The sequence below is a fragment of the Dromiciops gliroides genome, chromosome 3 (genome assembly GCF_019393635.1).
Source record: "Dromiciops gliroides isolate mDroGli1 chromosome 3, mDroGli1.pri, whole genome shotgun sequence".
NCBI lineage: Eukaryota > Metazoa > Chordata > Mammalia > Microbiotheria > Microbiotheriidae > Dromiciops > Dromiciops gliroides.
The window spans coordinates 467,997,298-468,062,807 of record NC_057863.1 but is presented as its reverse complement, the minus strand read 5'-3'; the positions used below and the strand labels follow the sequence as shown (position 1 = coordinate 468,062,807).

The window sequence follows — 65,510 nt, the reverse complement described above, 5'->3', positions numbered from 1 at the left end:
TAGGTAGATACTGTTTATTATTTTAAGGAAAGTTCCATCTATTCCTAAGCTCTCTAGTGTTTTTATTAGGAATGGATGCTGTATTTTGTCAAAAGCTTTCTCTGCATCTATTGAGATAATCATGATTTTGGTTAGTATTCTTATTGATGTGGTTGATTGTGTTAATAGTTTTCCTAATGTTGAACCAGCCCTGCATTCCTGGTATAAATCCCACCTGGTCATAGTGTATTATCCTGGTGATCACTTGCTGTAATCTCTTTGCTAATCTCTTATTTAAGATTTTAGCATCAATATTCATTAGGGAAATTGGTCTATAGTTTTCTTTCTCTGTTTTTGCTCTGCCTGGTTTTGGTATCACCACCATATTTGTGTCATAAAATGAATTTGGTAGATCTCCTTCTTCACCTATTTTTCCAAATAATTTTTATAATATTGGAATTAATTGTTTTTAAAATGTTTCATAGAATTCACCTGTAAACCCATCTGGCCCTGGTGATTTTTTCTTAGGGAGTTCATTAATGGCTTGTTCAATTTTTTTCTAATATGGGCTTATTTAAGGATTTTATTTCCTCTTCAGTTAACATGGGCAGTTTGTAATTTTGTAAATATTTATCCATTTAATTTAGATTGTTAAATTTATTGGCATACAGTTGGGCAAAATAGTTCCTAATTATTGCTTTAATTTCCACTTCATTGGTAGTAAGGTCACCCTTTTCATTTTTTTATACTGGTAATTTGGTTTTCTTCTTTCTTTTTTTTAATCAAATTAACCAGTGGTTTATCTATTTTATTGTTTTTTTTCATAAAAACAGCTCTTAGTTTTATTGATTAATTCTATAATTTTCTTGCTTTCAATTTTATTAATTTTTCCTTTAATTTTCAGGATTTCTAATTTAGTATTTAATTGGGCTGTGTGACCCTGGGCAAGTCACTTAACCTCAATTGCCTCACTAAAAAAAAAAGTATCTAATTGGGGATTTTCAACTTGTTCTTTTTCTAGCTTTTTAAGTTGCATGCCCAATTCATTGATCTCCTCTTTCTCTTTTTAATTTTTTTTATTTTTATTTTTTGCGGGGCAATTGGGGTTAAGTGACTTGCCCAGGGTCACACAGCTAGTAAGTGTCTGAATCCAGATTTGAACTTGGGTACTCCTGAATCCAGGGCTGGTGCTCTATCCACTGCACCATCTAGCTGCCCCTCTCTTTCTCTTTTTTATTCATGTAAGGAGTTACAGCTATAAAATTTCCCCTAAGCACTGCTTTGGTTGTATCCCATAGATTTTGGTATGTTGTCTCATTATTGTCATTCTCTTGGATAAAGTTATTGATTGTTTCTATGATTTGTTGTTTGACCCACTCATTTTTTAGAATGAAATTATTTAGTTTTCAATTGATTTTCAGTCTACCTTTCCATGGCTCTTTATTACATGTAATTTTTATTGCATCATGATCTGAGAAGGATGCATTTACTATTTCTGCCTTTCTACATTTGACTACGATGTTTTTGTGCCCTAATACATGGTCAATTTTTGAAAATGTTCCATGTACTGCTGAGAAAAAGGTATATTCCTTTTTATCCCCATTCAATTTTCTCCAGACATCTATCATGTCTAACTTTTCTAGTATTCTATTCACCTCTTTCACTTCTTTCTTATTTATTTTGTGGCTAGTGTGGTTAAAAAAGTGAAAGTTTTTAACTGTCAGTTAGTGAAAACTGAAGGACCACCCTTTTGGGGAGGAGACCATGACAAAAGGCTGTGCATCTGCTAAGCACTCCACCTCCGTCTGCTAGGCACTCCACTTCCCGGGTGTGAGCTTAAAAGGCAAGGAGAGAACGGAAGTGGGGTCTTTTTTCCGCTCTCCTCATCTGCTGGCTGGCTCTGCACACAGACGACTGAGGTTTGACTCAGCTGGTTCTCCGTAACAGCATGTGCTTGACGCGGTTCTCAACCTCAGAGGTGGCCTTGGGTTTTTGGTGAGTTCTATACAGAATATAGACTAAGCTTAGATCTAAGACTATTTGTTTGTATTTCTACTTTCCTATCTCTCTAATCAACATCACCTTGTAATTTCCAAACAATAAAAGCTCTAACTAAAGATCAGAGGCTTCTTCCACTTACTGGTCTGGGAGATAAATAAGGGAAAGGTTAAAGGGGAGTTTAATGCTCTTGTATCCAATTTTAAATCTCACACTAGATTTATCTAATTCTGAGAGGGGAAGATTCAGATCCCCACTAGTATAGTATTACTGTCTATTTCCTCTTGTAACTCATTTACTTCTCCAAGAATTTGGATGCTATACCACTTGGTGCATACATGTTTAATATTGATATTACTTCATTACCTATAGTACCTTTTAGCAAGATGTAGTTTCCTTCCTTATCTCTTTTAATGAGATCTATTTTTGCCTTTGCTTCTGCTCCAGCCTTTTACCTTTACTCTGTGTGTATCTCTCTGCTTCAAATGTGTTTCTTGTAAACAGCATATTGTAGGATTCTGGTTTTTAATCCACTCTGCAATTTGCTTCTGTTTTATGAGAGAGTTCATCCCATTCGCATTCACAGTTAAAATTATTAACTGTTTATTTCCCTCCATCTTCTTTTCCCCTTTGTACTTTTCCCCCTTCTTTCCCCCTATTCCACTTGACCAGTGTTTTGCTTCTGATCACTGCCTCCCTCAATCTGCCCTCCCTTTTATCAACTGCCCTTCTTTTTCTTGCCCCTTTTCCCCCCACTTGTGTCTTCCCTTCTATCAATACCACCCTTTTCCCCCTTCCCCTTTTGTTTCCTTACAGAGTAAGCTAAGTTTCTTTATATAAATAGGAGTGTATTTTATTCCCTCCCTGAACCAAGTCTGATGAGAGTAAGGTTGCACACAATGCCCACCCCTCCCTTCTTTCCCTCTATTGTAATGGGTTCTTTTTGTGCCTCTTCCTATGATATAATTAACCCCATTCCACCTCTCCCTTCCTCTCCTCCCCCTTGTCTTCTTTTATTGTGCCCCTTAAGTTTTTTTATATCATCATGTCAAAGTTGATTTAATAACAATACCTTTACAGAGATAGTGATCTCAAGAGTTAAAAGTATTATCCTCCCTCATATGGACTCAACCAGTTTGACATCATTGAACAACCCTTTTCTCCCCCTTGTTTACCTCTTTATATTTCTCTAGAGTCTTGTATTTGGAGATTGAATTTTCTGTTCATTTCTGGTCTTTTTCTCAGGAAGCCTTGGAAGTCCCCTAGTTCATTGAATGTCCATCTTTTCCTTTGAAAGAGAATGATCAGTTTGCTGGGTAGTTGACCCTGAGTTGTAATCCAAGCTCCTTTGACTTCATGTATATCATATGCCAAGCCCTGTGATCCTTTAATGTTGAAGCTGCCAGGTCCTGTGCAATCCTGACTATGGCTCCATGGTATTTAAATGGTTTCTTTCTGACTTCTTGGAGTATGTTCTCCTTCACCTGATAATTCTGGAATTTGGCTACAATATTCCTTGAAGTGTTCCTTTTGGGGTCTCTTTCAGGAGGTGTTCTGTGGATTCTTTCAATGATGATTTTATCCTCTGATTTTACAATTTCAGGGCAGTTTTCCTTAATAATTTCCTAGAATATGGTGTCTAGACTCTTTTCTTGATCATGGCTTTCAGATAGTCCAATAATTCTCAGATTATCTCTCCTGGACCTATTTTCCAGGTCAGTTGTTTTTCCAATGAGGTATTTCACATTTTCTTCTATTTTTTCAGTCTTTTGATTCTGCTTGTCAGATTCCTGTTGTCTCATGGAGTTATCTGTTTCCATCTGCTCAATTTTAATTTTTAAGGCCTTATTTTCCACAGTAAGCTTTTGCACTTCTTTTTCTGTTTGGCTAATTTTTTCTCTCATTTGGCCAATTGTATTTTTTAAAGAATTTATTTCCTCAGTTATTTTTTGTGCTTTTTTTACAGTGTAACTCTAATTTCTCCTATTTCTTTTTCCATTTTTTTTTCTACCTCTCTTATTTGGTTTTTAAAAGCCTTTTTGAGTTCTTCAAAGAAGGCTGTTTGGTCTTGAGACAAGATCATCTTCCCTCTTGAGTCTTCACTTGTGGGCATTTTGACCAACTCATCTGCGTTTGAGTTTTGGTCTTCCCTTTCACCATAGAAGTTGTTAATGTTAAGGGTCCTTTTTTGTTTCTTGCTCATGTTGTAGGCTATTTTTAAACTTATCAAGTTGAAGTCTGCTCCTGGGGCACAGGGTTCACGGTTGCAAGTTTCTTACTCTCTCAGCTGGCCCACTCTCAGCTGTGTCGAGTTGTAACAGTGTTGAGCTGCCCACTGAGCTTACCTATGCTGAGGTGAGCTGCCAGCTGGGATGAGTAGTGCTGAGCTGCCCTCCCCTTTTACCCAGGTGAGACAGACCCTTTCTGAAGTCTTCTAAATTATCTGATGTAGCAGGATTTTGTCTCTCTTTTTGTAGGTTCTGTAGTTACAGAATCTGTTTAGAGGCTTGATTTAATGTTGTTTTCGAGGGAAATACGGGAAAGCTCAGGAAAGTTCCTAGCTTCTCTCTACAATCTTCAACCCAATGTTGGTTTTTTTAAATTTTTTTTTTTTTTTTAGTGAGGCAATTGGGGTTAAGTGACTTGCCCAGGGTCACACAGCTAGTAAGTGTTAAGTGTCTGAGGCCGGACCTGAACTCAGGTACTCCTGACTCCAGGGCCGGTGCTCTATCCACTGCGCCACCTAGCTGCCCCTAAAAAATATTTCTTAATAGTTGATAAGTCACTGACAAATCTATTAACTGGCTCATTTCTCCCTCCATTCAAATCCCAATTCAGATATCACTACTTCCCAGAAGCTGTCTTAGACAACATCTTCTACCTCTCCTTACATGGCACTTTGCTTGGCCCTCTCTTTTGCACTTATCTCACTCTCTTTCAGATCATTGTCATTTGCGTACACACACACACACACACACACATACACACACACCCCACTTCTTTAGACTGTGAGATCCTTAAGAGCAGGATTTATGCCATATCTTCAATGACTTGTACTTACTACTCTTTTTGTTTGTTTGTTTGTTTTTTTGTTTTTTGTGGGGCAATGGGGGTTAAGTGACTTGCCCAGGGTCACACAGCCAGTAAGTGTCAAGTGTCTGAGGCTTGACTTTGTAACGATTGGAATAACGCCACCTGCTGGATACTTACTGTAGAGGAGTTCTGCCCATGAAGGGAAGGTCTTTGAGGGCAAGACCAGGACTCAGGAAGTGACGCGGGCTAGTGGGAGGAGGAAGGAAGAGACTGGCGCTCAGTCTCGCTCTCTCTTTCCTGAGGACGCTGGCGGAGAAGGGAGCTAGAAATGTGCTCTCCCTTTAATAGATAGGAATCTAGGCCTTTCTCTCTCTCTTTACCAAATTCTTATTCTCCTTAATAAATGCTTAAAAGTCTAACTCTTGCTAAAGCTTATAATTTATTGGCGACCACTCATTAGATATTTTAGACAGACTAGCTAGAATTTTAGCCCTTAACAACTTGAACTCAGGAACTCCTGAATCCAGGGCTGGTGCTTTATCCACTGCACCACCTAGCCGCCCCCTGTACTTAGTACTCTTAATAAATGTGAATTCTTTTTTTCCTTTTTTCCATTCCACTGAAATCTAACCAATATGTATTTTGATTCCTCAGAAATAATTATACTGTTTAAAAAATTTTTTTTTGGAGAGAACAATCCAAGACAATATCCTTGTTACCCCTCGTCATTAAATGACCTTTTTAAATTTTGTCTTATGAATCCTTGTGACCTATTTATGTTTGCTAATTTTTCAAATATACAATATGAGATGATTTTTTAAAGCTATAAACATTTTTTTAATGTCTCTATATGGATTCTCTTCCCAAAGTCCATTGGTATGGGACTCTCTCCTTCCTGGTGGAGATAAAGGCTATGCTCTCTATGAGGGACAGGGAGGACTTGGTGAGAGCTGGACAGCTCCTGCCTTCACTAGTCTCTTTTGGGAATCTTCAAAGGCTAGTTCTTCTTTGGGACTTCTCAGGACCAGTCCTCTTTGGAAATGGTCAGGCTTCAAATCTTGAATGTCAAGTCACTTCAAGCGCTCCTGTCTAATGCTTTGAGAATACTGGGCTAGCTCTTCATACTCTAAGCATGAGGGTTCCATTTTTTAGGCTCTCATTATACTAGACTAAATTTTAAGGTCCCCTTAGTGGAATGAGAAACCTTAAATTTTCATTCTTCAATTCAGATATCATATCTTCTGGTTTTGTTATTTTTCAGAAATATTCTACTTAATTTGAACTTTAGATTTTTCTAAAAGGAGGCTTTTTGGCTAACACTAAGTGACTTCTTAGTAATATATTTTACAATTGTTTCACTTTAATAAAAAAGTTTTCTTGTGCCTATGTTACAGAGGTTAGTTCCTTTTGTGTCCCATTATGCTTTTAAATTTCTAAAATACATGTTCATTCACAGATGTTTTGTTACTGTAAAACTGTCTGAATGAGTGCTAACTTACAAAAAAAAATTAAAGAAACAACCAAACCAAAGCAAAACAAAACAAAAAACACTAGAAGAAAGAGATCCCATAGAGGCTAAACAGGAAAGAATAAACTCCTTCGGTTCCCCCCTTTAAAAAAAAAAGCAGCGATGTTTATGATACTATTTGTTAAAATCTAAAATGAAATGGGAGTTTTCTTGTTTGTTTTATCTAATGGAAACTTAATTCTAAATAACTTCATAGTGAGTCTCATACCACTAGTAGGAAAGTAGTTTTATGTAACTGAATTTAATTCAATCAAGATGTCTTCACTTTTTAAAAAATGTACTGTTTCTGTTGACTAATTTTATTGTTTTCTGAAATTCTGACCCCTGCTGTATCAAATTAGTATTATTTCTATTTGGAATTCTGAAATGAAATTCCTTATACTCTTCAAAAAACCTCCTTCATCTTAATCATTAATATTTTCAAACCACAAATCAAGACCCATTTAAAGTTATTGAGTACACTTGACTTAACAAAAAAAATTTAAAAAACTAATGAAATATAGAATTAATTGGTGGTCATAAAATCATAAAGGGGAAAGATTAGAATTATGGGCTAACAAAAATATTAGTACATGCTGGCATCTGCCAAATGATAATGGCAGAGAACCCAAAAAACAACAATACATCAGAATCTTTCTCAGAAATAGCCTCTTAGGAAATAGAAGACAATATTTTCAAACTAAAAATGTTTTTGTTTATTTTTTAATAGAAAAGAAAATTAACCTATTTCATTTAATACAAAAACTAAGTTCTTGGAGTTGTCTCTTCTATCTTCTGCTGTACATGTTGTATATGAATGTTTTTTTAAATCTAAGTACTGTATAGTGAAAAACTCAAGATGTGTTCTTTTTTGTGTGTGTTATGGACCCCTTTGTTAGTCTGGTGAAGCCTACAGACCCCTTCAAAGAATAATATTTTTAAAGGCATAAAATAAAATGCAAACGATTATAAAGGAAATGAACTATATTTTAATATATTTATTATATATTAAAATATGTTTTTAAAAATGAGCTCATAGACCTCTATTTATGAGCCCTTGACTTAAAATTTTTGATGTATCAGGGAACAATCATGACTTTGGAGAACAGACTAGGAAGCACACCTACCACCCACCTCCCTATGTTATGACAGAGGGGAGAGGGCTATAATATAAGATGAATAATTCAACACATTTATAGACATCAAAAATGTTTGTATTTATTTTGCTTGACTAAGCTTACTTGTTATAAGAATTGTGTTTTTCTTTTTTCATTGGAGAGGGTGGGATTTGGGGCAGAAGGTACAAGGTAACAGAGGGGAGATAGTGTTGCTAAAAAAGAAAAAAAGGAAGAAAACAGTCATAGAAACATTTAAAAACACACAAGAGGTTCAGAAGACAAAACAGACAAGCAGGGTAGCATCGAAAATAACATGTTGCATTTATTATATATTTTTTGAAAAGCAGCTGTACATAATAGAGTGTGGTTTTACTTGTAGCCTTTGTTTTTTTCTGTTTTACTTTGCAGATGGGAATGATCAATTTGTTTATGTTTATGAAGTTCAGAATCTAAAATTAAAAAAAAAATCTTAGTATACTGTCAAAGAAGGGAAGTGCTAGGACAAACAGTTGTATACATGGTCAGATGCATTCATTGTAACAAATTATTTTATTTAATTGTGACTCCTGTCACAAGGAAAGGGCCACTGGAATGAGGGGAGATTTTCCTCCCAGAATTGACAAATATAAAGCCAGTGCATCAATAAAATATATTTTTAAACACTGAAGTACAGAGGTATTTGGATTTACTGAAAATGAAAATACTGGGTTTACTCAGAAGGCATTGAATACATTCAAATTTGTAAATGGATCTGTGATCTTTTAAGTATGGGATTACAAACCCTTTCACCAGTATAGACTATAATCCCTCCATACATGTTCATTTTGTACAGTGTTTTTGTACGGCTTTCAAGATATGTATTTTTCACTAGAGGTTGTCCTTTCCGTTGGTTCTTTTTAATATCTCAGGGCTACAAATGCACCATTCTGATTCTGTATTATCTTTTCATCTCCAGACCTCAAAGTACCTCCTTGTCTATTTCTGCATGGCCTTGATAAAGTCTTTTGTAATATGATTAACATTTCTAGAGCACTTTACAAACGTTACCTCATTTTGTCCTTACAACAACCCTAGGAGGTAGGTGCTACTTTTATCCCCATTTTATAGGAACATGAGACAAACTTACTTGACCACTCTATCCCAGTGTTCTTCCCTATTTCATCATCCACATCAGGTCCTCTAATTGTGGATGTACCCCAAGGCACTGGACTGGTCCCTTTTTTCTCTACATTCTTTCACCTGGGCACCTCACCAGCTCCCTAGGTTTAATAGCCATCTCTATGCAGATGATTCCCAAACTCTATATCTGATGTAGGAAGCAAAAAAAGGGGTTAACAGAAAAACCTAAGACCTGAGCTCTGACTTAGATGTGAGCTCCAAGAGGGGCTATAACTTACAGACCCCAGCTCCCAAAGGAATTAATGGATAATTTAAAATCTGGGAAACAAGTCAGGACCTAGGTTCTTGTTACCCACATCAATCACCACCCATAACAAGAACATAAAAAGGCAGGTCATAAAGACCTTAACTATAACAAAGACATAAGAGACAGCCTATAGAAATTTTAATTGAGAAATGTTAAACAAGGCCTGAAAATGAAAAATACAGGGACATTCTGACCTTGGCAAATTGAGGTAACATGCGCAGAAAAAGCCAAATTTATGCCCAGATTCACCTTATGACATGTAAACCCCCAAAACACACCTCCATGGAAAAAGGTACCCGCCTCCGGGGTTGGTTTAAACTCCCAGGAAATCCAAATTAGAATTAGCCCTCCCTTGTACCTCCCTAAAGTAGAGATTATTATAATGAGACTGATAATCAATTTATGCATACTATAAATATAACTCTTTCCTTTCCCTATTTGAGAGACACTTCTGTAGTGCTCTCCCTGTGTTCACTCACAGCACTGCAATAAAACTTGGGAAACTGAGTCACTGAGTCTTGTAATTCTTTTGGGACGACTCACGATCAATTTGACCCTAAATCCATCCCACATCATATCCACCCCAAATCTCTCTCATGAGCTCTAATTCAGGGCTTTTTGTTCATCCTCACACATGACACTCCCTCTAACATCTCCCTGCCTTTTCACTGGCTGTCCCCCAAGTGCCTGGAATGCTCTATGTTTCTCATCTTATGGCAGCTAGGCGGAATAGTGGATTTAAAAATCAGAAATACTCACGTTCAAATCCTGAATCAGACCTTTACTAGCTGTAGTCACTTAATTCTCCCTGCCTTAGCTGCTTCACCTGTAAAATGGGGATAATAATAGCACCTCCAGGGGCTGTTGTGAATATCAAATGAGGTAATATTTGTAAGGCACTTTGCAGATCTTAAAAGTAGTATTACCTCAGCCTCCTCGAATTTGGGGCTTCCTTCAAAATTCTGCGCAAATGGCACCTTCCAATGTCATCATTACAATTGCATAGGTTTTCTTGGTTCATTATTGCTGTTATTCTTACCCTTTATGGTTTTGTACTCATGTTATAGAAGTATATTTAATGTGACTCTGGGCAAGTCACTTAACCCTCACTGCCCTGAAGAAAAAAAAAAAGTATACTTAAAACAACTTTTTAGTTTCTCTAGAAATATTAAGAAATACTATTTCTCAAGCATAAAACTCTTTCTAGGCTTTTCCCTTGGGCAAAAGGGAAGAACAAAGGGTCTTCTTCTAAAATGGAGTAAAGGTAATAACTAAACTCCTCTCTAGATGAGATTATTGCCTTCCCACTCATCTGAAATGCCTGGTGTCAGGCCCCACCTGAGGTCCGCAACACCTCTTTTGAAATTCAAAGGTAAGCTATTGAGCACAGAAAAGGTCTAAGAAGGAACTGAGTGGTGTCTCTTCTGGAATGTTAAGCTGTTATAACTGTGTTATAACAATCTTTGTTCAAGATTGCTATAAATGTTACCTGAAATCTTCTTGGGGCAAAGAGTAAAGTGGAAGAAGGGAAGGAGGGACCATGCCAGTTTGTACATCTCTCTCCAAAACAGGAATGAGTTGGATGTAAAATTTTTTTAATTTTTCTGGCAGAATTGAGCCTAAATCACAGAGTACATTACTATATAAGCTTTATTTATTTATTTTTAATAGTGAATATTCTTTTTCCTGGTTCTGCTTATTTCACTTTGTCATATTTAATAGAGTTAAGCAAAACCAACCTACAGGGACAATGTGTTTTTTATGTTTCAGTGTTTTTGCTGTTCAGTCATATCTGAATCTATGTGATCCTATGGACTTGGTCCACGGGGTTTTGCAAAATACTGGAGTGATTTGCCATCTACTTCTTCAGTGTGTTGCCATTTTACAGATGAGAAACTGAGGCAAATAGTTAGGTGACTTGCCCAGGGTCCCACAGCTAACAAGTGCCTGAGGCTGAATTTGAACTTAGTTCTTCCTGATGTCTGGCCCCATGTTCTATCCATTGTACTACCTAGCTGCCTAGGAGATTCTTTTTTTTTTTTTTTGTGGGGCAATGGGGGTTAAGTGACTTGCCCAGGGTCACACAGCTAGTGTCAAGTGTCTGAGGCTGGATTTGAACTCAGGTACTCCTGAATCAAGGGTCGGTGCTCTATCCACTGCGCCACCTAGCTGCCCCCCCAGGTGATTCTTTTAATCAACTTTTTTTGTAAGTACTACTACCTTTTTTAAAAACTCTAAATGCACACAACGTTCATGTTTTTATGTTTCAGTGTACTATTGCTGATTTCTGGTACTACTACAGAGTCCAGCTATCAAGTCCAACTTTCCCCATTCCCTCTAAATACTGCCCTTTCCCTTCTATTTTGCACAAGTCCCTAGAAGCCAAAATAACTTGTTCAAAGTCACAGTTATTGGCAAAGTTGGAATTAGAAATTGACTCCAACTTCATTGTTTTCAATACAACAAATTCTCTCTGTACATGTTCCAACTGCCCTGTTCCTTCTTTTGTTAAACTACAAAATGCTGTCCATTTTAAATGGTTGATTCCTCTTCAGTTTTTTTTTGGGGGGGGAGGGGAGATTGAGGGTTAAGTGACTTGCCCAGGGTCACACAGCTAATAGGTGTCAAGTGTTTGAGGTCGGATTTGAACTCAGGTCCTCCTGAATCCAGGGCTGGTGCTTTATCCACTGCGCCACCTAGCTACCCCATTTTGTTATGCTGAATGCATAAAATGCTTTGGAAAATCCAAGTGCCAGAAAAATTAACATGTTTATATTATACTCTCAGAATTTGACAATATCCTAAATAAGGTTTAAAAATATTTAAATGCTACACTTTCAAAAGAAAACTGAATATGCATTTGTAGGTTACTTGTAAACAGTGATTTTAACAAAAATGAGTGCTTTTAAAAACTTTGTGAATTCCTTAAGAACAGAGATGGTCTTTTGCCTCTTTTTGTAACCCCCAATCTTGGTAGCTGCTTGTTTATTGAGAAATATTTTGATAACTGTATTTCCGTGTAATTGGTTTCCTTTGTAATCCTTTCTTATTTTATGTATTCTGAAAAGGAGTCCACAGGCATGACGAGACTGCCAAAGGGAGCCATGACAAAAAAAAGTTAAAAGTTGGGGGTAGTGGAGAGAGTGTGATCTTGGGCTAGGTTGCCTGTCAATTCTGAAGGCCACCCTCCAATTCTAGAAGTTATAGAGCAAGTGCATTTGTGCTTAGGTGGATGGAATTTTCCAATAGGAAGGAAGGAAGGAAGGAAGGAAGGAAGGAAGGAAGGAAGGAAGGAAGGAAGGAAGGAAGGAAGGAAGGAAGGAAGGAAGGAAGGAAGGAAGGAAGGAAGGAAGGAAGGAAGGAAGGAAGGAAGGAAGGGGAGGGAGGAAGGAAGGAAGAGAGGAAGGGAGGGAGGCAGGGAGGAAGGAAGGGAGGGAAGGAAGAGGGAAGAAGGGAGGGAAGGAAGAGGGAGGAAGGAAGGAGGGAGGGAGGAAAGAGGGGAGAAAGGGAAGGAGGGAGGAAAGAGGGGAGAAAGGGAAGGAGGGAGGGAGGAAGGATAAAGAGAAAGAAAACAGGTAAGGAGAAAAGCTGGAAAGGAGAAGAGAGGACAAAATAAAACAGAGTAAGGAAGGAAAAAAGGGAAAGAAAGAGAATTAGCATTGCACACAGTTGTCATTCACTAAGACAAAGTTGAAGGTCAATCACTTGCGCTCTCTGGGCCTCAGTTTCCAGGGCGAGGGAGTCAGACTATGCTATTTAAGTAAGAATGAATGATTAATTGGGGTGGGGGGAAGTCTGTTGCTCTGCATTCCACCTAAGGTATAACCCAACCTCAGTCATTCCACCATCTTTAAAAAGCAGCAATCAAATAAAAATTTAAGAGATGGCGCCTTACAGGCAAAAGATGAACATGCAGGGTACCATAAGCCCAAGGAGATCGACTGGGGGCGGGGTTGGCGGGGAGCAATCGATGACTTCTCCGCTCCTCAGGCTCCGGCCTCGATTGGTTCGGGCATCTCTTTCCCGGACTTTCCTCTCGCAGGAGCTCGGCTCCCGCGCACTCAGAGCTTTACCTCCCTCCTGGACCCTCCCCTTCCCCCCCCCATTTCCTCCCCCCGCCGCCATTTTAGGCTGGGCCGGAACCAGCGACTGGCGCGCTCGCGGGAACAGCTAGAGGGCGGACGTCCTCACTGCCGCCGCTGCTACCGAGTCGGAGCCGGAACCGGAGCCCGCGCCGAAGCCCGGGGATCACGCGGGTCACGTCGGCGGACGGGGTTCCCGCGGGCGGGGGACACACGGTTGGCCGGGGAGAAGCGTTCGGGAGAGGCGCCGCGCCGCGCCCCATCCCACTCCGCTCTCCACCGGGGCCTGACGCGCCCTCCCACTGGTCCCTCCTCCCGCCCCATGCCCGCTTCGGGCGCCTCCCCCTGTTGAAAAGAGCCCGGGAAATTCTCACGTCGTCGGCGCCGGACGCGGGTGTCTGCGGCTGCGGGGCCGGCGCGTGTGCTGAAGAGCGGCCAGGTGGGGGGGCCGCTTGGTTTGACCTCCCCCCACCCCTCGGAGATCAGGACGCGGGAACGCGGCTTGAGGGCGGGTGAGTGTAAAGGAGGGGGCGGGGAAGGACCGGGCGGGTACACGCACGTGTGCGTGTGTGTGTGTCCGCGGGTGGGTGTGCATGTGCGCCTGTCTTGGTACACGCGCGCAGTGGGGTGCGGGTGCTGCTGCTGGGGGTTGGGGGCCGGCCGTGCGCGTTTCCGGGGCGCCGCTGGGGGCGGGGGTGTAGGGTCGGCTCACAGTGACGGTCCCCTAAGTTCCCCCCACCCCTTCCCCCACTAAAGTGTAGCCATCATGACCGCCGCCCGGGACTGTAGCCCTCTGACCCCACTGCTGGAAACCCTGGAGGATGCCACCGCCTCTGTGGGCGAGCAGGTGGATGCCTACCTGACCCTGGCCAGGTAAGTCTCAGTTTACCTGCTTTCTACCTGCTAACTTTCTACGCAGTTCCCCAGCCAAGTGAGCCCCGATATCTCCTTTCTCCCGTTCATTTCCTCAAAATCTTAGGCATGGAGCGGGGAGGGGAGAGCAGATAGAAAAGGGAAGGGTCGCCTCTCAGTCAGGTTCTTAAGATCCACCTTGTGTGCTCGTCCTAGGGATGGGCCAGAGGAGGTCAGGTGAGAGGTTAAGAAGAGAGTGTGTGTGTGTGTGTGTGTGTGTGTGTGTGTTTTCGAGAGTTTGCTTGCTTCTGTCTCTCATTCATTGAGATTGAAAAGATAGTGTTTTTCAGAAAAGACTTGCCTAAGAGGGTTAGTTTATGTCTGGGTGAACAGATTCATACATTTGTAATTATTTGTGCAACTGTACCATTCTTTTTGAATGTTGCAAAGTATTTTTTGAAAATTTAGTTGCAAAATTAGTTAGAATATTTTTTTGAAATTATGTATAGAAGTTTTATCACATTAGTAAACCCCATTTTTTTAGACAATAGCTTTATTTTAATATTCCTGATTTGTAAGCTGGTAACATCTTTGTACAGTATTTGAAGTTTTATCACTTTATCATTTGAAAAGTATTCTGAAGTTTTAATTTTACAGGCTTACAATCTTAGATCTTGGTGGTGTGTCACTAAATGTCTACTAATATGAGTACTGTGTATTTCAGGCCAAGAATGACTTAAGAATGAAAATATAAGTCTTATTTAAGAAAGGAATCAACATTTTTAGTAAGTGTAAGAGTGATTAAATTTTTTCCTCCCCCATATTCTTGAAGTCGACTGACTGGAGAAGAAGGAAAAGAATTCATTGTAGAAATCAAGAAACAGCTTCCTCGCCTTTATAAAGCATTTAAGGTTTGTAACTCATGAAGTTCATTAAAATGTTTTACCTTTATTTTCACAACTATTTTCACAGTAAAACTATTAATATTGTTGGGCGGTTTAAGTTAGAAAGTAACAATTTTACTGTATAATTACGTTTGGATTTAAAATTGAAGGGACCTTAGAGGACATCCAGTCAAACCTCTTTATAGATGAAGAAACTAAAGAGTTTAAATGACATGTCTAAAGTCACACTGTTAAGTAGCAGAGCTGAGATTCTGACTCCAAATCAAGTATCCTTCCACTGCATGGAAGGTATCTCCAACTCATAGGATTGGTCTTGACATTGACCACAGACTATGGAGGACTACATATTAGGGCACTTGAAAAACACCAAAAGCGTCCTGGTAAATATTCAGTATGCTTCTATCCTCACAAACAGGGAATTTGCTAACTATTTAGTTTGTTAAACGCTTACCATTTTTAAGTATTACATTTTAACATAGCTCTATTCTTTTTTTTTTTTTAACATTTTATATTTGAGTTCTCAGTGACTGGAGGTGATGTTTTATGGCCTGCACTAACACTGACATTTAAGGTCCTCAATCTTCTACCTTTGTTTATGCTAGATCCCTTTGCAGTGAATAGAGCCACACTTGATAATGTTGAAGTGATAAGTAATGGGGGAAAGGGGGGAAGTAGGGGGGAAGTAAGGAGACAATCAGTATAAAATATCAAGTACTTATATCTATAAGTAAATACTTAATGTTTTTTCCCCATTTGAGGAAACTCCTTGAGAGCAGGGACTACCTATCCTTTCTAACTAACTCCCAACATGTAGTAGAGCAATAAATGAACCAGACATTGAGGGCCTACCATATATTTGTTCTTTGTTATGTAAATGTGGAAATATAAGACTTATTCCATGTCTGCCAGGAACTTAAAAGTTTACTTGGGGGAGGGGGGGGGCGGCTAGGTGGCGCAGTGGATAAAGCACCGGTGCTGGATTCAGGAGTACCTGAGTTTCAAATCCGGCCTCAGACACTTGACACTAGCTGTGTTACCCTGGGCAAGTCACTTAACCCCCATTGCCCCGCCCCCCCCCCCCAAAAAAAAGTTTACTTGGAAAGTAGAGTTGTAGCATAAAAATTATAAAGGGCTTGCCCCCAAATGGGGAGTCTCTTGGTCTCAAAGTTCTAATTGAGTTCAATTTGTTTGCTACTAAGCCCTCTTTTTCTAATTTGCTTTTATAGGGTTTGGGGAGTGGTAGCACCCCTGGGAGTGGCATGGGGTTGCTTTCCTTAGTGTCATGACAGTTGGTCCAGTGCCTCGAATAAAAGGACCATAACTGTCCTGCCCACTTAGACATTGGAAGAAATTTTAAATTAACTCTTTATATGAGGGGGTTTTAATTCTATAGAACTCCAGAGAAGGGAGGAGGGGGGAAATTTTTAGAGAAGTCTATAGATATATCGCGTAGTATTTCCCACACCTCATAGAAAGCCATCATTTTGAAGAATTTTTAAAAAGAGGAAGAAAAACTTGCAAAACTAATCAATATATCAGAATTTTTTGATAGGTTGTATGTTCCATACCCATTTCCATTCCCCCTCTTTCCCCAACCTCTGCAGTGAAAGATGGATGCCTTCTTTTTTTTCTCTTGGGGACCAAGATTGGTCATTATAAGTTTGCAACATTCAATTTTGATTAATTTTGTTTCCTATTTAACTTGTCATATATATTTTTCTATTTCTGCTTATTGTATTAGCAATGTTTCTTGGAAGTCTTTATGCTTCCCTGTATTTATAGTAATGTATTACACATTTGTACCACATTGGTTAGCCATTCCTCAGTTGGTGAATAGCTACTTGATTTCTTCCACTTTGTTTCAAAAAAAGTGACTTTTGTTTTTTGTCAATGAGCTTCTTCGGATATGTATTTGGTGGGCACACTAATGGGAGTAGTTATGAATTGGTACAGTCATAGATGGCATGTGTCACCTGGACCTTGGAGAATGAGTCTGATTGAGAATAGGCAAAAGTAGAGAAAGAAGCAAAAGCATTTCAGGAAAGGAGAGAATCGTGTGTACAAAATGGGAAATGAGTGTTGGATATTTCAGTAGAAAGTGCTGAGTCTTGCCTAGGAAGAACAGAAAGTTCGTGTCTGGGAATAATGAGAAATTTAGTGATACCAGGATAGTGAGATTTATGGAGGGATGTTTTGGATGTTAAAGACTGATCACTTTAGAGCAAAGCTGCTTAAACTGTGGCTCACAACCCTATATGGGGTTGAGTAACTGAATGTGAGGGTTGTGAAAAATTTGGCAACTATAAAAGGTTATGAATACCTATTTTATATACCTGGGGTCACATAAAAAATTTCTTAGGCAAAATGGAAAAAAATTAAGAAGTCCTGATTTAGAGGTAGGTAGAGGGGCATCTTCAACATTTTTTAAGTATAAGTGTGTTGGAAAGAATTGATGCTTAAGCAAATGTAGTCTTACATGTATAGAGTAATAGGGGATTGATCACCAAGTGGTTATTATAGTATATATAGTATATGGTATATATAGTAGTCAGTGGTGAATTCCTAGGCTAGTTTGTGGGAATGGAGATGAAGGAATCAAATGAAGATTCAAAAGAATTGTGAGTAGCTGTGATATATAAATAAGGGCTGAGGAATAGAAGGAATTTCCCGTATTTATCTTCTATACCTGTCCTCGTCCTTTTTTTTTTTAAGGCAATTGGGGTTAAGTGACTTGCCCAGGGTCACACAGCTAGTAATTGTTAAGTGTCTGAGGTCAGATTTGAACTCACATCCTTCTGAATCTAGGGCTGGTGTTCTATCTACTGCGCCACCTAGCTGCCCCAGCCTCATCCTTTTCTTGATGCAGGAGAATAGTTCTCTAACTTCTCTAAAGCTGATCTTTTTATACATTTGCTTCAGTTCCTTAAGTACCTCTGGCTTACACTTTAACTTTTTCCTTCTCTGCATCTTCACTATCCTTCTCTGCTCTGCTAGTTTTTTCTCCTTTGCTTTCAAACATGCATTAATATCCTATATCTAAGTGGGAGGACACTATGAGCCAGGTCCTCCTAACTCCAAAAATATTCCTTATACCACCTCCCTGTCCCTATCTTACTTAGATTTCTTCTCTTATTTTCTGTCTCTTCTCCCTACCTCCCACCCCCTGTTCAGTCTGCAAGAAAAACCACTGAGGCAGAGCTCTGAGCCAATGGCCCCCTCTAATGAGGTCGATCTCAGATTTTCCTCACGATCTGAGATGCCTTCTTTCTCCAGGACCTTAGTTTTATAGTACTTGATACCTGGACAATACAGGTGAAGCAGACCAAAAATACAGAGTCTCATTCGTTGATAAACCTTGCCCGTGACACTCTAGGAGGGTCTCCCCAAAATACAGAATCCCATTGGTGGCAAACAGGTTAGTGAGTAGACTTTAACAGACCTATTTTGGCCTGTCAAGTGGTCTTACCAAGGCAATGAGCTCACCCATGGACTGGGACAAAGTCATACCATAGGCTAGCAACTCATTGGCTATGTGCTCATGGTCATCTCCCCATGTTGAACAGTAGAAGGATGACAAAAGGATAGAGAGGCAACAAAATTAGCTGGGGGACTTTCCTTGTAATTGAGTCACCTCTGTCATGCTCAGTTTGGTCTCCATTAACAAAGGAAAACAAGGGTGGAGGACTAGTCTTTTTGTGGATCACCACAATCTAGGTGCATAGAGGGCAGTCCTCTAGGCAATGCAGAACCAGAAGGGCCAGTTAGTCCGAGGGGGAAAAGGGAGAGATTGACCAGTACATGGACAGGAGCCATTGGGGGAAGTCCCCTTAGACAGGTATGTCTTATAGAGTATGATGATGCAATCCTTTTCTTAGTAACTTATTCCCTCCAGTCCATTTAATTAGGTTCAGATGTCCCATCTCATATAGTTCTCCAATCTCTGAAACATCCTCTGATGCAGTCCTGTGATCCTCTGGAGATCTCCCCTCACAGACACACTGGAATAGATGGTGTTTCAGAGCAGTTTCTAGTGAATTTCTTTCTCCAGTTGAGGTCACTAGCAGAGATCCCCTTTTCTGTTAAAATTTCTTTAACAAAATAGATATTAATACTTTTGTTTGCAAATGACAGTAAAAAAAAGTTTGCAATGACAGTAACAAGGTCAATGACAGCTAGCTCAAACCTCATAGCACTAATATGAACAGCAAATTAGGAACCTTTCTAGCAATGTGTATCTCATTGATTATGATGTGTTTTATGAATTGATTTCAGTGTCTTAGCACTTATTGTCATCTTATAATTAATAGCTATCTTAAAATGTTTTGTTAATTTATTTCAGTATAATTTCAAGTTGACATTTTGGTTGTATTTTTTTCAGACTCACATTTCTAGTCAAAACTCAGAGCTGAATAGTGCTACTCTACAAGCTATGGGGTTTTGTTTATATAACCCCCAAATTACTTCGGGATTAACAGGTATAGAAAATTACTTGACTTTGAATTTTCAGAATTTCATAAGAGAAATGCCTTTGTTAGTATTGTGCTGTGTTGTCTTTGGACCTTTGTAAATCTTTTAATTTTTGGTTTTAAGAAGATACAGGGGGGGGGCAGCTAGGTGGCGCAGTGGATAGAGCACCAGCCCTGGAGTCAGGAGAACCTGAGTTCAAATCCGGCCTCAGACACTTAACACTTACTAGCCCTGTGACCCTGGGCAAGTCACTTAACCCCAATTGCCTCACCCCCCCCCCCCCCAAAAAAAAAGAAGGTACAGGTAGTAGTTCTTATTACAAACATTTTCTTCTGTCCATGGGGCAGCACAATACATCTAAGACATAACATATTGTGCTTGAACTCTTAACATGCCCTAGAAATTATGAATTTGCAGTGCCAAATGTGTTTTGAAATTATTACAATTGCACATTGTAAAGCTATCGTTTCAACTGAAATCTAAATCTATCACTGCTGTTCTCTGTATATGTTTGCGTGTTTTTTATTGTTTTTCTGCTTATGTGATGTGAGCTTGCTGTTTGTGGAATAGGCCTGAAGTAGCCTGAAAATCTTTGTTCTTTTAAAAAAAAAATTAGTAGTAGTCCAGTACAGTGAGTTTTATGGCTTTAAAGTATGTTGTATAATCAACAAAACCCAAATTTTAAATGGTTTTTCTTCTCCCCCCGCCCCAGAAAAAGAAATGCAAGAGCTGCTTTCACAGTTGACTGATATTGCTACAAAGAGTACAGACAAAAACACACGTACTCGCGCACTTTGGGTAATGTCTAAACAGACATTTCCCAGTGAAATTGTTGGCAAAGCGGTAGGTGTGGTTTTTTTGTTTTTGTTGGTTTTTTTTGTACTATTTATTATGCATATTGAAATTTGACTCGATTATTTCTCTATATGTATCTTTTCTAGGTATCCAGTATAATTACCATGTTAGAAGTAGTATTTAATAAGGTGGATGTGCATTCTATGGTGGTCGATTACGAAGCACTAAATGTTATCATACGGTATGCATATTTTAATGTCATGCTTATTAACATAATTTTAATAACACTTAGGTAATTGAAGGAGTAGACTACTAACATATTAGGTATTTCATTGCCCAGATCTCAGTTATTGGTTGACATGTGCTCTAGAGTAGCCTTTCACAAACATTGGGACTGAGATTTCTTGAGTAAAATATGATGATGCATTAGCACATGTAGGAAACCTACTGCTTTGCTTTCTGTCACTTGTACACAGTATGCTTATGCAGCTGGAGTGAATGGTAGGATGTAGTACTGGGATATATATGGGATTGGTGACTGCAAGTTGGGCACTATCCATATTATGTATTCTTTTCTATTATCTGCTGTGTCAAACCTAAGTATTTATTAAGCAACTACTATGTGCTAGGCATTGTTTTACACCCTGAGGATTCAAAAAGAGGACAAAAACAGCTCTTGTTCTCAGGAGGCTCACAATCTAATGGGAGAACAACAAGCCAATCTGTGCAAACAAGCTTATATGCAGGATATGTAGGAAATAATTAACAGGGGGAAGGCACTAGAATCAAGAGGGGTTAGGAAAGGCTTCTTGTAGAAGATAGGATTTTAGTTGAGACTTAAAGTCAGGCTCCAATAGGTGGAGGAAGAACATTCCAGGCTTGGAGGACAGCCAGAGGAAATGCCCATAGCTTCAAGATAGAGTTTCTTGATTATGAAACAGCAACAAGTGTCGCTGGATCAGACAGTATGCTGAAGGCCCAAGGGAGAAGGGGCATAATTTATGAAGGGATTTGAATGTCAAAGGATTTTGTATTTGAGCTTGGAGGTGATTGGGAGCCACTGGAGTTTGAGTAGAGGAGTCCCATGGTTGGACCTGCTTTTGAGGAAGATCGCTTTGACAACTGAATAAAGGATGGATTGGAGTGGGGAGAGACTTGTGGCAGGCAAACCCATAAGCAGGTAATTGGAATAGTTGAAGTGTGAGTTGATGAGAGCCTGCACCATGGTGAGGGAATATCAAATGAGAGAAAGGGACATATTTGAGAGACCTTGCACAGGTGAAGTTGACAGACAGGTCTTGGCAATAAATTAGATATGAAGAGTGAGAGGTAGTGAGGTGTTGAGAATGACACTTAAGTTTTGAGCCTGAGAGACTTGGACAGTATTGTCCTACACAGTAATAGGGAATTTTGGAAGGAAAGAGGATTTAGAGGGGAAGGTAGTGGTTTCAGTTTTGGACATGGCTGAGTGTCAGTTGTCTACAAGATACTCAGTTTAAGACGACTCAAAGGTAGCTTGAAGTGTGAGATAAAAGGTAAGCAGAGACACTTGGGAAGGATAGGCAATTTTGAGAATCATCAGCACTGTTGTTGTTTTCAGTCTTGTCTGACTCTTGGTGACCCCTTTGGGGGTTTTTTGGCAGAGATACTAGAATGGTTTTCCATTTCCTTCTTTAGCTCATTTTACAAATGAGGAGACTGAGGCAAACAGGGTTAAGTGACTTGTCCAGGGTCACATAGCTAATAAGTATCTGAGGACAGATTTGAAGTCAGGAAGATCAGTCTTCCTGATTTCAAGCCCAGCGCTCTATCCATTGTACCACCTAGCTGTCCATTAGCATAAAAATGATAATTAAATTAATGGAAGTTGATGAGATCACTAAGTCGAGTAGTATAGAGGGAGAAGACCCAAGACAGAGCCCTGTAGGTACCCATAGTCAGTGGGTGTGATCTCAAGGATCCAGCAAATGAGACATAGGAAGAGTGGCACCTGTAAAATATTACATAGTAAATTACATAGTTTTAAAAATAATAGTGGCTTAAAAATACATCTTTTGTTTATATTTCAAATTTGTGAGACAAAGGCATTACAGCATGTTTGCTGACATGTTTGGCTAATCTCATACAACTATTCAACTGGAATCTAGTTGACAACTAGATCCCAGAATATTTTTTGTACATTGTGAGAATAAATTTGCTAATTCCCTAGTGTTATTTGTCCAGAGTCTCTGTTTCTCTAACTTATGTCATATCCCCCCCTTTTTTGCCTGCCAAATCTCATAACTTATTTTCTCCTCTTTGCCTTTTTGTACCTTGGGACATTGGTGGCTACCTGTTCTTTCTTGCTGCTCCTGTAGTTTCCGTGATATTGCTCTCTGACTTTTCCCCTTAGTCTCTTCCTGGATCATCATAGGGTTCCTCCTTTCTTCTCCCTCCTTCTATCTTTTCTTCTCTTATTCTTCTCTCTGCCCCCCCTTCCCATTCAGTTATCTTTGCATCTATGCACAGATGCCTCCTAAATGTGTATGTAAATATACAAAGAAAGATATATCTTTGTACAGAGAGATCCTAATTGTTCCCTTGAAATCTAGTGCTGCGTCTCCAGCTTCCTACTTAACTAACCCCTTTTTTAAAGTCACAGGATAAGTGTCATTTTCTTTCTTAAAGACCTTAAGTGGTTCATATAAAATATAAACTGTTAAAGTAGTTTTTAAGGTCCTTGATAGCATTACTTTACATTACTGTTTTTCCAGTCTTATTTCACCTTAATCTCCTTCATGCATTCTGTATTCCAGGCAAACTCCATTAGTAGTTGTCCTTAACCATTTTCTGTTTCTGAAATGTATTCTATTCCCATATCATTTCAATCTTCCAAAGCTCAGATCAAATGCTACCTCCTTTTAAAGTCTTACTTGATTCCTGTCCCCTCCCACCAGTTGTTAGTATTTTTCTTCCTACTGAACTTACCGTGTATTTCTTGTATGTGTCTTGTAGCTTTACACTCCTTGACAAAAACAAAAATTTTCTTCTTTCCATCCTCAGAACCTAATAAAGTAGGTATTTAATAAATGTTTGAATGAAGTTGAATTCTGGATATAGATTTTGAAGGTTACAGATCTTTGGAAACACATGCAGCTTTAGTCACTAACCTCTAATGTAATATTAATATTGGCAAGGTAATTTTCTTGAGAACAATTTACTGATCAATTGTAAATAAGTTATCAGTTCATACTTAAATATTTGCAGTTACACAAACTTTTCCTAAACATTTATTTCTATTCTTAACAGACTAATAGAGCAAGCCCCTATTCAGATGGAAGAAGAAGCGGTGAGGTGGGCAAAGTTGATAATACCTTTAGTGGTGCATTCAGCACAAAAGGTACATTTGCGGGGAGCAACTGCACTAGAGATGGGAATGCCATTGTTGCTCAAGAAGCAGCAAGAAGTAGCAGCTGTTACTGAGCAGCTTATGACAAGTGTAAGTGATAATTTTAAGTTTTTAAAAACAGAATCTTCACTATTTCTTTGTTTTCTTTTAATAGGGCAATGAGGGTTAAGTGACTTGCCCAGGGTCACAGCTAGTAACTGTCAAGTGTCTGAGGCCGGATTTAAACTCAGGTCCTCCTGACTCCAGGGCCAGTGCTTTCTCCACTCTGCCACCTAGCTGCCCTTAAGATTCTATTTTTAGGGCAGCTAGATAGCTCAGTGGATTTGATTTGATAGCTCATTATACTGAAAAATAGTTTTTGGTAATTTCATCTGTGGTACTTTGTTGTGTGTCAAGTAAGGTTTTTCATATTTGTTTCAATGTTTTGTGTTAATTTTAAATGTTTTATTTTTTTAATCTTAAGCATGAAATATTTATTTAATGATAAGTCAAAAGCAGGAATAATCATAACATTTGTTTAATAGAAGACAAAAAAATCCTTTATTCCTGTTTTTGTAAGAAAAAAAAAATCAAAATAGTCCACACATAAAACTGGATTGTACACTCCCACAAATACAGTGTTCTTGAGGAAGAAAGTATACACACAACAACCTAACAGGGAACTACGTGAGTGGGGAAACCCATGTATCTGGTAGCAAGTTACAACTGTGACTATAGTACTTAATCGTTGGTACCTTCAGGAACAATGTGCATCACACAAAGCCTCTTTTTCACTAGCTGCTATTTTTGTCTGGTCCTATGACCATACTACTTGGCTAATATTCTTCTCTTGAGCACATGCAGCAGTGACAGTCTTTTTGCTCACAGCTATTCTTTTTTTTCCATATAAATATTTTATTATTTCCCAGTTACATTTAGAGATAATTTTCAACATTTGTTTTTATAAGATTTCTAGTTTCAAATTTTTCTCCATCCCTCCCCTCCCCAAGACAGCAAGTAATCTGATATTGGTTTTATATGTACAATCGCATTAAACATATTTCTTCATTAGTCATGTAATGAGAGAAGAATCAGAGCAAAAAGGAAAAACAACAAAAACAATAGAAATAATATGGTTTGATCTGCACCCAGATTCAACAGTTCTTTTTTTTTTTTTCTGGATTTGGAGAGCATTTACAATTTTAAATGTTTTATAATGGGTTATACATACAAGAATCTTGATTGGAAAGGAGCTTAAAACATGATTTATTCTAACAATTATACTAAGGAGTAATGGCCACAATAGAGTGCTTTGAGGTTTGCAAAGTATTTTATACATGTTATGTCATTTTGGTCCTCACTTTAACCTTGAAAGATAGGTGTTGTTATTATCCCCATTTTACAGATGAGGAAATTAAGGCTGAGAGAGTTCCTAGCAGGATTTTGAATTCAGGTCTTCTTACGCCTGAGTCCAAGGAGTCTTTTAAAAACATATTAGTACATTTGTTAGGTGTTGGAGGTAAGGTTTTTAGGTTAAAATCAATGCCCTCATGATGTTTACAGTAAGGGGAATAGGATACTGCATAAAACAGCATAGGCTAAGTGCTTTTTGAGCAGTGAAAGTGCTCTGTGAAGATTACATTCCTTGTTCTGACTGAATCAGATTACTTTTCCAGTTTACCATGTTTCCTTGTTAACAAGATAACAATTGGTAACATGAATTGACCGGGGGAAAAAACTTCATTACCTAGTGGCTAACCTGTCCTCACCTTGGACAGTAGATTCAAGAATCAATATATCAAAGCCTTTCTAGCTTTATGTAAAACCTGCCAGTTATTCCATTAGAATAACCTAATAACCTAGAGTCACCTCACTATGAAATGGGCCCATCATGTCAAACTCAAATTGAAAAGGAACCACAAACTAACATTTCTATGTTGTATTGTATTTTTATTTATTATGTTAAACGTTTCTCAATCATGTTTTATTCTTATTTGGGCCCTACGGGAAAGTTATGAGGGCTGTGTCAACTTTGACACCTCTGAGATAGGCAATTGAAGTATTTCATTTAATGCTGACTTTTCTGTGTGGGTAAAATGAGTACCTCCACATTGTATCATCATTACTTACATCATTTATTGAGTGTGCTGCTTATGGGAATGATAGAACATTAAACTTGTATTTTGCATTGATATTTTTTTTAAATAATGAAAATTCTTAAGAGTGAGATACCTTTTGGCAAAGCCTGCATCTGCTAAAGGCTTCTGTGAAGGATTTCTCATGTATAAGATTACATGCTAAGAATTTTACACAAGGATAATGGATATAAGTGATAGGTATGAAGTAGGCAATAATCTGAATGCCATAAAGAGACAGTAAGGCTAAGAGCCTCACTATTCCCCTTCACCCCTACTCCTTCATTTCCCATGAAGAATTGCTATGTTATCTGTTTTTCAAGCCAGCATTACCTGTATATGTTTTGATAGGTTTCAGCTCATATTAATGTTAACTATAAAAAGTATATTTTGATAAAGTTTTTTTAGAGACTTGCTACACTTGGCCCAGACCCCGTGATATCTTTAAATTAAGGAATTGAGGGGCAGCTAGGTGGCGCAGTGGATAGAGCACCGGCCCTGGAGTCAGGAGTACCTGAGTTCAAATCCGGCCTAAGTCACTTAACCCCAATTGCCTCACTAAAAAAATAAAAATTAAATTAAGGAATTGAGAATATCAAGTCTATTGTGAAATATTGAGTAATTTAGTTGCTCTATGTTAAATGTGTAGATTTGTGCCAGGCTTTGCTAACATCATTCATTTAGAGAATTATTTAGAAAATAATTGAAAGCACATAAAATACTTTACAAATGTATTTATTAAACTGAAATTTTCTTAATTGGTTGGTAGTGATGGGTGAATAAATTGCTTTATTTTCTAAGGTTCTAGCTGTTTTAAAAATTCTTTCACCACCCACTTTTTTCCCATAAAAACATTTTTTTTTCCAGAAACTGATTCCAGAACTACAAAAACTATTCCTAAGTAAAAATGAGACATATGTGTTGAAATTATGGCCTTTATTTGTTAAACTTCTTGGAAAGGTAAGAGCTATGCTTTATCAGGATAATATATTCTTAGTATGTTCCTGACTTGGGGTCATGACATTTGCTCTTGTTTTATAAAATTCAATTTTTTAATTCTCAACTTAAAATACACAAATAAAAAGTTCTCAAAATGACAAAAAATGTAAAAAGGATTATATATGAAGCCTTGAATCTATTCCATATAGCTTGCTTTTAAGAAAAGTGCATATTAAATATTATTTCCAAAGCTGTCCTGCTTGTGCCTTCTTTTAAGCTTATGTTCTCTTTGAATTTAAAAATAAAGTTTTAATTGCCCTCTTTTGCATTACTATTTTTAGCTCCCCATTGCAGTCTTCTCCCCATTAAAAAATACTTGTAAAACTAGTAAAGCAAAATAATGCTAGAATGGCCTTATCCAAAAACATATTTTTTTCCTGTACCATTGGTCAGGAGGTAGGTATTGGTTATCTAGTTATGGTTAACTATTGCTATGACAAGAGTTGTTAAAAATTTTCAAAGTTGTTTTTCTTTACAGTTCTCTTCTGTTCTTTTTACTTTGCATCAGTTTATACAAGTCTGTCCAGTATTCTATAAACATAAATAGCTTAACATTTTTTAAAGTCTTTACACAGTTTTCTCTATTTATTTGAATATTTATATTGAATATCATTTTATCATGTTGGTAATTTCCTATAGCAGAGTAATACTACATTATATTCATGTACCACAGTTTATTGTGACACTTCCCAATCAGTGGGCACCAACTTTGTTTCCAATTCTTTGCAAATACAAAAAGTGCTACTTAAAGATTTTGGTGTTCGGCGGTACTTTCTTATCGGTTACTTCCTTGGGTTATGTTTTGCTGCACAATTAGTTTTGCACATTTAAAATCTTCGCATATTACTATAGGCACTCTTCCTGTGCTCTTTTCAAATAAATGCAAATACTTTAAAATTTTGTACTTTTGGTATTTTGTTACCTTTAGACTCTTCATCGAAGTGGGAGTTTTATCAATTCATTGTTGCAGCTAGAAGAACTTGGATTTCGCAGTGGAGCACCTGTGATAAAGAAAATTGCTTTTATTGCTTGGAAAAGTTTGATAGATAATTTTGCATTAAATCCAGGTAAGGTAAATAGTTTTAAACATTTGAATTTTTTTAAATTTACTGCCAACTAAAGAAGAAGTTAAATCTTCTAGTCTTAATTCTTTTAAATTTAGGGTTTTTAAATGCTGATGTGTCTGTTACAGTGGCTTAAATATAGTTCAGAATTTTTTCCTTTAAATCCTTGTATAAAACTTGGTTGTGGCCCATAATCAGTAGTAGCAGACAGCAAAGGGATTGCTGGATGGAAAATGAGGCAGACCAAGGTTCTGTTCTGATCCTAAATGTGCCATCATGGTCAAATCACTTATCCTCTGAGTTTCCTGATCTGTAAAATGGAGATAATACCTGTGGTACCTATTTCACAGAAAATTATAAAGCTCAAATTAGTATGTTAAAGTACTCTTTGCAAATGTAATAGGACCTGAACTTGTACTGCTTCATTTTAGTGGTATAACATGTTATTTTGATGGCTCACATACCATCCATTGGTGTCATTAAAATGCTTTGCTACTTATTTAACATAATAGGAGTTTAAAGAAAGGAATGAGTGAAGTAGTGCTGCAATACCCTTGCCATTAAAGACTTTATTGGAAATATATACAGGTTAACGTATCAAACACTGAATGGAAGAATCAGGAATAGTTAGTCAAAGCTAGTCTTGAGACATGGTTATAGTAATCTATCTGAAAACTCATCCTCTGAATAATTGAATTGACTGTGGAATGATTTTAAGGAGTTTTTTCTTTTATAGGTAAATCTTTTATGGAAAATTATTAAATAGATGTATACCTTTACTTTAACTTAAATTTACTAAATATGCTACTTTAAACAGAAATTAATGAATAATTTATCTCATTCAACTGTATATTTTTAATCTGTTCTTAAAAATCTAAAGATATACTGTGCAGCACAAAGCGACTCAAGTTGCTAATGCAGCCTTTGAGCTCTATCCATGTGAGAACAGAAGCTCTGGCACTGACAAAACTGGAAGTTTGGTGGTATCTACTAATGAGGCTTGGACCTCATCTTCCTACAAATTTTGAACAGGTAACAAAACATGGAATATGGACTGTTGTATTTTGACTACTATATGCGTTCTTGTCAACAAAAGTTTTTAAATAAGTTACGTTGCATTTTCTATTGTATAAAAAGTGCCTGACTTCTTAACAATTAGGAATTATGAGATAACCCTGTGCTAGCTAGAGAAGATGTTGTTCTTTACAACAAATACCTTGGACAAGCAATGAACTAAACCTAGAATTGTGACCTTTTTAATTAATGCAGATATTGTCAAATGCTAAGTTTCATGGCTTTTGCTATGAATAAAATCAGTGACAATTGAAAAATTCTTGAGTTTTCTTGTTTAATTTGAGAAGTTTTATCGTAGACCACTCATATGTTTGTGGATTCTTGGAGAGTAGTCTCTTTCCAAATTGAATGTTTTATATTTTGTCCTTTCTTTGCTTTACTTCCCTATTTTTAATGTTTGGCTGATAGAACTTAATATTAATAATATTATTAATAAGCCCAAGTCAGTTAGTGGTATATTTCTGTGGATTGAGAAAGTGAGATTGGAACATCTAAACATGCTTCAATAGAATTGCATCGTTTAACAGCTAAATGTACATTGTTTCCATTTTACTCTACATAGGTTTGTGTACCCTTGATTCAAAGCACAATAAGCATAGACTGCCATACTGTATCCCAAGGAACTCCATCCCGTGGAGCAGCTAATACAGGCTTAAACTCTGTTACTCCTAACCAGAAATCAGGTACAGGATAGACTTGAAATTGTCCATTTAAATCCATTACTTCAAAAGCCAGCTTCTATTTAGCTTGGTTGGTCTTATTATTAAAGCTTTTTTCTAATCGCAGATCCTGCTGTTTGAAAAATTCTGCTTATGTTCTTGATTAGTTGGAGCTTAAAGTACGGTTATGCTGGGTTACATAATGATGTACATATAGATTTGTGTTTTGGTTTTTTTAGTGAGGCAGTTGGGGTTAAGTGACTTGCCCAGGGTCACACAGCTAGTAAGTGTTAAGCATCTGAGCCCAGATTTGAACTCAGGTACTCCTGACTCCAGGGCCGGTGGTGCTCTATCCACTGCACCACCTAGCTGCCCCTAGATTTATTTTAATAATACATATTTGATATTTGAGATGAACAGCTTATATAGAATCCTAGAAAAGTGAACACAGGAGTATCTTAGGAACAGACTAATTATAAATAGTTCACTTTCAGCAGTTATTAATGCAGTAGAAATTTGTTCCTTTAATTGTTTTTTGATAGCAGTTACCTTTAAGCATAAAGAAATATATGAATGAAAGCAGTTAAAATGGACATTGCTATATATAATAGAACCAAAAAAAAAGAATTGTTCAATCTGTATCTTTCAAAGTGATCCTGCTTCTCTGTGCTTCTTCCCTGGCCTTTCTACCATTCTCTTCTGCTGGTTTAAAAAAAAAAGATGCCATAGTTAACTTCCTTATCAGCTATCATTTTATTATTCTCAATGAAATGTCATTTTCATTTATAAATAAATATCTCTTATTAAATGTTAGGTCATTATTGATGGGGGGGTTTTTGTTTTGTTTTTATACCACCTTCATTTCTGAAAATCTCTATCCAGGGAGCTATCCCTTGGACAGAATAGTAATAAGAGAAGGGGGGAAAAAAGGAAATGGTTGCTGAACACCACATCATTTGAATATGAAAGTATGTATAGTATTGCACACCCATAGGCCCCTATATCTCCAGCAAAGAAAGGGAGCTGCATTTTTTCATCTTCTTGAAGATTAGGTTCAACATTAGCTTTCAGTGTTAAAAACCTTGCCATGTTATGCATTATTATACAGTAAAATACTATTTATAACTTAGCAATTAGAAACAAACATTTTTAGTATTCTTCTTTTTCAAGTTAAAAAGTGCTAAACAGAATCAATATCAAAGCAACTACCTAAGATTTACAAAATTCTGGTCATGAAATTTTGGTTGCAGTAGGGGTTAAAAAAATAAATTTGAATATAAGAGTAGTAATTGGAGAGTAAATCATTTACTCTTCTTTGAAAAGTTTACTTCTTAAACATTTTTATATGTAATTTTACTTTTCCTGCAATCTTCAAACTAGGTCTTTAAAATTGTAGGAATTAGAACTGGGTTTTATTTACTATAAAGGGTGTATCCACTGCCTTAATGTGTCCTATTTGACACTGGTAGAAGAAACTACTTCTGTTTCATCTTTCAGAAGCACTTCTTGTTTCATTAAGAAGACTTAGTTTGAGTTTGGGGGGTGGCTAGGTGGCACAGTGGATAAAGCACCGGCCCTGGATTCAGGAGTACCTGAATTCCCTGGGCAAGTCACTTAACCCCCATTGCCCCACCAAAAAAAAAAAAAGACTTAGTTTGTCAATATGGGTTTCTGTAATGGAGTCTGGGAGAGTATGAACTCATACCAACAAAATACATGTAACGTGTAAAATATACACAAATAAATGTTTGTGCTTGCTCTACTTAAAGGCCTTTGATCAGAGAATACATTAGGAAGATGATTATAACTGTGAATGATGTTGGGAGTCATCAAGGACAGATGATTATAGTAGTCCTTAATTGGAAGGAGTCAATGTAAGAGTTATTGTGGAGGTAGCTGGTAGTTGTGAAATGTGGGAGATGAGGCCAAAAGAAGAATTAGATGAACCTGAATAACTGGAAACATAATGAGGAAAGAAATAGGGAATTTGGGAAAATGGGACATATTTGAAAGAAGAATGATGAGTTCACTTTCGAACATAATGAATTTACAGTGCTGGCAGAACATCCTCTCAGACAGTTAATGCATGTTAGAGCAGTTGAGATTTATCAGCATAAGGAACAACCTAGTATAGCAAAATGATTTTGCCTTCAAGTACCTGAAGCTTCTATAAAAGATAAAGGGCAGCATGTTCTGGCTTTTATTCATATAGCTGGGTAGTTAAACATTTATGTTGAAAAACCAAGTTATTTTTTCATTGGTCCTTCCAACAACTCGTGATCAAATATCACAAATGAAGATCAGAAAAATAACTTGTTCACAGATGCACCTAATTAGGTATATCCCAGAATCAAAGTTGGGTTTTCTGATTTCAAATCCAGAAGCCCAGATTCTTTCCACCAGACCAGGGGTTCTTAACCTTTTTTGTGTTGTGGACCCCTTAAATTAAGGTTTTTAAATACATAACATATACAGTTACAAAGAAATTTAATTACATTGAAATAGTTATACAAATATTAAAAAACAACTCAGTTTTACAGATTCCACATTAAGAATCCCTGCATTAGTCAAGAACGCTTATGACAGTTGTGAGCATTATTAAAGATCTTTCCTGCCCCCTCCATCAGTCTTCAGTTTACTGTAAAATTAATTTGGATTTTAAAACAAAATGTGACTTAAGCATTAAAATTGACATTTCCACAGACAGTAGAACAGATTAAAATGGTCATACATAAAATTTCCAGCATCTTTTGTACTTTTTAATCATGAAGTAAATTCAACCTGTAGCTTTCAAAGCTGTTCTGCTTTTTTTGGGGGGGGGGGGAATGGAGCTTTACTCTCAGCAGTTTATAAAAAGATGCCTCAATGATCTACTTTTTCTTTTATTTTTCAACTACTTTATTTGCTTTCTGCCCTACCCCATTAGATTTTTTTAAGACCTCCTAGCATGCAAAACAAATTGTCTGAAAAGCTATCTCATTCTGTGTCCTCAGCATATCACTTCTCTCCCCTAATGTAGAGAGCTTGCTTCATTATTTGTTTGGAACATGTACCCCAAAGAGATTAAAGAGGAAAAAAAATCCAGTGTATGCAAAAATATTTGTATCAGTTCTTTTAAAAAATATATAACAAAGAATTGGAAAATGAAGGTGTGACTATCAGTTGGAATGGCTAAACAAATTGGATTATATGAATGAGATGGAATATTATTGTGCCACTAAGAAATGACATAAAGTTCCCCAAAAGCCTGTGAAAGCTTGAATGAACTGATTATGAGTGAAGTGAACAGAACCAGAACAGTTTTATACTTTGGGTTGGTTTTTTTGTTTTTGTTTTTGTTGTTGTTTTGTTTTGTTGTTGTTTTTTTAATGTAAACTACTTACAGGAATTTTCTGATTTTTCTCTTAAGGATCTTTCCCATTTGGAACTCCTGTTACACCCAGAATGAACTTGTCTCTTAATACCAGTGGAATGGTAGCCATCCCATCCATTCAGCTTCTGGGAATTGAAATGTTACTTCACTTTTTGCTGGGTCCAGATGTTTTGGAATTTGCTAAGAAAAACAAACTTGTGCTGAGTTTAGGTATTTTTTTTCCTTAAAATATTTTTGGGATTTATACAAGTCTTATAGTGTACTTTTCAGTACTTAAAATTTAACTTTTTACATATTGCCAAACATGCAAAATTAATGTAGTCACAAAACATGGATTAATGGTAAAGTTTTGCTTTTTATTTGTTTTTAAAAATTAATTTGTTACTGAAAAATATTACAGAAAAATTCCACTTTGATTTTGTAATTATCTTTCCCCCCTTTTAGAGCCTCTTCAGCACCCTTTAATCAGTAGCCCTTCGTTCTTTTGTAAACATGCGAATATACTCATAGCTGCAGTTCAGGACAGCTTCGTTGCTGTTGGAAAAGATGCTTCTGGTAAGCTTTTTTTTTTTTTAATTTTGTTGATGCAATTGGGGTGAAGTGACTTGCCCAGGGTCACACAGCTAGTAAATATTAAGTGTGTCTGAGGCTGGATTTGAACTCAGATCCTCCTGAATCCAGGGCCAGTGCTCTATCCGCTGTGCCACCTACCTGCCCCTTCTGGTAAGCATTTAATTAGAAATTCTAGTTTATCTTTAAGAGTCTACCTTTTTTAAAAATGGTATTTGGAGACTTGAGAAAGTTCTGTGTTGTATGATTTTCCCCCTTGCTCCCCCCCCTTTTAACAAAAAATTATTCTTGTTTTGTAGATGCTATGATATATGCCATATGGAAAGATATTATTTGCTTTGTGAAGTCAGTTATTGAATCAGGTAATGTAATTATAAAGCTTACAGGAATGGCTAAACTGATATTTTCTATCACCTTCAGCTTGCAGTGAAAAATCAAAACCTTAAAGCTCATCTGTTGTTTAGACTTTTAAATGTGACTCTTTTAACATTTTATCTTTAATGTTGAAATCATTTTCTTAATGAACTCATGGTGAAGAGTTTTTTGTAAGTTCTGAGTATCTACTTGAAAACTGTTACTTGTTTTTAATGAATTTTCAACATGCTTGTGATTTCTGAATTGTTAGGTAACAAAAAAGAAAGACAGGGATCAGAAGTATTGACCCTTTTGCTACAGTCTTTGAAAAGCATAGTTACAGCTGATGCATTTCCTGTATCAAAAGCATTGGTAAGTGTTTTATTAATATTTTTTAAAACAGAAAAAAATTAGCATAAGCTCATAGTTTTTATAGAAATTTCTTATATTATTGAACAAATGGATCACTCATTTGTTGGAAAATAAATCCTGGGAAATACTATTATATATTTGCAAAATTCCCAACCTTGCTTATTATAAGCTTGCCACTGTAATTAATTTGCAATTATAACAGAAATCTTCCACTCCATAGCACCCCATCTCTCATCAGGTAACTTCTCTACTTTAGTGACAAGAACAGGGCCATCCAAAACCTTTTTTCATTTCCCCTTGTACATTCCTTTATTTTCCATTCTCACCTATCCTCTCATCCTTTAGTCTCAAGAGAATGATGTAATTTGCCCTCTCTTTGTGAAGGCAGACTTTTCTACCTATGTTCTGGTTATCTACCTTTGTCTCACCCAGGAATTTACAGTCTTGATTATCCTCATTCTTTTGACTTTTCCTAACCACCCATGGAGGATTTAGACATAATCCCTTTTAAATTTCTAATATGCCCTTTTGGCTTCTCTTTTATATGCCTACAAATTTATAATTATTAAGGTTAGCTGTTTTATCCATGTCATCTTTCTCAACTAGATTTTAAATTTTCTGAACTGTTGTATTTTTCAGATCTGTATCCTTATCCTTTTGTACTTCACATAGGTGCTTAGGAAACATTTTTAACATAATAGTAAGGATTACATGGAAAAAATGCAGATTTGTTGTCAGTGGGATTAGATTTTAAATAAGTCAATCTGCTAGACAAAAGAATGGTATTCAAAAGTTAAATTTCAAGCGAATTCTTTCTTCAAAATCACAGGGAAAAGTGCTGGAACCAAAGTTAATTGTTGTAGTACCTTCCATAACTTGTGTGTCATCATATGTTTTCATCTAGAACTCATTCTGAATTTGCTGCTCTGTTTAGTGTTTTGGAATACCAGTATACTATAATGTATAAAGAGTATCCAATTAGGCGTCAGGAAAGTTAAGCTCCAGCTCTCTGTTTAGAAAAATCACTTGCCCTCTGTAATTTCTTCATTCATAAAATTGAGTAATAATCTGCTTTTAGTATACCTTTCTCCGGTTACTGTGAAGACACAATGACTTTGTGAATTACTAAATCTGTCTATATAAGTAACTCATTAGTTATTTTTGGCCAAACTTGTAACATTTGCAGTCAGATGTCTTTGGAGAACTTTGTAATGTATTTCCCCTTTGCTGAGTTGGGGTATTCTTTTGGAATAATTTTTGTTCCATTTTTTAAAAATTTCTTTAGGTCCTCATGGAAATTACAATTAAAGGACTACCTCAGAAAGTATTAGGTTCTCCAGCATATCAAGTTGCTAACATGGATCTTCTTAATGCAAGTATCTTTTTTTTTTTTTTTTTGTGGGGCACTGGGGGTTAAGTGACTTGCCCCAGGGTCACACAGCTAGTAAGTGTCAAGTGTCTGAGGCTGGATTTGAACTCAGGTACTCCTGAATCTAGGGCTGGTGCTTTATCCCACTGTGCCACCTAGCTGCCCCCTTTAATGCAAGTATCTTAAAATGTAGTGGGGGGTGGGGAGTGAAGGGGGATGGTGGTGTATGTATGTGTAACCACATCAGTGAGAGAAACAGAGAAACTGGATCTATCACTAAGAAATGGCTTCAACATGTTTTCCTTGTGGACTGTGAAAAGGAGGCAGGACAGAAGGGAAGTGTGAAGGAGGAACAATGCTTTCTGCTTCCTATTAACTGCATGATATTTGCCACAGTATTATCCAGGAATTGTCATGTTTCTTGATTGCTAAAATTGATTCACTTGTGTTTGGGGAGGTCCTTATGGAAGAGAAAAAGCCTTTTGCTTCTTTCTGTATAACAGTCTTTTATATTGTAGCCTATAGTGACACTTTCAAAATTGTTATATAGAGTGCTGGACGCAATCTAAAAATGAAAGTTTACAAAACATTGTTATTAAACTGCCATAATTTCATAGCATTTAATTTTTAATAATGATCAAGAAAAACTACTAGGTTATAGCAAGGCTATAAGACAGGCTACTCTCTTATATGTTTATATAAATAGCTACATACACATTTATATACTTAATAATGACATAAAAATACTTAGAATTTTTATAATTCAAAATTGATTGTTTCTCCTTTTCTATACAGGGAACTCCAGCTTTGTTCTTAATTCAGTTAATTTTTAGTAATAACCTCTTGGAATGTTGTGTGGCTGATGAAAGGTGAGCTTTTTGAGTCATAATTCAACTGAGATTGTGGCCTTTGCTAAATATCTAGGAAGGACAATTTATTTAAATTATAATTGAAAAGATGTTAGGAAATTGGGACCATGTTTCTCAGTAGGGACTTGTAAAATCAAAAACATTAAGGTAGGCAGGATGACAAAGGTTGAGTGCAAATCTCTTGCCCTCCTTTGCTCTTAGTTTTAGAATGTGCTGGCAATTAAAATTTGTATAAAACATTAATGAAAGTTAGTCCAATATTATGTTTTGTTTTTCCTTTTTAGGTTCTTTCAAAACCTGGAAACACTTGTAGGTTGTGTTCTTACTGGCCCAACTTCTCCATTAGCTTTCAGTGATTCTGTTTTAAATGTTATTAATCAAAATGCAAAGCACCTCAATAACAAGGAGCATCTGTGGCGAATGTGGAGTATTCTAGTCAACCCCTTAACTGAACTGATTAACCAGGTATACTCTCATTTCTTTATTCTACTAAAGTTTTTTGTTGTTGTTCTTGTTTTTTGTGGGGCAATGGAGGTTAAGTGACTTGCCCAGGGTCACACAGCCAGTAAGTGTCAAGTGTCTGAGGCTGGATTTGAACTCAGTCCCTCTTGAATCCAGGGCCAGTGCTTTATCCACTGCACCACCTAGCTGCTCCAACTAAAGTTTTTTAAAGCAGTTTTTCCCTTCCACACAGATACAAACACTTAGGTCTACAAAATAAATATAAAGTGATTTAGGATTGGGGAGATAAGGAAAGGCCTCTTTGGTGGCATTTGAGTTGAACTTTGAAGGAAACTTGGGATTTCAAGAGGTGAGATGGGAGTGCATTACAGCCTTTGCAGAAGCACAGGTAAGAGATAGAATGGTGGGTGGGTGTGAGAGAGAGAAACTGACTGACTGATATAAGAAAGTAAGTTTGTCAGGACTTCCCAGAGCATGATGTATAATAAAGCTGGAATTAGATTACCAAGATAAAGCATGAAGATTATGTAACAGATGCTAAAGGCAATAGGAGCTCGAAGTTTGCTGGGTAGGGGAGAGACATGGTCAGACCTATGTTTTATGAATTTCATTTTTGCAGCTGTGTGAAAGATGGTTTGGAGAGTGGAGAGACTTAAGGTTTATTAAAATAGTGCAGGTAAGAGGTGATGAGGTTGGGGGGGTGGTCAGCTGACTAGAGAGGAGATGGGAAGTGAAAGATATTATCAAAGTAGAATCTATAAGACTTGTCAGTTGATGAGTGATAACAGAGAGACCATGTAAAAACATTCTTAATGAGAGTCATGGGGAAGAAACTTGATTTGGTATCTGTGATCAGGGTATGCTTCACAGTGGGAGAAGGACTTAACTTCCTGGGCTTTATTCATCAGGTAAAACTGGGACAGGGAAACATTGCATACAGAGGGTATCAGTAAATGAATGGAAGCCAGTAAAGTCTAGGGGTGTTCATGGTATGGAGAGTGGTCCAGTATGTGAAGAAAAGTGATAAAAGATAGCTACCAGCTTTTGGAGGGTTTGAATGACAGGTAAAGGAGTTGAGGCTTTATTTTATTTGATGGACAATAGAAAGCATCCACTGGTCTTTTTCTCCCAGGTAGTAATGTGTTTCATCATTAGTGTTCTAGAGTAGTTTAGTCATTGTACTGGTAAGAGTTCTAATGTCTTTGAAAGATATGTCAGTCAAGCATGAATTGCTTATGAATGTTTCAGGCACTGAGACTATACAAGTCTCTACTCCAGTAAGCTCACACTGTAACTGGTGAACACATTCCAAAGTTCATAAATACATTTTGCCCTCTGGTATATGGTCTGGCTATATCTCATAGGCTATATTGATTTTGATTTTTAAGTGTTGCAGGTTTGGAATCAGGAGTTCCAAATACCAGTTTGCTTGTGATGTTGGAAAACAAGATTTGTCTAAATTGTCAGCCTGCATTTCCTACTTAGTCTTTTTCCCTTAATCCTCCACCCTGCCTTCCAAAGAGTCCTCCCTTCAAATTAACATGTTGAAAAGGTCTGTTATATGAAGTCTTTATTCCAAACTCATAGTATCTCATATCTATAAAGGAACAGCATGGGAAACTGTCTTCTTATATCTCCCAGATTTTCTTTTTGAGGGTTAAGTGACTTGCCCAGCATCACACAGCTAGTAAGTGTCAAGTGTCTGAGGATGGATTTGAACTCAGATTCTCCTGAACCTAGGGCCGGTGTTTTTTCCACCACACCACCTGCTGCCCTCCTAGATTTTTTTTTTTTTATAGTGAGGCAATTGGGGTTAAGTGACTTGCCCAGGGTCATACAGCTAGTAAGTGTTAAGTATCTGAGGCCAGATTTGAACTGAGATACTCCTGACTCCAGGGCCAGTGCTCTATCCACTACGACACCTAGCTGCGCGCCCCCCCCCCCCCAATTTTCTTTTTAAAAAATCTCTCCGTAGCAAATTTGCATGTTGCTTTTATTTTTATTTCATTTTTCTCTTGTATTTTATTCAGACCATGGAAGGTAAGAATTAGAGTATTAGGCTAGATTTGATCTTAAGATGTATTTCACCTAATATATGAATTCTTGGAATATATTTATGCCACAGAAAATGTACATTATACATCTCCCATGATATCAGAAGTAATTTTGTATTGAAAAACCTTGCTTTCCACAAGAATGCTATTATGTACAGGGTATTTTGCTCATTTACTTTTTTTTTTAAAGAAAACAAAACAAGCTTTCCTGTTAGAATTGCTTTCATTTTAAACTTCTCTATTGCTTATAATAATGCCCAAATGGCTGTTTATATTGGCAGCTTGAATAGTATTTTCTTCTTGTATTTTATTCAGACCAATGAAGTCAATCAGGGGGATGCATTGGAGCACAATTTCAGTGCTGTCTATAGCGCATTGATGCTACCAATAATGCATATTTTTCCAGCACAAGAGTTTCCATTGGTAAGTTTATGGATTATGGCCTCGGCTTGGGGGTGGAATTGGGAACAAATAGGCTGTAATCTTGATTTGTCACTGTGAGATATCTATATAGCTTCCCTTTATTCCTGATATTCCTTTTTTTCAAAGATTAGACTTATTTGTGTCCTATAAGGAGTTACTAAAGCTGAGGTTTACACCTTTTTTTTTTTTTTTAGGATACTATTAGTATAGCTCTTCAAGTAGCAGAGATGGTTGAATTTATACAGTTAAATGGAATTGGCAATAATTTAGTTTTCCATTTATTCTGTTTTTCTTTTTTTTTTTTTTAAGCCCACTATGAAGTCATTACTTCGAACTTGGTCAGAATTATATAGAACATTTGCTCGTTGTGCAGCTCTGGTACCAACTGCTGAAGAAAATTTATGCTGTGATGAACTTTGTCTCAAGATGATGTCTGGCTTAGATGACAACACTTTTGCAGTAAGTTTTTATTACTCTTTTAAAGGTATACCCAGACTAATATTAATTGGTTTTAATGAAAACAAATGAGGTAAATTTCAGGAAGTCTTATAAGTGGGAGATTGGTTGGAAATTGAATGTGAATTAAGTCAAACAGTTACAGAACAGTCAGTCATAAATGGAGATTGGTTTTTTGTTTTGTTTTGGTTTTGGAGGGGCAATGAGGGTTAAGTGACTTGTCCGGGGTCACACAGCTAGTACATGTCATGTGTCTGAGGCTAGATTTGAACTCAGATCCTCCTGAATCCAGGACCGGTGCTTTATCCACTGTGCCACCTACCTGCCCAATAAATGGAGATTGATTGGGAATTGGTTAAAAGTTGAAACTCTAGTTGAGAAGATTTACCCAGCATTAAGGAAAGGAAAAGAAGGGATAAGTATCCAGAGCCATAAAGGTATATGAGTACAGTGTAAAAAACACCTAGGACTTGCTTTCCTTAGGAATAGAGAGCCAGACAAGGATGCTTTTTACCCTGGAATCAAGTTGAACAACATCTTGACCTAGAGATAGGTCAATTACTTTTTGTTTGGGAGACTTCAATTAGGCTATGAGGGTACAACAGTAAATCATTGGGGAACAGAAGCAAAGGCAGACACGTGAGACAGATGATATTAATCATCTTTGGCAATTATACCTGCTTTTCATTTAGCCTAAAATGCTATGCCGACTAATGATTGAATGTTCCCAATGTTATTTTTTTTTTCCTTAGAACTTGTCCTTTTTGGATAGGATTGCCCAGGTTTCTGTAGTAATAGTTGAATGCATCAATTTTTCACCATACTCTACTAAACATCAACCCCAAATTAAATGTGAGTATTGATAAATTCTCTTCTGTACTCTTAATTGGATACTAGCATGTTTTAGTTTTTTTGTCTTCAGTCTTCATAATTGTCCATGAATTAATTTTTTTATGAAATTTATGAGAAATTTATGGTAATCTGTTGGGTTCAATTTACAGATTTGGAAAGTGGGGGATTAAATTGGACAATTTAAATCTCCAGCATATTCACTGAACCAATTATACTCAAGGATTAGAGACAGCTCCAGTATTTATCTAAAAAGAGCTCTGCTTCTTAACCTATAAATAAAATTTTGAATGTTTTATAACTTTGGCAGTTTTTTTGAGCCAGCAAATTCCATGGTTCAGAATTGTATAAAAGGATGGTGATACTTGTCACCAAGTAGTAGTTGTATTTTGGGGGGTGGGGTGGGGCAATGAAGGTTAAGTGACTTGCCCAGGGTCACCCAGCTTGTAAGTGTCAAGTGTCTGAGGCCGAATTTGAGCTCAAGTCTTTCTGAATCCAGGGCCAGTGCTTTTATCCACTGCGCCACCTAGCTACCCCCCAAGTAGTAGTAGTATTCTTCAGCAAGTATTAGTCTCACCAATTAATTTACCACTTCATATATACCTTGTGGCATTTATCACTAAATTCCCACAACTGCAAATTAAATTCAGCAAGGGCGGGAACCATATCTTATATCTATTTGCCTATAGATATAGATATAGATCTGTGATTTTTTTTTTTTTTTTGGCAGGGCAATGAGGGTTAAGTGAATTGCCCATGGTCACACAGCTAGTAAGTGTTAAGTGTCTGAGGTCAGAGCTGAACTCAGGTACTCCTGAATCCAGGGATGGTGCTTTATCCACTGTGCCACCTAGCTGCCCCTATTTGCCTATATTTTGCCATTCCTTTTCACAGTCACTCAATACAAATTTCTTAATTATTTTGTTCTTAATGAGTTTTAGCTACAGTGTAATATAGTGCAAAGAGTAATTTCTTGCCGTGGGCCTTCCTTATTTGGAAAATGCCACTTGTCCCATTTCCCAGGTTGTTTTGAAGGTCAAAGAAGATAATTATCTTTTTAACAATAAAACCTACCTACAAGCCTTTTTATTTGGGGGAGGGCAGGGCAGTGAGGGTTAAGTGACTTGCCCAGGGTCACCCAGCTAGAAAGTATCAAGTGTCTGAGGCCAGATTTGAACTCTGGTCCTCCTGAATCCAGGACCAGTGCTTTATCCACTGCACCACCTAGCTGCCCCCCTACAAGCCTTTTTAAAAGTGGGAAATGTTTGTACTTATTTCATAGTCATTATGTACCTTAAGTTACAAATTAATATGTTCTTTATGTATGTTAACTTGTAGAATATAGGGAATCATAGACAAGCATGACATGTCTAAACTTGTAAACAATTATTTATCTTGGAGCCAAGACCCTAAATATTCTGTGAAAGAATGAATCTTGAAAAGACTTTTGTCTTTAACCAACCTTTTTATTTTCAGTGCCACAGACACCTACAGATTGGTCCAAGAAAAAAAAAGAACCTTTAGGGAAGTTGACTTCTTTATTTAAAGTTATCCTGAAGATGATGGATGCTTTCCATAATGTCAGCTTCAAGGACCTTCATTCAGAAACACTCCTCTCTGTTGGTAGTTCAATTATCAGCATTATTTCTAATATTCTTGGACATGTGTCTTTACCTTCAGTATTACAAACAATCTTTGCAACTTTAACAAAGCCTCTGGCATTGTTATATGAAAACTCAAAGTAAGTATATTGAGCTTCATGCAGAAATTTGGAGAGAATTGCATCAGAAAATGTTTCTAGGAAGCAAATTTTTAAAACTGGTGTTAATAAAGATTATTTACTTTAATAAAATGGGGTGACACTTTTGAAAATTGGACTAACCTTTAAAATATGTCTAATGTATATAACAGCTAATGACATTTGCAAATCACTTTATGTAGGATGTCATTTGATGTATGTGTGTGTATATATATATATATATATATATATATATATAAATATGTGCATACATGTATATCCATCTGCCTCAGACAATGTATTTTTACTCTAGTAACTACTTTATAAATTAGGCCTGCTTTATGTTAAAGATGTGATATCTTAGTAGCTAATATTATAATAGTCATATGGAGTGTGGTATATTGGAAATACTGCTAGGTTTGAAGAATAGTAACTGGGTTTGGGTACTGGTTCAGTTGCTTCTTGTGTGATCTTGAGGAGGTCATACATTTTGCTGGGCTTCCATTTCTGAATCTATAAAATGAAGGGTTTGAATTATATGATCTGAGGTCTTTCTAGTTCTAAAACCTTTTATTTTAGCTTATGCTGATAGTATGGTAAAACAATTGCCTCTGAATTTAGGAAGACCTAAGTTCAATTCCCACATGACTGTTAATAACAGTGTGACTTTGGGCAAGGCACTTAACCACATTGGGCATGAGTTTTTTATTTACAAAATGAAGAGATTAGACCAAATAACCTCTGTGGTCCCTTCTAGTTGTAGATTTATGATCCTATGGTACATGATCTATCACACATTACCTAGCAATGCAAAGAGTCATGTATCCAGACTTGAAAATTAATTGGGAGAGACCTGAAAAAGAAAAGACAGTTGGCCTAAAATAAATTTAATTATATCCTAGGTTTTTGCAGATTAAGATCGATGGTTTATGGGGAAGCATTTCTTGTTTTAATGAAGTTGAGAGATGAGGAACTATAACAAAAATTTGTTTTTATAAAGTCTTTTAAACTGTAGGCTCCATTAGTGCATTTCTGTTTTTAAGTTTATTAAAATCTTATGTATGTAGGGTTTTAGGAATTACAAAGCACAAAGTAGTATTTTACCAACCATGTAGTTAGGGTCTAGTTTCCCACATACTTACAGCCTGAATTGCCAAGTGTAATCATTCCTTCCATCTTAATTTTGGTTTTTTTGGTCCTAGGCTTAGTGATGTGCCTAAAGTGTATAATTGCCTCAACAGCAAGGTAAAAATTTATGACAGATTTCATCACTTCTTCCTGCCTTCTCTCCCTCCCCATCATTTATGAATCCTTCCAATTTAATTTAATATCTGAATCTTCCTAATTAGTAGATACACAATTTTAACAGTGGATGGATGGTACAGTTGTCTTAAAAGAAACAGACCAGGTTACCTTAGTCTTGTGATGTTTTTTAATAAGTTCAGGTAGTTTTTTATATGTACTTTTTTCTTTTAAATGTGTTTAGAATTGTATTTTTCCCATTATGTGTAAAAACAATTTTTAACATCCATTTTCAAAACTTTATGTTCCAGATTCTCTTCTTTCCTCCCTCCCCATGTCCTCCCCTTTAAGAAGGCAAGCAATTCAATATAAGTTATACATGTGTTGCCATGCAAAATATTTCTATACTATGTACTTTCAAGGCATATTATGTCCTGAAAATAATAACTAATTTGATTGGGGGGGTTGTTTTATTTTAACTTAAAATAATATTTCTAAATTTTATGCTTTTTCCTAGTTAGAAAAGCTTTTGGGAGAGATTTTCAAATGTCTTCAGTTTCGCTACAATGGTACTTTTAACAGTGAGCTTTTAGAACAGCTCTCCCCATTATTGTGCATAATATTTCTGCACAAAAATAAACAGATCCGCAAACAGAGTGTTCAGTTCTGGAATGACACATTTGCTAAAGAAACACCGCTGGAGTATCCTGAAGAACTAAAGTAAGATGAACATTTTCATTTCTACAATAATGTTAATAGATTGAAGTTCTAAATGAACACTTTGGTTAGATGTAGGTGAAATTGTTATTGAGTTTATATAAATGAATATAAAAGGCTTGTTTTGTTCAATAAAAGTGACTTCCAAGTATTTACCTCATAGGTTTCATTACTGTTATCCAGGGCCCTTGGGAGTTCACTGCAGCCATGGAGGTACTCCAACAACCTGTTGAAGGATACAGGAAATTGAGCATTAGGGTGTTTTATAGTTTTGTCTGCTCTTGTCATTCTGTACCTTCTCCCCCATTTCTGATTTGAGGTTCCTCATCTTATTGTCCTTATGCAGGTAGTCAACCTTAAAATAAGAGATTAGTGTAAGAAATAGAAGCTGCCAGGAACCCTGGATAGAGAACCCTCTGGGAAAGCAGAAAGACCTGGGCAAGTCACTTCACCCAGGTCAGAGGCATTAAAGAGCATCATTCCAGAATGTGACTGATTAAAATGTAGGGAAATAATGAACAAAATAGGACATTTTAAAAACAGTTAGTGGTCTGCGGGGGTTTGTATCCATAGATTAATTGCCCAGTTTCTGTTTAGGTTCTGTTTAGCTCTAGGTAACTGCTGTAGCAAAAACTTAATAGTTACCTATAAGGTGGAACCTATATTAGAGAGAGTTCCTCATTTCAAGTTCCCTATAGACTTAATTAGCCAAGGTAGCACAGGACCTTGTACTTGGACATCAAATGGGCATGATAATTAACAGGTTTTTTTTTAAAAAAGGCAAATATCAAAGTGAAGACAAAAGTGGTAAATATAAACACCTGGTAGTATTGGAATCCAGACCTGAGGTTGGACTTTTTAAGGTTCAGAGGCAACTCAGCCTATCCTTATACAAGAGGAAGAAGGAGCAAAGGTGAAGGACCTTTCCATACTAAGTTTGAAATTTCAATAAAAGAGGACTGCATTATGTGCTTCCTGCCGGGTAACACTTGTTAGCCTCTTTTGTCTTGGCATCAGTCATACAAGTTAAGTGAAAGTTAATAATAATAAGTCATTATAACTTGATTTTATTAGGGATTATTAGGGAAAGTAGTGAAGAGGCTTATTAGATCATTAAGTAACAGATTCCTTAGCAAAAAGATTCAGAAAGGGGAAGCTCAATTTGGAATTAAAAGATTTTCTCTAGACTTTTTCTGTACTCTATCTCTATCTGTTCCCACCAAAGTGAAAGTATTTTGATTGTATTTGGCCACCTTGTGTAGTAAAATGCATTAAAGATCATTTTTGTTTACCTTAGTCTTAGCCCTAAAGAAACCTATAATCACAGATGATTAAGTTCTCTTTATATGTACTCAGGACTTAACAATGCTTATTATTTCCAGCACCAACACCCACCCTCCCCCCTTTTTTTTCTTTCTGAAGGACTGTATTGAAACAAGCCAAACAAAACTGTTTGCTTTTGTTACCTGGTTTTGAGGTTGAACCAATGGAAGAATCTAGTGGCCTCTATTCAGAGGGAGTAAGTACTGTTTTTGTTAATTTTCTAATTACTAATATTTTTGTTTGTTTTTGTTTTTTGGTGAGGCAATTGGGGTTAAGTGACTTGCCCAGGGTCGTAAGTGTCAAGTGTCTAAGGTCAGATTTGAACTCGGGTCCTCCTGATTCCAGGGCCGGTGCACTATCCACTGTGCCACCTAGCTGCCCCACTAATATTTTTTAAAGAACTGATTTGTCTGGGTGTCGCCCTGTCTACCCCCCTCTCACCCCCTACCCCCCCTTACAAAAAAACAAACAAGTTAGCCTGAACTAGATTAGAATGAATTGGAATAAGTTAAAAGAAAATAAATAAAAATACAGTACAACATAGATAATGTTAATTTGTGGCTTTCCAAGTCAGTATGGTTGCAGATATTACTATTTGAGTTTACCACCGTTGCTTCATTTTACTTCTGTGTTGTTGCAAAAGTGGAGGGAGGATAGTTATAGGTGTCAGTACAGCCTTAAATAAGCATCAGCTTTATCATCTTCCTGCAGAGAAAAAAATACTTCTGGCTCTTAACCACCCACTAGAATTGTGGTTATTTTCACATTAAAGGAGCAAGAAATTTAGATCTATTTCTCTTAATTAACCACAGGCTAAAAATGTAATTTCTACTAATATAAACCTCCAGTTCTGTTGTAATTATATATTACATTATGTTTTGTGAAATTTGTAGTGATATGAATAAAAAAGTTCTATTTCTTGAGTCTGGTAATTTAATTTTGGAATTATTTAAGATTTATTCAAAATAATAAACAGAAGTAAAACACGTTTGCTGTGTTTTTACGAAGTAGACAAAGCTTTGTTCCTTTTAAGATAAGAGTTCTTCACCCAGGTTCTATGTAGGTGTTTTTTTTCCTCTAAAAGAGGATTACTATTTCAATATGATTGATTTCCTTTTTAATCCTATGTATTTAATAATTTTATGCATTTAAAAACATTAGCATGTATTGACTAAAACTTATATCAAGGGAATTTAAGCATTATGGGAATGAATATACAAATAATGTCCTCTTTATTAGTTTGTTTCAAACTTTATCTTTGAATTGCTGTTCCTGGTTATTTATGAAATCTTGTTCCAGCTAACACATTACTTGAGTTTCATTAAGATAGTGTTTTACCGGGCAGCTAGATGGCGCAGTGGATAAAGCACCGGCCCTGGATTCAGGAGTACCTGAGTTCAAATCCAGCCTCAGACACTTAACACTTACTAGCTGTGTGACCCTGGGCAAGTCGCTTAACCCCCATTGCCTCACTAAAAAAAAAAAAAAAAAAGATAGTGTTTTACAAGGGGAAAATAATAAAGACCAAAAAGCATTTTTCTAATGGATCTGATGTTGAGATCATATGGCGTTTTGGCCTTTTATTCAGTGAAGTTGGATGGGTCTTTTATACACTTATTTTGGAATTATAGAGAAAGGGTACTTAATCTGGGTGGGGGCAATCTGTGAACTTGAGTGAGAAAAAATTATTTGATGATAATTAGCATTTTTTGTAGTACTATATATTTTATTGGTACTTTTAAACATTCTAAGAATTCTATAGATTTTACTAAATTCTCTAAGGGGTCCATGACACAACAAAATTAAGAAATCACATTGGTTTGTTTGAGTTTGTCACCATGAGTGAAGTTCAGCTACATCACTGGTTTAGGATATAGTATTGAAATAATTTAAAGCCAGGATATAGAATAGTGTAAATAGCATTATTAGGCAAAACTAACACATTTTAAAATTTTCTGAAATACGGATCTTTTTTTTTAACAGACAGAAAATTCACAATTAGGTGCAAAGATAAGTGGTATAGAAATACAGTCTCGTGGAAAACAAGATTTTTCATCATTACATGCAAAGAATCTGAAAGAAAAAGATTTAAAATCACCATCTAAGGTAAGGTACTTTAAAGTGGATTTAATTGAGACCCTTTTAAAAGTTTGGGGTTTTTTTGAGGGGGGGGGTTGGGTTTTTTAGTGAGGCAATTGGGGTTAAGCGACTTGCCCAGGGTCACACAGCTAGTAAGTGTTAAGTGTCTGAGGCCAGATTTGAACTCAGGTACTCCTGACTCCAGGGCCGGTGCTCTATCCACTGCGCCACCTAGCTGCCCCCCCTTTAAAAAGTTTTGTCAGATTTTTTTTGTTGTTGTGGGAAGTAATTCTTAGAGGAGTTGGGTAGTCTTGAAGGCAACAGTTGTAGTAGAAGGTTACAAATGGATCAGAGAAGACTACAGGAGTTATGACAAAGAAGAAATGTTGGAGAACAATAATAAAATGTGCCAGAGTACTCTAGTGTTAATTTAGTGATTGTTCTCCAGCTAATATTAAAGATTTTTCAGTCATGTCTGACTCTTTTAGATCCCATTGAGATTGTCTTGGCAAAGATACTGGAGTGGTTTGTCATTTCCTTTTCATTTTGCATTTGTAGATGAGGAAACTGAGATAAACAGGGTTAAGTGATTTGCTAAAGATCACATAGCTAGTAAATGTCTGAGGCCGAATTTGAAGGTCTTCCTGACTTTAGGCTTAACTGCTCTGAAGTTGTTTCAGTAATTATTTTTGTTATTTGTAATGTACACCATGACGAAATGTAATTGGAACTGATGTTTTCTTATACATTTTGGGGGCAGCTAGGTGGCGCAGTGGATTAAAGCACGGTCCCTGGATTAAGGAGGACCTGAGTTCAAATGTGGCCTCAGACGCTCAACACTAGCTGTGTGAACCTGGGCAAGTCACTTAACCCCCATTGCCCTGTTTAAAAAAAATTGTGTGGTTCTTATACATTTTGACGAGAATTAAATTTTACTCATAACAATGAACACATCTTTTTTAAGAATAAAAACAAAAAAAGAGGAAAGTAAATTATTAGCAGACCCATTTATAAATGCTCAGATTTACAAATATGTTTGCCTTAGAAAAGCCTTTATTCTTTGGATGTTTTTAAGAGGCTGTTCATTTTACATAACAACTTTGAAATTTATGAAGAATAATTAAGGTGAAAGCTGGTATATTTGGGCTGAAAGAGGAAAAAAGAGTAAAACATTTGAAGAATAAATATAAGGTTAGAACTAGAGCCTACCCCTGGGATTCCAGGCCTAATCTATTTATAATTGAAAAACTTGAGTTTTTTCTTCTGTCGTATTTTGGTTACAATGATGACATTTCTGAAATTTTTGGCCCCTGTACTGTCTGTTGCTTCCGTTGAAGCAGAATGAAATGTCTGTTCTACAGAAAATCTCATTGCTATACTAAAAGTTTCCAAGCAGCTCTTATAACTTGTGCTTTTTCTTAAGTTTTCCTAGTTGGTGCCAAAATCCTTTGCTAATCCAATAAACATTCTTTTGGGGCAATTTGGTTTCTTTTTATAGTCTTGAGAAATATCTTTACCCATCTGACATAGGTAAACATAGATTTCAAACATTATCTTACTGTGGTCTAAAATAAACTTCCTTCTCCAGAAAAGCAAAAGAGTAAGGTACTTAAATGTTTTCAACATTTAACTTCTAAATTTGCATTATATTTCTAGTAGAAAAACAAGTGAATGATCTTGAAATGCACACCTTTTTTTAAGACCTGAGAATTAATTATTGTACTTTTTAAATTTTTTTTTTTGGTAGATGAAACTAGAATTTTTGTCTCCCAAATTAAAAAAAGATGTCATTTTGGAAGAATGTTCATCTATTGATTTTGTGTTTATACCTCCCAATGAGAAAGAAACAAAGGAAAGAATTCTAACAGAACATCAGAAAGAAGTACTTAGAACAAAGAGGTTTGTATGCCTAATTAACATGTTTGGCAACATAAAATGAATTTTCTCTATTGATTTCATGTGGTAAATTTGAAGTCTATTTTTTATTATTGTTTAAAACCTTTTTGTACTAAAACTAATCAAAGGCCATACTGTGGTTGGCAGTTACGTAACAATGTAACATTTCTAACTTGTTAGTTTGCATGTAAAGGGGAAGAAAATCTGTACTTTTGTTTGACATTTCTTTGGAAAGTTTAATATGTAGTATTAATTGCAGCATTCTTTAATTATAATATGATTTGCTTTACAGAAGTGATATTCCTACTCTGTATAATAATCTTGATGTATCACAAGATAGTTTTTCTTACCATTCTCAAGAAGAAACTATGTAAGTAATCAAAGTTTTAGTAAGCCTCTCATAAACCTTTTTCTGATTTCTCAAATAATCAAAAAAGCCCAACAAAAATATAACTTGCATATTTATTTACTATAGGGAAAATCCAAGTTTAACTGAAGAACCAAAGGAAGAATCAGACCTTAATACAAAGGTATAACTAATTTATTTTGGAGATTTAAGTTCTCGATTAATTTTTATATCTTGGTATTTCCTTTATTCCAAGATAGTATAATCTTTGTTTAATGCTATTTTAAGGACCCATAGCCATGATTCCAGTGTTCATTAGATCTAAATCTACCTGCCACTTAGTGGATTTTTTCTATAATTCATAGAGAAGTAAAATAAAATAAAACATGATAATAGCATATCATTGCTATAAATTAGCAATAGTAGCCTAACCTTATAGTTATAGGATGCATTCCTATGAAACCAGATATTTTAACCATTTTACAAATTAAGGAAATTTAGAAGACAACATTTGAATACTTGTAGTATTAAATGTTTTCTGTATAAATTAACTTTTTCACAAGGCCATAATTTTCATAAGATAATTTAGATTTTACTTTCTGTACAGGAAGGAGAAGCAAAAACTGATTCAAAGAAGAACACTGAAGATATCACAGTAGATAGTGGTATTGAGAAGCATCCTGAAAAACCATCTATCCCGAAACATAAGGTGCAAAGTTCCCGTGAAAAGAACAATTTATTATTGAATATTAAAAAGCACATTGAAAGAAATGCTTCTAAAATTGTTTCAAAGGAGCCTCCAGGAGAAAACACATGCATCAGTGAACAGACCTCGAATACCAGTAGTAGCCCAGTTTCTAGTGGACCCATAAGCCGAAGACAGTCCTTTATTACTTTGGAAAAATTTGATACATCAGAAAATAGACCCTTTAGTCCTTCTATCTTGAATACTGTATCAGGTGCTGTTTCAGTGTCAGAGAATCAAGAGAATATGGATGTAGCAAGTACCTCAATGAAAACAAATACCAAAGAAATAAATATTTCCAAACCTGATAGAGAAAAAATCACGAGTGGGACCAAAAAAATAGTTCGAAAGCCAAATAAAACAGAACACATAGGAAGTAAAAGACCTAAGCTGTTAAGATCAGAACAAGAAAAAAATTCTCAAGAATCTGGTGTTTCTATAATGCCTGTAGAAAATAAGTTGGCTGATTCACTGGATCATACAGAGGATACCCAGGACACTCTTCCTCAGGCTAAAGTATTGGAATGTGATGAAGTAAAGTTTAAACATCCAGTAGAAAGTCTTGAAATGGTAGAAAACATTACAGAAGGAAATGATTTAGGAAATAATTTGGAATCCAAAGAAAATACACCTCCGGAAGTAATACCAACCACAGACCAAATATCTAATGATGATGGTCATATACAGGTATCATCTAATCAGAAAACACTTAGAAGATCTTCAAGACGTCGCTCAGATGTGGAATGTACTCCAGAAAGACAAGATAAAGAAAACAATCAACTAAAAAAGGAAAGGCGAAAGGAAGAGGAGAGGTCTGTCCAGAAGAAGCTATCACAAATGAAAGATGATGGATCACAAAAGCAGAAGCCAATTTCTGAGAAAAATACAAGTGAACAAGAACTTTTAAATAAAAAAGCAAGTAATTTGCTTGAGAAGACTTCAGAACAATCTAACGTTGAAATCAACAAATTAAAATCAGAATTTGAGAGTATTAAGTCAAATGATGATTTTCAGGACAGTGGTTCAGATAAGTCCTCACAAAAACCATTAAGAGGACGAACAAGGTATCAGACAAGGAGAGCATCCCAAGGTTTACTTTCTAGTATTGAAAACTCTGAATCTGATAGTTCAGAGACCAAGGAAGAAATTTCTAACAAAAAAAGATCTGGAAAATGGAAAAATAAGAGTAGTAGTCTTGAAAATGAAAACACTAAGGGAAAAATAGGAAGTAAGGACAGTGTTGGCTCTGAAACTAAAACTGAAGGAAAAACTGAAGGTGAAGCAAGTTCTGAATTGGATATGGAGATAAGATTGTCATCTCAAACTTTTGATATGGACAATGAGCAGGACTCTTCGATTATTAATGATTCTGTAGTATCTACAGATGCATCAGAAGTTTTTAGTGATATAGAGAACACAAATGAAAAGAGTAAAATGAGCACATTTGCAGAAGATTCTGTTACAAACTCTTGTGGGGCAGAGTTAATTTTAAGGACTAGAAATGTCAATAAAAAGTTATATAAACAAGATTCCATAGACAATAGTGCTATTTCTCCAGGAGAAGATGTGTCAGATATATCAGATACCTCTTTGCTTTCTGAAAAATCCCTACAGGCAATTGAATGTCTTCACAAAAGAAGCAGGAGAGTAAGAAGATCAAAGAGCTGTGATTGTTGTGGAGAAAAGTCAAAACTTGAGGAAAAATTCCTTACTTCATTAAAAAACACAGATAATTGTGATGTAGAAATTAATGAACCACAAAAGCTAGGTTTGCAGGCCACTGAGTTTCCTTTGGAAACTTGTGTAGACACAAACTTAGAAGTAAAACCTTTAGAGGAATCTTGTACTGCTGTTGTACCATTACTTCACAGTAATGAGACTGAGGTTTTGAATGATTCAATGACTGTTCCAGAAAATGAATTGAAGGAAAATTCTAATTTTGAGGATCATCCTCCTCTAGAAAGGGTAGTAAACTTCGAAAACAAAACTTGTGTCATTAATAATGAAACAAATTTTGGAGTGCAAGAACATTCTGATGAGGTTAATAAAAATATTGATTCTAGTCCACCAATTGATAGTTCTCAAGATTCTTTTGAACAGAAACCTGTTGTAGAGATAACCAGAGAACAACTGGTCACTCCATTAAAAGAGGAAATAAATCAGCACATAGAAACAAAGAATGTTGATGATGAAAACAATACACTTGAAGTAAAGGCAATATATGATCCTGAAGCAGACATTTCAGAAGCAGAAGTAAAGCATGAAACTGATAATGTGACTGAGATAGGCAAGTTTGAGTCAAGTGCTGATATGGATGTCCCTGAGGTGAGGATGGAGGTTGACATATCTGAGAAAAGTGCCACGGTAGATGGAGAAACACCTGAGCCTAAGGCTGGAGTAGATAATACCCAGGCCAAAACATTTACTGATACCAAGGCTGGGATGGGTAATTCTCAGGCCAAGGCACTTAAGGCAAGTGCTGAAGCCGATGTGTTAGAGTCACTTGAGGAAATGAATTCTGTAGAAGTAAAAGCAGAATCTGGCACACCAGAAAAGGTAAAAGAAGACATTGTTGACACTGAAGAAACAAAGTTAGATCGAGATCAGGTTGAAGCAGAAAAAATCAATGAGAAAATTTTAGAGAAAACTCAGGATACATCAGAGAACGTGGAGGAACCATCAAAAATACTTGTAAATGTTTCTGAGCTGATAACAGAAGAAAGTCATGTTTCTCCTCAGAAGTTAAGGGGAATAGACACTCAATCCGAAAATGATAGCCCAAGTGGAATGCAGACACGCTGCATATGGTCTCCATTGGCTTCTCCCTCTACCAGCATTTTGAAGAGAGGAGTAAAAAGACAACAAGAAGATGAGGCCCCATCACCTCTTAATAAGGTAGGGAGTAAAAACTGACTTTTAGAGTGTGTGTGTGTGTGTGTGTGTGTGTTTGTATAATATCTCTATATTCCAATATGCATATGATTGTAGGATTTTTAGTCATAAAGAGCTTCAGTTAACCTAGTTCAACCTCACCCTAAACCACTGCTCCAGATTGTCATGACAAAATGAAGATCAATGGACTATTGGTAATATCCTTTTAAAAAGTACCTTCTAAAGCTATAGGACAAGCAGAATCTCATTACAGCTCACTCACTCATAAGCTTTTGTTAATGTTGTAGAGCCTAGTTGCAGGGTTTAAATCTTGGTTCTGCTAGTTAGAGCATTTTTGATCTTAGGCAAATCATTTCTCTGAGCTTCAACTTTCTCATGTGTAAAAAGGAGGTTATGATATATTAGTATGTGCCCTTCCATGTCTAAATCCTATGTTTTTTTGATCTTATAGGTCGCTTGTAACCTGAATGCCAAAAAAATCAGATCTTTTTAAGGTTTGGGATTCTGGCTGTACATCAGCATGGGTGTTGGGTATCTGGAGTTTCCATAGCTCTAATAACTTAAAAACTAAAGCTTGACAAATCAAGTTAAAATAGGAACAAAAACTTATAAATTCAAATCTGACTATAAAATTAATGATTCAAAATAAGGTTGTTTTAACTTCCATATAGTTATAAATGTAGAACATTAGATATGCTAAAAATTGGCAAGACACAAAATGAATCTTAAAATCAGAAATAGTTGAGCTCTATAACCCATTGCACTAAAACCTGGGTGTATTTTCTGCTGGGAGAATTCAGTGAATAATTTGAGATTTGGAAGGGACCTCAGAGACTATTCCAACCTTTTATCCAAAAGAAATCAATGTATTTTAATATATCCAAGAGTTGGGAACCTACTATCTCTTGAGACACCTAATTCCACTTTTAGACAACTTTAATTGTCAGGATTTTTTTTCCTGATATCAAGCCTAGATTGTTCTCTTTGCAACTTCTGCCCAGCACTCTTCACTCTCTTCCACCCTATGGATTCAACGAGGACAAGTCTAATGATTCCTTCCAGTTAGATACTCAGAGAGTAATCACCACTATTGTCAGTCTTTTTATCAAGGCTAACATGATCAGTTCTTCAAACTTGGCTTTATGTGACAGACTTCCACTATCCTGTATAATGGTAAATATTCTTTAGCTTATCGATATTTTTTTGAAAACATAGTGCCCAGAACTAACCATGGTACTCCAGCTGAAGCCTGAATATAGAGTACAATAGGACCATCACCTTTCTGTTCTGCAAGCTATACCTTTTTAATGCAGATTAGGTTTTTTAACTAGCTGAGCATAGCAGTGCTGCCAATTAATTGTATTTGCATGCACTGTGACCAATACCCAGGTCTTTTTTTCAGAGCAATTGCTGTCTGGCCTTGATTTTTTTTTTTTAAATAAATTCTTTAATAAATTCCATTTTTAATAAATTTAGCTCTACCCTGTCAAGAGTCTTTTGGATCTTGATTCTGTCATCCATTGTTAGCTTTCTTTCCAGCTGTTATATCATCTACACATTTGATGAACCTTTATCCAAATTAGTGCTAAACATTTTAAGTAGTTTAGGGCCAAGCACAGATCCCTGGAGTTGTTTATTAGATATGTTCTGTCATGGACCCATTGATCTGTTAAGGAACAGATACTCTTTGAAGTTGGCCATCTAATTAGTTCTAAGCCTGTATTAACACCTGAGCCATCTGTTTATCTCCATCTTTTTTCACAACATTATTGTCAAAATTCCCTGTTTAATAAGTTATTGCAGGTAAAACTGGAGAGTAAACTGGCAAAAAAAAATAGGTTTAGACCAACATCTTTTGGTATGTGCACAGTAAACTCAGTGACTTTATTAAAACTCATTACATAAAAAATGAAAATGGGATCATAACTGTTTTCATTATCCTTTTAATTTTTTTTCTGATTTTAAACAAACTCCCCCAAAAGAACATTTCCATATTATACAATAGAATATAGTTTTTGTATAAAAGCATACCTTTTTTTGGGGGGGGGTGAGGCAATTGGGGTTAAGTGACTTGCCCAGGGTCACACAGCTAGTAAGTGTTAAATGTCTGAGGGCAGATTTGAACTCAGGTCCTCCTGAATCCAGGGCCAGTGCTCTATCCATTGAGCCACTTAGCTGCCCCCATACCACCTTTTTTTAGGAAAAAAGTATATAGTAAATGTCATACATTACTTTCAGAAGTGTCCTGCTTGTCTATGGCTCCCTCTGAACATATGTTCTCTTTTATGCATTTTAAAAAACAATCTTTCTGTTTATCTCAGATAACAAACTCTTCTAATGTGAAGACTTTTCTACAATCAAGAATTTCCCTTGTCCTAGTTACATTGATTTCATTTGTATAAAAAGTACAATTTTATTTTCTCACTTTTTTTTATGATCTCCTTTGTTTTCCTTACCTACTTTGGAATTCTTCCTCTAACCATAAATATGAAAGGTTCCTTCCTAAATTCTGGGCTATGCTTGTATTATTCTATTGTGGTCTATTGCTGATTGTTCTCGCCACCTTCCCAGGTTATCTAGGATTGGGTTAGAGGCTGTAGCCCCTGCTAGCTTTCAGTGCACCTAAAGTGATCTGATCCAGAGTGAAGACTGAGCTCTCCTTTCTTGTGTTGTCTCTGTTAATTTTCCTGACTTGAGAGCCATACATGTATGAGTTTTGCCTTTGAATGAAGTTCCAGTAGACTGATAGACAACTGTCAGCTACCTGGAAAGCTCCTTAGGTGACAATTACAGGCTCCTCTTTGGTCTGGGCTTCTTTGCCCCGTTATTCTGTTGCACGTTGGGGGCTGAAGCTGAGATACTGTTCCTCAGTACATAGCCAAAGCCCAATGACTATTTCTTGGCCTGGACAATGACTTTCTAGGTACAGGTCTCCTTATTTTGTATTGGATCTGTGACCTAGCACTGGGTAGTGAGCAACACAGCTGTTGACACCTGTTTCTGCTCCCTGCAGAGGATCTCAGATGACTTCTTGTGCTGGTGCACACCTTTGACAGGCACTGTAGCTGATTGTGGCTGGAGCCAGCCCTAGTATCCTCAGACCTCTCTTTTTTTGTATTGACCTAGGCTGGAAAAATGACTCATTCTGATTTTTTTTTTTAAACTTAATTTTCCCAGTCAAGATTTGATCTGGTATATTTTTTAGATCTTTGTGGAATAGTTGTAGAGGAGAGCTGAGACATTTTGGCTTTGTATGCTTATCTGGTCCATTCCATTGAGCAACTTTTTGTAAATTAAATTCTCTCCCTTATGGTGGTAACCACCCGACCTGCCCTGTTAGCCAAAAACAATAACATAAATCCATGAGATATTGCATTGCAGCTAGATTTATTATAAGAGAAAAATAAACATACACATGGAACCCTAAGCAAGCACAAAGAGTTAACAACCCAAACAAGCTTGTATATGAAATTGTAACAAAGAGAGGTGGATATACAAATCTCAAGGGGGGGAGAAATCATGAATGATACGGGTGGCAAAAGTGGCATTATTTTCCCTTGGCAACTATTAGACTTTGAAGATAGGATGGTCAGCTTATGTACAAGGGTCCCAGCTTTACAAGCAGCTTCCCAGTCTAGTGCAGACAACAAATTAGGTCAGCTGGGGAGTGTGGTGAGGTGTTCATGATTCATCCTTGACAAGTTCAGGGTCTCATGCGTGCTCAGCTTTGGGCCCAGTGTTTCTGGAAAACATGGCGATTCAAAAAGGCAAGTTCAGGGATCCCTTTAACACATCTGACCTCTTGTAACAGTTGAGTTTGTAACTCTCAATGTGTTTATTGTGTATTATAGTTGTGTTTGGACATTTTTTTATTACCCTCTTTCCCTTATAATTACCTCAGTGGCAGAAATTATGCCTTACCTAGATTTCCACATTTACAAGTCAGATTATGTCACTTCGTTGTTCAGTGCCCATTTTTCAAAGCTTAGCGTATATATTAGTCCCCTTCATTACTCTGCGATTCAGCCATCTGGTCTCCGCTTTTTCACAGGCTGTTTCTCTTGCCTGGAAAATGCACTCCTTTCTCACTTCTCAAAATCCCTCCATTTCCTTCAAAGTTTAGTTCTGGTGCCAAATTCCGCATGAAGCCTTTCTTGATTTCTCCTTCCCCCCCCCCCCCCTTCCCAAGCTATTAATGCCCTTCCTTTTTTGGATATATATTTAAATATGCATGTTTTCTCCAAGAGGGATAGCACCTAGTACATAGTAGGAACTTTTAAAATGCTTGTTGATAGAAAAGTTCTCTTTACCCATTTGGCACTTAATAATTATTGGGGTCTCTTTTTTTTTTTTAAAACCTTGGTCTAGTGACAGTCTTTCAGTACTTCCATTTCTTCATCTATAAAATGAAGGGGTTGAATTTAGATGGTTTCTTAAGGTTTTTTCCAGTTCTAAATTCCCTGAACCCCAAATTATACAATTAATGCTGCTAGAATCCTGAAATCAGAAGCTAGCCTGGCACTAATATAGGAAGTAAGTTAGGTGTCCTTCTGATCAGCTACTTTTCCGAGTCATTTATTGTGAAGCATTTTGGTTTTTGAGTGTATAGGTGATGCTAGAAACACTAAAGTGTGAGAATTGGGTCTGTTTGCCTTGAATTTTGTAAAACAAAACTGCCTACTTGTAAACACTAAATTAAGAAACACATAAAAAAGCTTTGAAATAGGAATAGTTAACAGATGCAAGACAAAATTTTTAAAAAGCAACCAAGGGGGCAGCTAGGTGGCGCAGTGGATAGAGCACTGGCCCTGGATTCAGGAGGACCTGAGTTCAAATGTGGCTTCAGACACTTGACACTTACTAGCTGTGTGACCCTGGCAAGTCACCTAACCCTCATTGCCCTGGTGTCCCCCCCCCCCCCCCAATAAATAAATAAATAAAACCCACTGTTACCTCTGATGTCTATGCAAATACACAAAATTACAGAGCTAAGTGAACAAAAGATAACACAAGGGGCAAATTTGATATGGCTTGGTGAGATGGGAAATAGGACACAAATGGAGTGGTTGGGAGAAGGTTGCAGCTTAGATTTATATATTAAGACAAACTTCTGAAGAAACCCTAGAACTAGCAGGAAAAACCATTTAGTTTAAAAATTTAGCATAAGTGGTATTGTTGGAAATTTACTAAACACACATGGTTAGAAAGCAGAAGGTATGACTAGATGTCAGGCACACTCTGGAGTCTATAATCTTATTAGAGGAAATTAACATTTGGGATTTTTGTTAAGACCACTCTTGTGCCTACCAGCTTTCCCTGAGGCTGGGAACAGTATGGATAATCAACTCTAAGGGGAATGGAGGCCCCTGAAAGTAATCATGGATTTGTAGTTGGAAGAGATCTTAAAACTAAACTATTCAGTGTGCTAAGGCCCAGAGAGGTTTGATGACCCAAGCCATGATTCAGTTTTATCAGGGGGCGTCTTAATGGTGACCAGTTAATATTCAAAACAGCTTATTTAGATCAAGAATATTTTTTTTAATTAGTGAGGCAATTGGGGTTAAGTGACTTGCCCAGGGTCACACAGCTAGTAAGTGTTAAGTGTCTGAGGCCAGATTTTAACTCATGTCCTCCTGACTCCAGGGTTCTATCCACTGCGCCACCTAGCTGCCCCAGATCAAGAATATTGCTATGAATTCAACTCTAATATGATACAAGAACCTTTTAAATTTCAGTTTGGTAGCTTAAGCCCCCAATTTTTTAAATTTGCAGATAAATCTCACTGCTATTTTTGTACTTTATTCAAATAAAAACTTGAGCAAATAACTTCCTTGTGTGGAAGATTTTACTCTAATGATGAAGCTATCATCTCTAAAAGAAAGAATGAAATACTTCTTTCTATGGTTTTACCACTGTAGTTTTTAATTTTATCACCATCAAATTGTTTGGTTTCAGAGGGCTATGGAAAATAGCCAGCCACAGACCTAGTAGCTTATATGTGAAATGACCTTTTGGTTTCAGTATACTTTTCTGTGTAGCATGAATATTATATAGTTTCTTAACCACTGATATTCATCAGTACTAGTAATGGAAGCAATTGCCAGTTTGTAAATTGCCAGTTTGGTACTGATGAACAAACTAGTCATTTATTGATCTTTTAGAGGGGAAAAAAGGTTTCAAAAATTAATATTATGGGGTTAATTAGAATGGGTTTTATCAGGTAACTATTTCTTTTTTAGGTTCGACGAGTTTCATTTGCAGATCCAATTTACCAGGAAGGACTGGCAGATGATATTGATAGGAGAAGCCCAGTTGTTAGATCACATTCTTCTCATTCTTCAAATAATACTTCAACAGCTAAAAGTATTAGAAGTTCCCCTGCTGCACAGTCCAAGGTAAGTCATTGATACCTAAAAATATATTAAAGTATTCTTTCTTTGAGTTTCATATAAATGTATCTGCCTATAAAAAATTATCTATCTTTTGACTTGCAGGGATTTTTGAAATATGTTAGTAATCAGTAGTCCCTGAATTGTTCTAAATAAATTAAACCATATTGTCTTAATTTTTCATAAGGTCATTAAACGTTTTGTAAAATACCTATTTTAAACTTGACAAATTGAATTCTATAGTTATTAGGGTTCTGAGTGAGTTTTTTCTCCTTTTTTTTTCTATCTAGCGTAATACCACTTCAACCAAAGGATTTCTGTTCCCAGGATCGCGTAGCCCTAAATTTAAGAGCTCAAAGAAGTGTTTAGTAAGACTTATTTAGTTTTCATGTAACTTTATATGTTTGTTTTTAGTGATGTAATTCTTATTTAACAATTTATCTAATTGTTCAGATTGCTCAAATGACCAAAGAATCCCTTCAATGTTCTAATGAGAGTATTTACCCAGCCTTGCTGAACTGTGGAGCACCAGTTGACATTATTTTACCTCAGATTACTACAAACATATGGTAAGTAGTCTCAGCTGTAGAATCAAAAGCACCAGTAGTAGCTAAAAGTTAACATAGTTTCAAAATAAAAACCAGACAATCATATGCTAAGGAAAATGTGGCCAGGTATAAAGATCTAAAGATTTTAATGGACTCTCAACAATATGAGTTAACAGAAAACCAAAATCCTATAGACTAGAGTTTGGAAATGGTGTTCATTTTGTTGTTACTATTTCAGTTGTTTTGGCAAAGATACTGGAGTGGATTGCCATTTCTTTGTCCAGCTTTTATGTAGGAAAAGTGCTAGGGATGCTTCCTTGCTTTTAGTGATTCCAGGATGGTATTTGATGAGGAAGCAAAGTATCATCCTTACCACTTGTGCATTTACAGTTTGAGATCTTTGGACCTCATAATTGGTTGAGGAAGATTGGGACATGGGGAGAGAATCTGCCTCATTCCAATATTGGTTTCATTTTTTAGAAAACTGCTGGAGATACTAATCTCATATGTATTAAATCCTTTTGAGCAGGTCAAAGGTGGACCCTTTCTTCATTAGTTAGGGTATCTTCTTTTGCACATTTTGAAACATTTGACTACAGTGAAGACAAATATAAATGAAAAGTAGTTGTTGCTTTGATTCTGTGCTTGAACTCACATCTATGGCATTTCATCTGTGTTCATAATGGAGTTTGTGGTTTTGAATCATGATGTTAGGGAAAAGTAGAGAGCAAATAGGCAACTAAGAGAGCTTAGTTTTCTGTGACATTTTATTTGTAGGTTTTTATGACATAACTTTTGCATCCTATGATACCTGTTATGTAGTCACGGTTTATGGATCCTAGAGTTAGCATCTTATTCCTCATGGTACTATTCTCTAGACTATCACCTCATCCCCCAAAAAAGATGCCTGAATGAGACAGGACCCTTGTTTGATATAGATTCAAGAGATAATGGATAGTGATTTGGAAGGAAAAAAATATGACATAACTTGCCCCTTGAATAGGGAAAAATTGTTTCATGGATTAAAATTTGTAATAGTTATGTGAAGAAGAGAAACTAGTTTGGAGATGGGATTGAACTAAAGTGGGAAAAGCAATTTGGAGAATGTTGGGATGGAAAATAAAAAATGTAATGTAAAACTGAATTTTATAAGGTGACTTTTTTTTCCCTTCTGATTTTCTACTGTTCAGGGCAAGAGGCCTGGGACAGCTCATTAGAGCAAAAAATATTAAGACAATTGGTGATCTGTGCACTCTTACAGCAGCTGAAATAAAAACTCTCCCTGTCCGTTCTCCAAAAGTTTCCAATGTTAAGAAGGTTCTCAGAATATATCATGAGCAGCAGGTAAAAACAAATTTTTTAAAAAGTTACTAATCATTCTATAACAAAGTGCCTAAGGAAATCATCATGCAGAGACTTCAGATTTAAATAATACTTAATTTAAAAGTACATTTGTAATACTTCTATCTGAGAATAAGGAATACATATTGGTAATGTTAGCCCTAGTAATAAGAGTTTTTCTTTCTTTGGTGGTGGAGTGGGGGGGGGGGGGACTAAATTCATTCCAGCCTTGCAAGATGCTGAGGGTAATGCAAATGTTCTGTATTTTAGGAAGCTTTTAATAGTCATTTCAATTTTTTAACACATTTATAACTTATAGGAGTGGCCACGCTTTTCACTATAGGAGGATTCCTGTCTGTATGGATTGATATATCAGATTACATTTGTGGTGCTCTTCAAAAGAGTTACTGTTTTTCTATCACATAAGTATGCATACTTTGGAGGTTTGAGTATTTGATCTCAGCTTGAATTTTGACCAGTTTTCTACTTGTTTCTTTTCATTTTTCACATAACTTGTTTATTTTATCCTATAAATATCCCCAAGTCTTTAACTCTTTTTTTCCCAATGCTTGTTAGAACCTTTTTTTAATTTTAAAAAAGTCTTTATTCCAAACTTAACACTGTCCTAAATGAACATTTCCATACAGTAGAACAAAAAAGGTTTGAAATATTGATTACGTCAAACCACTGAGCTCATTTTTTTCTAAGTATAAAATAAATTCAGCATGCTCCTTTCAAAGCTGTACCACTTGTCTGTGTTTCTGCCTTTCCTGCTTTTCCCTTTGATTTTCAGAATACTTCAATAACTTCTTTTTTGGAGTACTGGGGGCGGGTGTGGGTGTGTGTGTGTGTGTGTGTGTGTGTGTGTGTGTGTGTGTGTGTGTGTGTGTGGCAAAGATATCAGATCAGTTTATTACCCTCCTCCCCGTTTAAAAAAAAAAAAAAGGAAAAAAAAACCTTGTAGGGAACATACATAGCCAAGCAAAGCACATTTCCATTCCAGCCATGTCTTTAAATGTATTTCATTGTGTATCTTGGACACATCTCTCTGTTGGGAGGTAGGTAGTATTCTTTCATTGGGATTTTTTGTGTTGTTTTTTTTTTTTTGAAATTGTGGTTGGATGTTGCATTGAGTTCTTAAGTCTTCAGAGTTGTTGATCGTTACAATTCCCACTTCACAGATCTTGCCATACTTATATGTACCTGCTCCTTTCAAGTGCCTTTACACTTGGTAATATTGTATTTTACTACTACTATACCGCTTCCTTTTTTTAGCTAAAAAAATGTTTGGTTGAAAAATGCTTTTCATGTTTTATTATTTCAAATTTTTTTAAAAGTTAAAATTTATTTTTTAAATTTCCTATATACATCTTATCAAGATGAAGTCTCGAGGACTAGAAGAAATTACCCTCATTGAAGTTTCAGAGAAACCACTAAATGGAATGGAAAATAAACCTATTTCTCCTGATGAAGAAACATTTGCTTCAGGTATATTTCTCCTCATTATAAGTGTGGTTTCCATTCTTGTAATTCAAAATAAGCCCTCGATCTTAGCTGTTTTTTTTAATATAATTGTCACCTCCCCATCTCCAAACAAGTAACAGAGACCCATGTTAAATAATCAAAGCCCGAATAAAAGGCAGTACAATTGTGCCTTGATTCTTGATGGAGGTAGAGCATGAAATAGAGCAAAAGTGAAATAATGTGAAGAGTACTTTGGAATACACTAACTTGTATGCCTTTGAGCTTTGGTTCCCATTTTTTGTCCAACTCACTTGATTATTTTTTGGATCAGTTGGTAAAATGATGTGTAAAATACCTGTTCAAAGTGCAGGTGTAAACCATGATTAGAGATACCAAAAAATTATGAACTTTTAAAAGTTTGATACTCTGATTAAATTGTTGCTGTCCTAAGATTGTTTTGTATAACTAATACTGTATTTGTAAATTTTTTATCCTTTTCCTTCAGTATGGTAGGGCTTACTAGTAATAGAGAAAACTAGCTCTTAAGATTTCAAGGGTCATTAAATACTTAGTAAATGATATGGTACTTGCTTATTTGGGGTACCCAATGAATTGTTCTATTTTATTTTCTCTTCTAGATTTAATTGAGCCAGTTGCTTCAGATGGTCAGCAGACCAAAAATCTTGTGGACCAGATCAGTGCTCTTGCTCTTCAACTAAATTCAGAAGATCTGCATAATTATTCAGGAAGCCAACTTTTTGAAATGCAAGAGAAACTGGGTAGCATGACTGACTGCATAATGAAAAATCTCCAGTCTCGATGGAGGTCACCACCCCATGAAAGCTCTACTTAGAATTTCTTTAGAATTTCTATTTACATAGAAGTTCTTTAACATCACAGATTTTGCTAACTGAGGATGGCCGCTCTGTAACATTCCATTAACAAAATTTTAGAATTTAGAGACTGAATATTTGCAAAGTAGGCCTTTTTTAACCATGAGAAATTAATATCATGATGTACATTCAGTTTTTTTAGATTGGGGGGAATCGCTTTTTTCCATGCCAAGTATTTTTTCATTTGCTGCTATGCATCATCTTTCAAGTATTTCAAGTGAGAATTTTACTAAAACATGAGGAAAGACTGAAATCAAATGTTCCTAAACTGAAACATTTTTATTCCTTCAAAACTTTATGTAAAATGACATTTTAAGTGAAATTGAAAATGTTTTATTTGAAAGCCAGATTATTTGCAGAGCTATTACTGGTGTTTGATAGTCCGTTTCCTCCTTGGATTTGTTTTGCCTGAGACCTAAGGAAGTCATTTTTGGTGAGGCATCTCAAATGAGATGCAGCAGAATCAAGGGTTTTTTTGTTTTCTTTACAGTGAAGTTAACATGCTTTTGCATGATTTTATGGACAAGTCCCATGAAAGGTGAAATGCTAAAAATAATAATAGCTGTCATTTTGGCATCGTCATGTTAAACATTTCCTGGGGTCTTTTCATTTGCTTGGTAAATGAAAGTGAAGCAGTAGTTTGCCATTGAAATTTGTTTCTGTGGGACATATACAATACAGTTAAGTGCATAACCGTTTGTATATTATGTATAGATTATAGATGTTGGTGTTTAATTTATAAATTTCAGTTAATTGCATGGATTGCCCTTCTCATAAAGACCTTTTGGGTAAGAGTCCTTGGTTTTACATTATAGAAATCCACTTTGTATATATTATGTACTGTATTACCAGTATGCACGGTCTTCATGAGACCACTTTATTTGTACATTAAAGAACCCTACAAGGTCCTACAACAGTGAACTCTGTAATTGGTTAATGAAATCTTAGTTGAAAAGATGAGTACATTATCCAAAAGATACCAGATCGTAAAATTACTGAAATGCTAAATGATTTTGGTTTTCAGTTCCCTTTGTTTTATTTTTATATATATATATATATATATATATATATATATATATATATATATACACACACACACACACACACACATATGTAAAAGGATTCAAAGGAAGACCACTTGAAAATTTACCAGTTTTATTGACGCTTTCTGAAAGTACATTCTTAGACAGTTTTAGCTCAGTTTAACTAGTGAAAAACCTGGAGACTTGATTCTTTTGGGGGAGTCCATATTTGACTGTGTTTTCCTTCTTTGGCTACCTGATTTG

At 36.3% G+C, this 65,510-nt stretch overlaps 1 protein-coding gene across 1 annotated transcript; it reads left to right on the top strand.

The window, feature by feature from the left end:
- The first annotated feature begins 13,220 nt into the window (after positions 1-13,220).
- RIF1 (replication timing regulatory factor 1) lies at positions 13,221-65,294 on the top strand. Its single transcript, XM_043992569.1, has 36 exons — positions 13,221-13,655; positions 13,900-14,016; positions 14,828-14,906; positions 19,279-19,375; positions 20,080-20,210; positions 20,309-20,403; positions 23,451-23,640; positions 26,532-26,624; positions 27,592-27,730; positions 28,608-28,759; positions 29,364-29,484; positions 32,870-33,043; positions 33,278-33,388; positions 33,703-33,765; positions 34,029-34,129; positions 35,415-35,501; positions 36,294-36,367; positions 36,652-36,832; positions 39,199-39,306; positions 39,616-39,765; positions 40,515-40,614; positions 42,088-42,352; positions 43,552-43,594; positions 44,109-44,311; positions 45,731-45,827; positions 47,615-47,737; positions 49,458-49,609; positions 49,899-49,976; positions 50,082-50,136; positions 50,560-53,592; positions 59,829-59,984; positions 60,269-60,346; positions 60,432-60,547; positions 61,717-61,870; positions 63,247-63,355; positions 63,970-65,294. Exons 2-36 carry the CDS (start codon positions 13,910-13,912, stop codon positions 64,182-64,184), a joined length of 7,230 nt encoding a protein of 2,409 aa, XP_043848504.1. The 5' UTR covers positions 13,221-13,655; positions 13,900-13,909; the 3' UTR covers positions 64,185-65,294.
- The last annotated feature ends 216 nt before the right edge of the window (positions 65,295-65,510 follow it).

Bases quoted from the DNA above. Each gene is read 5' to 3' on its own strand.
- RIF1 (XM_043992569.1), top strand. From the start codon at position 13,910: ATGACCGCCGCCCGGGACTGTAGCCCTCTGACCCCACTGCTGGAAACC. The intron at 49,610-49,898 runs GTTTGTATGCCT...TTTGCTTTACAG, and splicing joins GAAGTACTTAGAACAAAGAG to AAGTGATATTCCTACTCTGT. The intron at 60,347-60,431 runs GTAAGACTTATT...CTAATTGTTCAG, and splicing joins AGAGCTCAAAGAAGTGTTTA to ATTGCTCAAATGACCAAAGA.